General features: G+C 36.4%; 1 protein-coding gene across 1 annotated transcript; it reads left to right on the top strand.

Annotated features, from left to right (window-relative positions):
• The first annotated feature begins 26,303 nt into the window (after window positions 1-26,303).
• On the top strand, window positions 26,304-66,380 carry LOC124642183 (lachesin-like). Its single transcript, XM_047180495.1, has 6 exons — window positions 26,304-26,379; window positions 32,078-32,289; window positions 33,648-33,861; window positions 56,122-56,299; window positions 63,122-63,258; window positions 66,295-66,380. Exons 1-6 carry the CDS (start codon window positions 26,304-26,306, stop codon window positions 66,378-66,380), a joined length of 903 nt encoding a protein of 300 aa, XP_047036451.1.
• The last annotated feature ends 5,709 nt before the right edge of the window (window positions 66,381-72,089 follow it).

Here is a 72,089-nt window from a genome sequence, read left to right as displayed (position 1 = left end):
TTTAATATACTAAAATAACGTGACGTATTGTGCAAAAGGTATTTAATGTACAAATAGTTTGTAAGCTAGACTTCATACAAGACTAATTAGCGTCGTTTAAATTGTGCATTATTATATACATATTTTAACCAAACAAAGCATTATAAATTGAAAATGTAAAACTGACTTGTAGGTACGTTACCTATACTTTAATACTTCGTTCAAAATAGGCATGATATCCTTTACATATAAATACATAGGTACATATTAAATCCTCCATTTTACCAAAAAAGTTCATTAAATACTTCGTTCATCGTCGAGTTTTTCCTCAATAAAAGTTCATAAACCCACTCACCCCACTCACTTTAACTTCCCTGCACTTCAATCAATCAAATGCACAAGATTCATCTGGTTTTGCATCCCGCCTGCAGAATGACAAATCGGTGCCAATAGACGTACGCAAACAGACTCAATCTATCAAACTAGAAGAGTGAATGATTGAGAAGAATGAATGATAAGTCTACTGTATAATATTGCTTGAATAGCAGTGAATTATAAGCAATTTATAGCTTAAGGGTGATAGTTGTTTTAACTTTTTTACATGTTGTGCGTGTGTGAAGATAAAAACGCTGTTAAAAATAATTGGCTCTATAAAAAAATCGTAAAAGTGTTACAAAAGAGGTTTTTAAAATGTTTACCTTGAACATCGTTAAACCACATAAAAGTAATTCTAAAACATAGGCCTTATAGCTGTTTAGGGATTGGCGAGACGACATTTTCTAATTTCGTAATATGTTTTTCTTTGAACGAAATGATGCACAGCACATAGCACTCCCAAACTTAAACGATAATTCGCTTTCAGTGAACGTATTCCACACCCGAATAAAAGAAGCAAATAGACGTCCTCAATAATTAAACTACCTAACATTGAAATATTATTTCAAATTAGCCCAGTAGTTCTTAAGATTAGCGTGTTCAAGAAAACAAACTAGTTCCACAGCCTTATAATATTAGTGTAGATTGCAAAAATTTCGGAGAAAATGGGTTCCTATAATTTCGTAATTTTCTGAGCTTATTCCTAAAATGTGTGATTGCGAGCAATCTTATAATTATGTCTCTGAGCTATTTGATTCTTGATTGTAAGTTGTTTTCAGCTCAAGTGTCAGATCAATATGTCTGATCTTCTGAATGTTTCAGAACCTCTGGTAATTGAGTTTCAGATTTACGCGCAGACTTATCCAGACTTTAACCTTGCCAGTTCAATTAACGTTAAAACCTTGCTCCTGACATTTGGCATTATTTTCTTCGTAAATTATAATTATAAATTCGGACTATTAAAAAATACGGTGTGCTCAAAAACTCATTTGCATTTTAGGGTTATGAGTTTTAACACTCGAAAACTAAATAAAGCGTACAAAATTTTAGAAATTATACTCGTCTGCGTAGAATAATATGGTAATTAAAAATCCTTGTAAAATAAAGCCAAGCAACTTACCTGTAACAACTAGCGCCATTATAAATCAGCGGTGGGTTTTGGAACTACAATAGTTCTTAATAAGAATCAGAGGCAAGGTCCACGTGTTAAATATAATAATATGCGGACCAATAGTGTTTCATGTTCACGAGCGTAAATGGACCGCACCCGAGGGATAGATAACGAATAATATATTTTGGCGGGTTTTCCAAGCAAACGGTGCCTCGTACGCAATGCGGCATTACCCCGACATGGTGTGAATATTCCTTTTTTGAATTTTAAAAGCTTATTTACGAAATTTGAGTTACGAAAGCCATTTGTGTTTTTTAGACGACAATGAAGGTTGACATGTTTTTACAACTCGTTCGTATTTTTTTGATCAAAGGACCAATTTGGGATAAAGGGCCAATTGGTTTTCTAAAGTTCTGACCTCAAACAGTGAAAGGATACCTTGGAAGATTTAAGTGGCACTTAAACTACTTCGTCGGCTCAACGAGTTTAGGGTCCAAAAGATTTAGAAGTAGTCAACTGAAGAGACATATTGTAGTCTAACCCAAATTCTTCGTAAAACTTAAGTGTGTCTATGCCTAAGTTTTCTAACAATACTTTACGTACACATGTAATTCAAAATGACCTTTTTATATTCCAGCTCCTTACAATTTAGGTGTACGGTTTACCTTTTTACGTGGAACTGAGCAAGAAATTCTTGTCATAAAAGGTTAGGAAAAAATACGCTTATAGTTTTTTGTTATTATATTTTGTTTTCTACATATAAAATTGCTTTGAGCCACTTAGGTACGTCTGTCATCAGCGCACGTGAACCCTGACGGATAATCTGTTGCCAGGTTTAATCATGATGATTTTGAAATAAGAATGTTTGAATAAATTATTCTTATTATGAAGATAGCTTGTATTTATTTTCTTCTTCCATTGTTTTACTTTGTATTTTTCAATTACAGTTTTTAAAAAAGAAAATGAATTGAATTGTAATTTTTCTTTTAAATAGGTATATTTCAATTACGTTTAAGTTTACAAAAAAGAAACTGAATTGTATTTTTTCTTTTTAGGTATACCTACCTATTGAATTTCAAAAACAAATAATAAGCGGCCTGAGCCATTATCTTTAAAAGGTGTGAAAATATTATCTTAATAACACTAAAAATGTTAGTAAATATTTGGCCTTTCATCGAAATTATGCTAAGTATTTTATTATAAGTTATTTTATTCAAGTATTGTTATAAAATCTAATAGGCAATAGGAGGGTCTTTGAGGCTTTCAACCCAACCTTTTTGGTCCTGAGTATCGAAGGACCATAAGCCTGGAATAATGGCTGCCTGTCATTGGGACCACTCCCTTGAATCGATGTTTACTAAGTATTTGTTTTTAAAACAGGGAAAACAAAGGGCTACTGAATAGAAGAAAGTTCATGTGTATGTTTGTTTGGACGCGTTAATCTGAGGTTATATAATTTGTAAATGTAAATAAAGTGTCAATAGAGTTTCTTGCCTGTTCTTCTCCATGGGACCGTGCGACTAGTGTCACGTTTCATAAGAAACTGCAAAATTGAACTTAGTCTTAGGATAAGAAAAAATGCAGTTCTTAAAGACAGATAAAGTAAGTGGGTTTTGGAGTGCTTTCCATTAATGTGAACATGGAGACAATTAATAATGTTTTTTTTACTGTGACACGAAATTGTATCGTACTGAACAGTTTTTTATAAATAATTGAATTGCTGCCGTTGTCGTTGACAGCAAGATAAACGAATGAATAATTATTGTTACAATTTAAAAAAGTACATTTAAGTAAATTACAATAAACTGAATTAACATTTATGTCATAGAGAAAATAGAAAACATCATTATCCTCCGAGCCTTTTTCCCAACTATGTTGGGGTCGGCTTCCAGTCTAACCGTGTGCAGTTGAGTACCAGTGCTTTACAAGGAGAGACTGCCTATCTGACCTCCTCAACCCAGTAACACTCCTTCATAAGTCTGATACGGATGATGACGATAATTTGTTTTCGGCGCTTTTTAAAATTGGAGCCCTGTGCTCCAATTTCTTTGTGGTCGTTACCATAACTAAACACTAGAAGAATTGTTCAACTATTTGAATTAATGATAGGATACTTAAGAGTTTATTTTCAAATGGCTTCAAGCCAAATGTAATATACGTTCGCGACGAAATTTTCAACTTCACGTAAATTAAGATTATAAAATTTTATGTTGGACACGTTTTTTGTCTTTGGCACTTGTAAGTAGGTCGGTGAACATAGGTTTTTAATATTCTGCTGTTATTTTTTAATGACTTGGTTTTAAGGAACTTTGCCAGAAACTAAAATTTGGTTTGGATAATACATACTACTTTATTACTATTTTATTCGTATTTTTATATGCCGGGAATATAAATTAATTAATTTGCTCTTTTTAGTTGTTTCATCCACAATCCATTCTATGTTATTCTATACTTTTGTAATCAGTAGAAACTTGTAATTGGCCTTATTTCTACTAATATCTATATTTAAAATTTGTACTAGCTGTGAGTTTTCCTAATAAATAAAAATAAATAAAATAAATACCATTTTTTAACTTTTTTCAACCAAAAATGTACTTACAAAACAAATTGTCATTAGCATTTACAAATATTAGTTACATAACCAAAACCCAAATAATGTCAAAACAATTTCCTTTACACTAAAAACAATAACATATCGTTTCTAAGCGCAAATATATAATGTCATCATTAAAACTAAATCATCCCCGTCATAGACAAACGCTTTGCGTGTTACAATGATTAAATTTGTGCTTAATTATTTAAAATAATTGCTAATAATTATATTATAAACTGTTTAATATAATTTTGTGTCTGTAAAAGGTAATTAGTCATTGATTTGTGGCTAAATTGGGTGCGCCGATGTGGTTTGTTGGTGAATTGAAACGAAATGATTAATTGGACAGGAATTATATATTGAAATTATTGGATTCTTGTACTCTTTCTAACCTGGGTGTTTATAAGGCAAACTTTACAAAGTTAGGTAAGTATATGTATATCTTAGATGCCAATTTCTGATTAAAGGTGAAGGAAAAGTGCATCTTTGCAAGCTGGACTCTTAACTCTTGAAGTCCGAAATTGCCAATACGTATAAGAAAACGTGGTGATTAACGCTCATTGCTTCTCTTTCTCAAAAAATTGTTTAAGCTTATTTTGTGCTTTTCTATGTGGATAAAATGGAAAAATATTTAACCAAACTATTTAACTAACTAAAGTGTTGGGTAGCTGACCTTAATGTACACACTATATGTATTTACAAACTTAAACTACTTATCTTTATACAAATCTAAAAATAAAATACTATATACAAAATATATATAAACATAAAACATATATAAAAGAACATCGATCAGGCGTCGAAGTATTCCTCCGCATCACTGTCCTCCGGAAACGTGCCCAGAAGACTGCATTACCAAACTATTTGATTCCAAGTCTGAGGTCAGAAAAAACAAATATATTTTTCAGGTTAATGTGATACGAATACTTGCAGGTTTATATGTAGGTAAGGTACCTACAGGTGTAGTAAACCTTATAAGCGTCTGAACTAATGGACCGGTTTTTCCAAATGAATTATTTATCGATTTTGTGTAAACGTGTAAAAGGCACCTTTAAAATGTAGCCTTGAGGTCACATGCGGGGTTAGTCTCTCCTTGAAAAGCACTGGTACTCAGCTGAATCCGGTTAGACTGGAAGCCGACACCAACATAGTTAGGAAAAAGGTTCGGAGGATGATGAGGTCACATGCGGGGTTGTTCGAAAGAGTTACCGGCCCTGGTACATAAAGGGGTTTAGAAGGAACATGATGGGGTGTAGTCAGTAAGAGTCTGACACTCCCTCACGCTGTATCCATAGCGGGAGTGGTAAATTGATGTTTTCCCAACAAAAAAATGCCACTATTTTTAAGGCTGATGGTTTCCTTTAAAGGTACACCTAGTCGTAGAAAAATCTAAATAATGCTTTTATTCTATAATTATAATTATAACATGGAAGAATTTGTTTGTTTATTTACGCGTTATTTTTTTAGAACTCCCACTTATTGAGGACATTTCAGGCTACTTCTTATCCGGGTGCGACAAACGGGAGGCGCAATAAAAAATAAAACAAATTGTATCTTGTAGGAAACTTTTTACAAAAAACAAAACCGAGATTAATAACATTCCTAAATCCTTTTCCTAAATCTGAAATATACTATGCTGAAAACCTCATCAAAAGTTTCAGCCAAACGCCAGATAATTGCACACAAATGTACATACACACAAGTCAAATTGAGATCCTCCTTTTTTTAAGTCGGTTGATAATACAAACACCTGTTTCATACACCAAACCGTGCGAACATAAAAATCATATTTGCAAAAGAACTCCTAGATTATTTATACCTTCCTATACGCATCTAGCGTAAAATAGGATTACGCTAAGGTTATTGGAAGCTTCAGTCACCTCTATCTTAGCCAACATATACTGCAGACTAAACTGTCGGCCGATTGTTGCCCGGTGGTTTGAAAAAAATATATTTTAAATAGTTTTCAGTCGGTCTGATACCGGACAAAAGATGCCGATTATCGTCTACGGTGGCTGTTCTCATGTAAACAGGTGGTTAAATGTAACAACTGCGCAGGACATATTATAGTGCACGAGCATTTGCGCAGACACAGGTGCACTCACTATTCCTTCACTCTCATAGCGCGATGGGACGGCACTTCGACACGACCGGAGAGAGATCAGGCGCAGAATCGACATTTAAGTGCTCTGTAGGTATACCTGATCGTTGTTACGTGTGTACTTCCATTCATCTTCATACTGATTTATGAGCCCAAACAAACTATCGGCCGACTAAAAGTTTATAGTGTGCGCTTACTCTAAGGTTATTGGAAGCGTCAGTCAACTCCACCTTAATAGGATGTAAGCGAGAAAATTGTTTCTCACCAATTTATGATGGTTTGAAGGCAATCTCTTTACGAAACTAAATGTGTTGTGAGAATAGATAGTGTATTAATAGAATTGTGCACGTAACTGTTCGTAATGTTGTGTGTGGATTAAGTGAATACGTTGGTGATTGTTAAAAGAGGTGTTATTTTAGAGAGAAGTTGACAGAAATAGTATTTTTTTTTGACGTGACAACGTCTTATAAATCGATGGAGACGACTGCACGCACGAAAAAACATGACTCATGCGGCGTTACCTCGCTCTGAGGCGTTCCGTTTAAGGCTTGAAGTGCAAGCGAGAGCACGCAACGAGCAACAAAGAGGCACGATCGGCCTCCGCGTTCGGCAACGTTCGACATCTGACGATCAATTTCTTATGACGTTGTCACGTTCGACTATCGTCAGTAAACCGACTTTACAGACAACCGTTTTTTTAAAGAAAGGCAGGTTTTGAAAGTCTAGGATGGTGGGAACAAATCCTGAGTTACATAAAATTTAAGTTTGTTTCTCGAATTGAAAATGCCTGTGCTGATTAATGGTTCTTCCCAATATTCTATCTACCTATTGATTTCTTTACTAGAGATAGAATTTTGCCGTTAGCCCCTTACAATATTTCGCATTTGCAGAAAGTAAAACCAAAGATGGATAGAAAATTGAGGCTCTAACTTGTATTTTTAAACAGATACTTTAACGGGGAGATAGGACTTACTTATACTTTATGCGACAAAGATTGAAGTTTATAAAATATCCGACCAAAAATGACAGCAAAAAACCAGTAAATTTTCTCGACTTAATAACTATGTCGTACCTCATATGTAACCGTATCTTTTATCAAGTAAACCAGAAGAGATATGAGCCGACTGAGAAATGAGGGACCCAAGTTAAAGTCACACCGCAATAACATACGGATAAAAAATGTTTTAACATTAATCATGCCGAAGTTGGTACAAAAGACCCGGGTATAAGCTGGTCCTTTGATTTTGGTTCTTTTGATTTAAAAAATACTATTTTTAAAGGTTTTTATCAGCAGTTTTAAGCCTTCAGCGTGAGTAATGAAAGCATGAAATGTTAGTTTCATTTCAATATTGATGTGGAAAGATAAGTGTTTGTACTACTACTTGTAATGACTGCCAAACTAAATATGTCAAAATGTCAGCCGGTACCTTCCAATTTAACGTGCCTTCGGAAATATGAGGTACTCTAGACAAGATGGTCTCCCATCCACGTATTGACCGCGCCAAGCATTGCCACGACGTCCTCATATTGTTTCACTTACTCACCTTATTAACCCTTAATTTAGATCAACGAAATTCTACACAGGCTTTCAATCGTCAACTGTCAAATAAAACTCCATAATCCAATTTCGAAAATTCGATCTGTTTTCATAGTAATAAATGTGGTATTTCATCTTGGAATGACAGGCTTGTCCCTTTAAGTTAGGTTACCCATATCAAATTTCACTAAAGGCAATACCTATTTGCGAAAGTCGTGATTTTCCTAACAATGTCTTCGAAAAATCATGTTCTATCTTAGAGCACGTATATCACTGGAGACGCATTCGAAAATGCCTTGCCTTCCATTCAGGTATATTTAAAGGACTGTCACTTAAACACTGTCAAGTTTATGCTTGCACGAAAATGCATGGGTTAGTTCTCACTATTTGTTCCGTTTCTTAATCCCCGCACGTTCATTCTCAGAATTTTTCGCACGGAGATGTGTTTTTATCTTTATTTTATGGGACTTTGAAGACATTTCACACCAGTACCATTATAAATAGAGATTTATGCTCACGACGACTCTGGTTGGTTAAACGGTCTAAGTGTTCTACTTTCAAAAAAATGATATATTGGCCAGGTTTATTGAGTAAAAAGGTTTTCATACAAAAAGTCACTTTTGTGTTGTTAGTTTAGAATGGACTGTATTTCTTTGAGCGAAACATGACATTGGATTTTGTTGTATGAAGAATCGTATGCTCGCACAATGCTGGGCAGAGAATAATAAAAGGGTATTTGTACAATATGTACAAATTCTATTCTATTGTACGTGAACTTTAAGCTTACCTATAAGCTTTTGAACTGAAACTCTAGTATAAAATCTGGTGTTATTTCTAATATCTACCTTTGACCTAAGTAGAACTAAGAGTAGAATCGAAACCATTTAGAAGACAGAATTTTCAAATTATTCAAAAAAGTTACAATAATCTGAAATATACTGGCCGGTTAATTGATTGAATATTGTAAAGAAAAATATATAAATCATAATTTTGAACTTGGAATCTTTACTGCTCCAACAAGAAGTGAATGTTCTCGCACACACACAAACAAATCGTATGAGTGGTGTTACGCCTATCTTGTATGTAGTTGTAGGTGATGAAATAGTTTTTCTAGTCTGTGGAGTCATGGCTGACTTTGATGTAGATTTTATTATTTTATTTTTGACAGCGGATGAATGGTTTCCAATAAACTGAAGCGTTAACCAATAGGCTGTTGGTTTTAGTTACATATAACGTTTTATATGGTAAGACTAAAAAACTTTACCGACTATTTCCCTTCTCGGTCGGGTTTTTAAACTCTTAGCGGCTTCTAGGCCCTAACATTGTGCAATATTACTATAAAAATAATGTGGAACAAAAATTTTACTCGTTTAAAATCATTGCAAAATCTTCAACATTAAGCCGAATGAAAATATTGCACAATATCGTTTTAATTGACCTCTTAGGGAGCGCCTTATTGAATCTTTTTTCTTGGTTAGTATTTCAATAAAATACTAACCAATTATAAGACGTTAACGTTATTATTACTGAGTATATTACCATATACTCAGTATTAATTACTTAGTAATTTGACGATGCTCAATCGTATTCACGTCTTACGTTGCAAAATTAGTGCAACGTGCGTGACGTTAAGCAATTTCAATTTCACACTCAATATCTCCTAGAACTTGTCGCTTACACCATGAATAGGAGAGTTCCAGGTAAAATTATTAACGTACAGAACAATGTCTATTATGTTCAGCTGGGTGACCGAAGCATAGACATTATGTTTAGGCACTCACTCAACCTATATGCAAGTATTTTGATGACGCTAGACAATGACTATGCATTTTGTTTTACTAGACTTTGATAGAAGGAGGTTTTATTTAAGTTTAAATTACATCTTCAAAAATAGTGTTGAAAAATAAATTGAGAAGTTTGTATTTGGAATATCGATGAACTGTTTTTGATTCTGTATTCTTTTGAAGTTCTTATTTCAAATTATCGAATTTGTCTGTACCAAACCTAGTATTCGTTATTCAGAAATCTGAACAACAGTCTACTGATATTCCAAATTCAAACTTGATAATTTTGTTTTTCCATGTTATGGTCTTTCACGTGATCTATCGCGAGTATTTTTTTTTGTTTTCCTATCACAAAAAAACTGCATAACGCAGCTAAAATACAACGTTTAGATGTAGCAGAAAAATGATGGTCAAAGTTATCTCACTCGCAGTTTAAAAGCTTTGCAATCGGAAGGACCGTTTAAAGTCAGTGCCATGCCAAGCGATGAACGGAAAAGTTTGTCTTTGTGTCTATGGCATCTGTCATTGTAGCTCGAGTATTTGTTCGTGGTAGTATTGAAAGGGGTTTGTCTATGGATGTGTTGGGAATGTATCGGCAAGCGATTATTTTTGCTGCGAAGTTTAGTGTTTGGAAATAAAGTAATTTTGTATTAGATTTTTTTTTTTAATTTATAAAAGTCTGCTCTTTACACAAGAACATATAAGAGTTTTTTTTATAGTTCTTAGAGCTTTTTCAGTCTCTCGCATTGTTTTTAGGGTGACATTTAAAAGTCCTTTAACATCCTAGCTTACCTAAAAAAGTGTGTCAAAAAACTAAAACAAAAATAAAATTCACGTTGTCCCTACACAGAATTATGGTTTGAAATGGAATATATTCAAATGTAGCCGTTTTCGTCGAAAAGCTCCGAAAACAAAAGACTGTTTCGTCATAAAGGAATATTGTAATATTTGTACGACGCAACCACGGAGGGAGGAAAGATAGCGGAGATGCCAGGAAGGTAGGTCAGGCGCCTTCTTGTAGGTCAAATTCGTATGATGGGCTTGACTAAAACGATCAGTTACGATTGAGCTAACGAGGCGTTTGGGTTCTTTGACACATCTGTCAACGATTTTTGGTATAAAAAAAATTACGGGTCTAAAGAAGGCGTATAAGGGCGAAAGCAGTAACGATCCTCGTCCCGGGCTCGCATTTTGGCGCGCTACTTGCTTAGAAGATTTTCCGTTATGGCACCTCCGCTACTCATTTTATTCTCCATGGTACGAAACAACTGACTCAACTGTCCCCTCGTGCCTTGGAAAGTTTCCAAACGAAATATGAGATGGCTATGAGGCAGAATTTAATGTGCGACCCATCGTCCTAGTGGAGTGACAACTGCGTGGCGAAAAATAAAGATGTAACATGCGATATTATGAAATAAAATATGTTTTAGAAACAAAACTAGACAACACTGGTTTCTCTACATTCGTGGGATACCATTTTATACTATTTATTATAATTTTATACGATTTACTAATAATTTCTTGCATGAGGAATATTGGCTTCAAAAACATAACCTAACTACTTATTTCTTCCACAACTTGCTCCAATTTTTACAAAATTGCTACGTACTACTAATTAATGTAGTCCAATATAAATAGAGAACGACATTGTAAAATGTTCTAGCTTCGTCCTAGGACGACAACCTAAAGCTTCTTGAAACAGGCTTTCAAATTGACTATCAGCTTATAGCATCGCTTAAGAACATCACGTAGTACGTTGACTTGTCAACATCATTAATCATGCTTAAGACGCGAGCAAAACATATTTATTATGTCTCTTAACTACGGAACAGACAAGCGAAGTTCTCGTAATGTTTGATTAATATTTGTAGTTTAGTAATAAGCGAATTTTGAAGTACGATTTAACGGCTAAAGGGAACTATTTCGTATCTTCAATTGATGTTCTAATGATGATGTAAATTCCTATAAGGAATGGCTCAGACTAACAGTGACAGAAATTGTATCAACTAAGGCCATATTTCCAGTTTCTAGAAACCGCCTAATTAAAAAAGTTGGTCTAAAAAACTGTGATAAAGTATCTTGAACAAAGTTAATGGGTTAAACCTAAAAGTAATGTTGGTACTTTTTCAAACAATTTGAAAAAGTACTATAAAGGGAATTAAGATTGGTGGTTCTAATTGCATAAATACCCAGCTATAGTTATCGGCACGAATCTTGAGCTCTGGCCTTCACCTGCGCAGAAGTAATTTATTGGGTCCCTTTTGTGGTATGAAGTGAGGCGCGGGTGCGGGCTAAAGCGATGATTGGTCCGCAGTGCATCGCGTCATAGCCGTCTCTCGGGATTGGTTCTTTGCTAATAAATCACTTCTGCGCAGATGTAGGTCAGAGCTCAAGATTCATGCTGATAACTATATACATTTCGAAATCCCACTATAAGTTTATAGTGTTCACGCTTAGGGACATACAGACAGACTAAACTGTCGGTCGGTAGTTTGATCAAGCTCATAAATCAGCTTGGTGTTGTATAGTGCGCACGTTACAACGATCAGATGTCTGGCCAGTATCAGACCGACCAAAAAGTTTAGATTGGTTTCCCGATTACCTACAAAATAAACTGTCAGTAAACCATCGGTTTAACTATAGGACGGCAGTTTATTCTGCAGTTTTCACAAGTTCTGAAGCGGCTTAACCGATTTAAAATGAAATTTTAGGCATACAGATTACTTCTTGCTAGGGGCTCTGAAGCGCCTAAAACGATTCAAATTATAGGCATACAAATTACTAGTTTTCCCACGGTTTCACCCGCGTCCTGTGGAAACTACTGCCTGCACTGGGATAAAATACAGCCTATTTTACTTGTGAAGAGTGTAGCTTTAAAACAGTGAAAGAATGTTTCAAATTGGTTCAGTAGTTCCGGTGCCTTTATTATTAAAAAAAAACCGGCCAAGTGCGAGTCGGACTCGCGCACGAAGGGTTCCGTACCAGAGCAAAAATTAGCAAAAAAGCACGTTTGTTGTATGGGAGCCCCCCCATATTTTTATTTTATTCTAGTTTTCAGTATTTGTTGTTTTGTTATAGCGGCAACAGAAATACATCATCTGTGAAAATTCACCTCTCTAACTATCACGGTTCATGAGATACAGCTTGGTGACAGACGGACAGACGGACACACGGACGGACAGAGGAGTGAAAACAATAGGGTCCCGTTTTACCCTTTGGGTACCCTAATGATTAGTACATAAATTACAATTTTCTTCGGTAGTTGCTCAAATTAGCTTCCTTCCCAAGCACATAATATGAAATTATGACAAAAAGCAAGTATATAAATAAAGATTACACAAAACGTTGAGTTTTACAATTTTCATGTACATTTTCTTCACAGAGAACACGGTTCTTTAGAACTTTAGATAATATTTTGACGTCTTGAACTTATGAGAAACTTTGAATGTGGTGTACCTAACACGTAGATGAAATAACACAATGCTAAGTATGAATTTGTTTTACAAAGTTTCTGTATTTCAGAATAGGAAGCTGAAGCTGAATAAATCTGTCTTATGTCCGTAGTAGCAGCTTTTCTGTAACACTGACGGAAGAATTGTAAAGGAAAGATTTTAATAAATTATGCTAATTTGGCAGATAAAGCTTAGGTTTCAAAGGTCAACTTCAGCTATCAAAAGGTATTCTTTTGTTTCCAGCCTCCAATGCCAAAATAAAGGTTTTGTCAGTTTGACCGCTGTGTATGTCTGTCAGCATCGTAGCTCTAAACCGGATGAATCAAATTTAGTGCAGATTTCTCGATGGTTCTTAGACACGTTTATTTTATTTTTTATATTAAGATGGCACATGAACTATATGCAAAATAAAGTGTAATACATATGTATACAAGTTGTTGATTTGCATTTGTGCCATACTTCAGGAGGAGGTCATAAAATACGTAAATAATCGATTGGAATTACAGTGGACGGGAAATAGCTAATATGTACTGCTTTTTTTGTCATTATAATGTCGTAGTATTTCAGAAGTAATCCAATTTTATGAATGAAAATTATAAATAATCGTTGCGTATGCTTTGTGTTTGCGTTTCTGTGAGGGCGCACTACGGTTTTAAGGCCAGTAACACACGCGTCAAGTTCAAATACGGCTAGATGACATTGGCGGAATTCCGAAAAAAAAAACTATAAAAAAAAATACGTACCAATTTTTTTGTTGATTTCGAGAATCATTAGCATAATTACGTCCTTGACTATGGCACGTGTGCAAATCAACAGCTTGTTTACGTTTAATGTTATGCAACAGGCCGTAACATTATCACCAAAATACATATCCCTAAACGAAATAACAGAAAATCAAAACACCTAAAAAAAACGCTACGTTACTTCATTACATTATTTTTGTTTGCCAAAGCTAAAGCTAAAGGTAATTAGAAACTTTTTTGTTAGCCAAGCTTCTTATCGCATTACCAACATAAGAAAAGTTCCAACTCTGTAACTGGTTTGTTCTATATACGGCTAATGAGTCGTACCTTATAGACGTGAGTAGAATGCTGAAGGCTTGTATTTATTTATAGAGGGTCTAATCATTCAGTGGTAGAGGGAATCCTTAGAGAATTTGTTTCTATTGAATGCGGTATGAAGGTGAGATATTTTAAGATAGGTTTTGTGTGAAATACAAACTTTTTACAAAAGGCTGGGAACGATTTGACAATAGAGTTTTGGATTGGCTCAAAGTGACTTATAACAACTAAGTATTTGTTTCTGTATTGAAATTTTAGAAGTTAATTAAACACTCTATCACACTAGTGTATTTTGTCGCTCGGGTCTACGACAAAAAAGTCGATAGCTACTAGTAGTCAAGTTGTTGTAGTTGTTTGATACGACTGTGATTGCGAACGCGGATAGAACCGAGCAGGAAATGTGCTAGTATGAAAGTCCATTAGTTTGGAAGTAAAGCTTGTGCAATAAAACCAAATATAAATTTGTTTTGTTTATTTACTATATTAGTATTATATATTCTTAGTATTACAAGTCGTGGTGGCCTAGTCGGTAAAGAACCAACCTCTCGAGTATGAGGGCGCGGGTTCGATTCCAGGTCAGGCAAGTACCAATGCAACTTTTCTAAGTTTGTATGTACTTTCTAAGTATATCTTAGACACCAATGACTGTGTTTCGGATGGCACGTTAAACTGTAGGTCCCGGCTGTCATTGAACAGTCTGACACCAGCCTAACCAAGGGGTATTAGGTTGCCCGGGTAACTGGGTTGAGGAGGTCAGATAGGCAGTCGCTCCTTGTAAAGCACTGGTACTCAGCTAAATCCGGTTAGACTGGAAGCCGACCCCAACATAGTTGGGAAAAGGCTCGGAGGATGATGATTTACTATATTAGTATTCCTATTTACCCCAAGATCTTAATTCCAATTTCAAAATCAGCTGACAGTTTTTTTTGCATTTTTATTTTCAAAATTGGAAGCATTTACTTTTATATTGCAACAACGTTCCAACATGGTTCCAATTTTGAAAAGAATGAAAGATAATTTTATAGTTCTATTTTATTCGTGAAGATAAAAATGGAAGCTAAATTGGTGTAATACACATTTTGTAGTTATATAAAAGAAATATTTTTCAAGAGAAATTCAGGTAAAGTAGGTTTTACGCTAAATTGTACATTACGTTATTATTTTTGGGAAGTGCTAGTTAATTAAGGCCTGTTGCTAATCGTTTTTAATTTGTTAAAAGTAAAAAGGTGGGTTTTGACTATGTTAGCGTTTTAATAATATTTATTACAAAAAGGATACTCAAAATATTGCAGTATCTTAGCAATCTGAATTACTAAGTATATCCTAACCTATTTTCTTTGTAATTTTTGAAAAGCAGGAATTATGATTCTTCCTTTATGGTCGTCGTTTCAATTCCGAAACTCACATAAAATACTATTCTATTGCCATTCAGAGACAGATAGATGAATTTTTATCGTCATTCCTTCTAAGGATAGGAGCGCATTTGATTCTTAACGTGCCTTGCTTCCTTAGAGCATTGAACCAACTGGGACCGGTACGAGCACAAATCCCACGCAACACATAGTGATAGCAATGTTTTATGTATTTTCGATTACACAGTTACACATGGACACGAAAACAATTAGAACGAGAATATATCAGACGTCAATAATATACCTAACATTTTATTTTAATTCCGGACAAACATTATGCTGAAAACCGCATCAAAATCACAAGCAATACACACTTACACTGAATCTAAGAATCTCCTTGTTTTGAAGTCAGTTAAAAAAATACAAACACAAGAATAAAATAATGATAGACGCTTTCGAACCTTTGCCGACACGAACAGGCAAAGGCATATCCAGTTAGTCGAATTCTCTAAGCTTCTAAGATTCGGAGCGCATTTGATTCCCAACGTGCCGTGGTACCAGAGATATTTATCACATTTGAACGTGGAACGTAACATTTGGCGGGAAAGCCGTATGTCAGGAACGCTGAGAAAATGGCGGAAAGTATACTCAAATCTTTATTAAATTCTTGACCGTTATTTGAAGCTTACTAGTTTGAGATAGGCACCTACGTGTTTTCCGCTTTTATCTCCGTCCTTTTCTACCCCATATCTTGCATCTCTCTCGCACACCGACCAGTTTCACTCCCCACCAGGCAGGAGGCGACGAGTGTTCTCGGCGGCCACAGTTCGTCATTGGCGTCTTGTTTTCCGCCCGAGAAGGTTGTCTAACCAACCGCTGTAGTATTTCGTTGAAAAATAAACTCAGTGCTCTCGCAGAACACAGGTGAGTTTATAATATTTTATACAATTTGTTAACGGTTTTACCGTTCGATATTCGATTTTGCGAAATCAAGTGTTAATATTTTGTACATCTACCCCTTTTTTGTCACGAGTTTCTTCCGTGTACTTTTTTTTCAGTAATTTGTTTTCAGAATGAGTGACTTATAAAGCAAATACAGATGCGGTAAATAATAAAGCTACCACAGCCCGTGCACGTGACTATGGAAAAGAAAGCAAGCCCGAAGTTCCTAAGGCACCTGTGGCCCTAGTTCAATCCTGCAAGGCGTTCAACGGTTTGACAAAAAAGAATGGTGTGAGGTGCGGTCCAACCAGCATCTCCTTAGTTCGGACTGATCACTACCGCACTTGAAGAGGGCTGATGGTGTCAAGAAAGCTTTTCGGCCTTGAAAGACTTGGTACGCTCCCCTCGGACTACCAGTAAGTCTGTTAGCCACCTCCCATGGGGGTCGGCTCATTATCACGGCGTGTGATGGTTTTCGGCCTTGAAAGACTTGGTACGCTCCCCTCGGACTGCCAGTAAGTCTGTTAGCCACCCCCCGTAGGGGTCGGCTCATTATCTCGGCGTGTGATGCTTTTCGGCCTTGAAAGACTTGGTACGCTCCCCTCGGACTGCCAGTAAGTCTGTTAGCCACCCCCCGTAGGGGTCGGCTCATTATCTCGGCGTGTGATGCTTTTCGGCCTTGAAAGACTTGGTACGCTCCGCCTAGGACTGCCAGTAAGTATGTTAGCCACCCCCCACAGGGGTTGGCTCATTTTCACGGACCCGCGCAGGGTACCAATCTTGCATGTTGCGAGACTCAGCATCATTACAAAGTGGGGACCAGTAAGTATACTAGCCACCCCCCACAGGGGTCGTTTCATTATCACGGACCCGCGCAGGGTACCAATCTTGCATTTTGCGAGTCGCAGCATCATTACAAAGCAGGGACCAGTAAGTATACTAGCCACCCCCCGCAGGGGTCGGCTCATTATCACGGACCCTCGCAGGGTACCAATCATGCATGTTGCGGGTCGTACCATCATTGCAATCTACCCTCGCAGGGTGGCTTTTTGGATCGACTTTCGAAGAGTCGCCATTATAACCTTCCCTCGAAGGGAAATGGTAATCACACTCACGCTGAATGGCGTGTGACGCAAAACTCTAAAAGCTCCCTTGGGATATCACGAGTAAATTACAATAGGAACCATGTCCAACAGAGGAAACAGAAAGCGTCCAGGACCGCAGGCGGACTTTGATGCGTCCAACAAGGCACGTAAGTTATGACTTTCCAGGCGGGTTGCCTAACATTATATCAAGACCAATGGAAAGAAATGGGAGCTCCGCCTTTCTTGTCAAAAATAATAACTGGGTATCGCATACCATTGGCCAAGAGCCACCTTTGATAGATAATGCCAGATTTGACCAGAGAGTCCAAAGAGATGGATGTCGTCATATCCCAAATGATAAAACAAAAAGTTCTATTGATAGCTGCAAATTCTGCCAGCTTTCTTTCCAATATGTTTCTTGTGCCCAAAAGGCGACGGAAAGAACCGTCCAATACTCAATCTCAAGGTTCTCAACAAGTTCATAATTACGGAACCCTTCAGTTTAATAAATGTTTTTCGGGTGCTAGAGTTTCTTCAGAAAGACGAATGGCTGTGCAAGTGGATCTCGCCCAGGCTTACTTCTACCTTCCGGTAGCCGGAGGTCACAGACATGTTCTTCGACTAGTATACAGAAGAAGACTGCTTCAGATTACGTGCCTACCATTTGGCTTAAGCACGGCACCCAAGACCTTCGCCACAGTGACCAATTTGGGTGGCTCAAACTTTGAAAACTCAAGGGTTACTTATAATTGTGTATCTCGATTTTCTGGTGGCTCACCAAGATATATTTGCCTACTTTGGGATCATTTGCACCACGTTTTGGATGGCAAGTGAATAAATCGCAAGCATTATCAACAAGATAATGACAAAACGCACTACGTGACAAACAGCACGACAAACTTAGAAGACCTGCATAGCTTGATAGGACTTTTAAACTTCGCAAGTTTTCGTTGTTCCATACGGCAGACTGCATTACCGGGCTCTCCTCACTTTCCTCAATGCAGTGTTGAACAGCAATCTATTCCTACCCTATTCATGGAACCTTGAGCCAAACGGTGAACAAACCATAAAAAGGGTTCTTATAAGTCACGATTGAAGTAATGATCATATTTTATAAAAATAACTACGAAAGTAATATACTGACAACATTAGAAATGATATTTTAGAACGATGTCTGTGGAACTTATGCAATCTTTTCAAACTTATTTGAAATCAAATATGTATAATAAAGGCCGTAAATTATTTTCTTAATTTTAATGAAATATGTAGTAAATCGTTTACATGTAAAATGAACCTAGAAGTCTTGACTGTCATACATAGAACCCTACTTAATTGAAGACCACGATACTAAGAACATTTTACATAAAAATGTGACGTTTTTGTCATCGGTCGGGTTATACCCACCATTTTGAAAAAGTGTCATTCTTTGGTTACATTGTGGGCTCACGGCTCGGTGAATGGAGTATAGCAATGTTGAACCTACCAGCAGATGCCTTAGCAGATCTAAAGTGGTGGCTGGTCAGCTGCCACCAAACCTTGGATATTCATTCGCCACTTCCCTGTCACCTTATAACCACGGACGCCTCCGATGTAGGATGGGGGCACAACTGAACGGAACTCCCGTAATGGGTTCATGGAACGAGAGAGAAAAAGGCTTTCACTGCGATCTGAAAGAGATGCTTGCAGTATTAACTGGAAAATCACGGCAAGTTGCTAAAGAGATCAACAGCCATTTTTCAATGCAAAAATGGGACTGTGGTGTCATATCTAAGAAATCAAGGTGGCACCCGATCAAGGAGCCTACCGAACTTGACGTACAGAGTATTCAGTTATCTTGAGCTGTATCAAATCTATCACGTCGTGAATCATATACCAGCCCTATTCAACAGTCAGGCAGACCATCTCTCCCGACACAAACCTCCACCGGAGTGGCATCTTGTATCAGCAGTGGACCTACTTGCCTCGAAGCGAGCCCAGGGACACATAGTTGTGTACTACGTGCCCCTAGATCTGAAGGACCCGAAAGCGGGGTTCCACGATACCTTTTTCTCAAGTTTTGACTTACCCGCTAGCATGGGTATTACCGCCACCTTACCTTATACCGTAGGTCCTCAGTCATCTCAATTCAGGAACGGGAGTTAATCTCATAGTAGTTCCTTCGGTGGCACCAGGTATTTTGGCGAGCAGATTTGAAGTCCCGATCATTAGCAGTACCCTACACACTGATGAACCTCGAGCAGAAACCGATAGACACAGCAACGGGGATACCCCCTGCCAAGGTCTGGGAAATGGGGGGGGGGGAGGCACAAGGAGTCTCTCCGACTGAAGTCTTCTTCAATCCACACGCAACACTTATCAATCAGCTTGGAGTCGATGGTTAAATTGGGGCGAAAAGTATGAAATTGGATCCTATGAATCCTTGAATCCCTATTTGGACCTATACTTACCCAATTTTTAGCAGACTTACACATAGTAAATAAACTAACATACAATACTATTTTATTACACAAGTCAGTTATAGCTACACTATGCAATGCAGAAACCACTGGAGAGCTAGGTTCACACGTTCTAGTCGGACACAATTTAAAATCAATAGCGCTGAGCAAACCTGTTCCCCGGGAAGCCGTCCATCTGGAATAATGACCAATTGGTAACCTACTTAAGTGCAGTAAACGTAGACGAGAATAATCCATTTGCAACTTCCAGGCACACTGCTGCTCTTTCTTTTGCTAGCTTGTTTCGGAAAGGCGAGTCCATGATCTTTCCTTGCTTGCAATAGACCCAGAACATTTCAAAAACAACAAAGATAATTTAATCTTATGGCCAGTCTTTGGCTCTAAGACCGACAGTTCTAGTCATAGGCAGTCGGGTTGTTGTTTGATGGATAATCAGGAAAATATAAATCTAAGTCCAGTGTATTGGGTCAGAAAGACTAAAGCCTTGTTAGAAGATAGACGGACATCGGCTAATTCCTTAAATTTATTTATATCCGTTAGAGGCCAACCAAAGGCAGGCACCCGAACGATGATGCGGGTGGATTAAGACATTGTTAAAAGAGGCAGGAATAACTACAACCCCAGGAAGCTTCCACTCGGCGGTAGCGTCAAAATCTGTGTTGACAATATACTTTTGGACGATATATTAGCAAAGGGTAATTGGCGATCAGGCAATACATTTGCCCATTTTTACAGAAGGGAAAGATACCCACTAAATAGAAGTAGCAAGTTATCTCGATTATTTAATTAATCCAGCTGATTAATGTCTATATTTTTGTTACTATTGTTATTAAGAAGTATCGCAATGTTTTTGTTAATTACTATTAGAAAATGAAATCAATTTTGCTTTTGTTCTTGCATCTCTCTTTTAATTTTTATTACTCATCCTTCGAGCCCATTTCCCAACTATGTTGGGGTCGGCTTCCAGTCTAACAGGATGTAGCTGAGTACCAGTACCAGTTAACTTTGATTACATTAGTATTCCAGGACGCAATACACATACTTACATGTGATTACTCGTGTACCTAAGTACCTATTTACATACACAATTTCATTGTGCTTTTGCTCACATTGGCGTCCACTTCCACCAGGCGATAACAAACACGTCTCAAACTAGTAAGCTTCAAATAACGGTCAAGAATTTAATAGCAGCGTTTTACCTGAAATAAAACGCATATTAAATACTTACCTTATTTGAAGCTTACATTTTAATTTCTGCCTGGTGTTTTCGACTCAATGACGAACTGTGGCCGCCGAGAACACTCGTCGCCTCCTGCCTGGTGGGGAGTGAAACTGGTCGGTGTGCGAGAGAGATGCAAGATATGGGGTAGAAAAGGACGGAGATAAAAGCGGAAAACACGTAGGTGCCTATCTCAAACTAGTAAGCTTCAAATAAGGTAAGTATTTAATATGCGTTTTATTTCAGGTAAAACGCTGCTATTTATTTGCTATTCGAAGTAAAATTGATGATAACGGGCTGTTATAGACATTTGTGTTTGTAATCATTTTGTGATGATATGAATTTAATCTGTGGAAGGATTGCTTTGTAAGTAGATTTAAAGAAAACTGTGTTCATACTTTTTCAAAATGAAGATGGAAATGTTTTGACTTATTTGGATAGCCTTACATACCTTTCAATTTTATAATTTTCTCCTTTAAAAAAAAATAACGTTACTTATATTATATACAAGGTGTTGATTTGCATTTGTGCCATACTTCAGGAGGAGGATATAAAATACGTAAATAATCGATTGGAATTACAATAGACGGGAAATAGCTAATACGCACTGCTATTTTTGTCATTGTAATGTCGTAGTATTTCAGAAGTAATCCAATTTTATGAGTGAAATTTATGAATAATCGTTGCGTATGCTTTGTGTTTGCGTTTGTGTGAGGGCGCAGCACGGTTTTAAGGCCAGTAACACACGCGCCAAGTTTAAATACGGCTAGATGACATTGACGGAATTCCGAAAAAAAAATTAAAAAAAAAAAAATACGTACCAATTTTTTTGGTGATTTTAGTCGAGAATCATTAGCATAATTACGTCCTTGAATATGGTACGGATGCAAATCAACAGCTTGTATACCTAAGTAGTTCTACTAACTTCTGGGAGCGATTATATTGGCTAAATAGGAACTACTCCGCGCACCAGGATAAAAAGAAGTCTGTAATCTTAATAGAAGAAAAAGAAGTCTTTCTCAATAAGTCAGTTATCTAACACTATGAATGACATTAGCGCATTCAAACAAACAACCAAACTCTTCAGCTTTATAATATTAAAAGTGTAGATATGATGCATTGCGAAAAGTTAGAAAACTTGATCTCAGGATCAGTGGCCAGGATTTGACTGTCCACAGTTTTCCTCAACCTTTTTCTATCGTGCATTTTGCTGGCTTTATGCCCAAAAACTATAATCTGGCAAGGTTTTTCCCTGCCTCTGCGGTTTGTTTTGTTTCTAACCGAGCGAAGTATTTTCCAAAAAGAGCAATACTAATCTAGAGAGACTGTTTTCAGAGCGTAAAGTTTGTCATTGTCAGCCTAGGTATTTCGGAGTGCTCTATTTAAGTATAGCCTATGTCACCTGAGACAGTGTAACTTCTTAACAGTGACAGATTTTTCAAACGGGTCAGTAGTTTTAGAACCAAACGAATAAAATAATTGTCTTCTCTAATATATGTAATCTTGTATGTACCAGACCATGGGACTATGTACATGTATGTAGTCTCGACATATTTTTTTTAACGACGTCAAAAATCATCAAATGACCCCTCCCGCTGTGGGTTAGCAGCGGTGAGGGAGTGTCAGACTCTTACTGACTAAAAACCGTCGTGTTCCGTCATAGGCCTTTTATGTACCAGGGCCGCGGTATCTCTTGCGAACAACTCGCAGCCCCGGCAGGAGTCTCGACATTTTGGACGGCGAACGCGGGGCCAAAGCCAACACGCTGAAAAGCCCTTTTGAGAAAATTTGAATGAAACGGTGACACATCATCATCCTCCGAGCCTTTTCCCAACTATGTTGGGGTCGGCTTCCAATCTAACCGGATTCAGCTGAGTACCAGTGCTTTACAAGAAGCGACTGCCTATCTGACCTTCTCAACCCAGTAACCCGGGCAACCCGATACCCCTTGGTTAGACTGGTGTCAGACTTACTGGCTTCTGACTACCCGTAACGACTGCCAAGGATGTTCAATGACAACCGGGACCTACAGTTTAACGTGCCATCCGAAACACAGTCATTGGTGTCTAAGATATACTTAGAAAGTACATACAAACTTAGAAAAGTTGCATTGGTACTTGCCTGACCTGGAATCGAACCCGCGCCTTCATACTCGAGAGGTTGGTTCTTTGCCCACTAGGCCACCACGACTGAATGAAACGGTGACACAATATAAAATTATTATTACTTTAGAAGAACACTGCATTTTATTCATACACAATAGGTACATTATTTGCAAAAATCTCTTCACATAAGTCACAAAATTAAGAATCTCATCTTGTCAATTCGTGCCTATAAGTCGTTACGCGTATTTTTCGTCAAACATGAAACGGTTTGAGTTCGTGATTGCGTCAGATTTTTGTTTCTTTCTCTTCTGTATATTATATTGTTATAATTTTCTTTGTAGACAGTAACAAGCTATGTTTTTAGATTCTTTCTCTTTGATAAATTACTGCGAATATGTTCGGGATTTGAATTGGATTTGTTCTTATTGTAGACTGGCTGTTTCACATAGTTCTGCCTCCGTTTCGAATGAGTTACTCCATAGCACAGTTTAAATATATGTAGTCCATAGTCACTCCTTCGGAGCGATTAAAAAGTATTTTATGTCATTTCTTAGGTTTTGGCAGTTGGTAGTTTACTGGTTTTTGCGTAAAAGCGCGATAAATAGACAGACAAATATGTATATCGCATTAAGTAGTTAGGATTGAATTTATTGATAATTTATTGACGTTAAAAATATATATAGGTAGGTCTGAACTGCATTTTAAAACTAAGCTGATAATCAATATTTTTCATACGACAAATCAAAAGACAGCCCCAAAACGCCCTTTATCGCTTCTTTTAAAATAAACGTTAAAAAAGCTTAACCAAATTGGAATACAATAAGTATCTAAAACAATAAGAAGTCCTCACCACAGAATAAGTTCCAACTCGAAACAGAAGCGACACAACACTATTTTACCTAACCGTTGTTATATGTAAGCAATAGCAGTTCCGAGCAATTCCAGAGCAATTCACTTGCATTCGGAATACAATTATTTAGAGCAATTCGTTTCTCTCAGTTGACTCTAACTAGTTGCAGAAGATAAGTGGCTAGCAATGAATGGTCCTGTCTAGGATGCGATCGCTCTTTGTTTCGTATGTTCGTGTTGAATTAAGGTGTAATACGTTTTCGTTGGTTTGTTTTGGTTTAGGAGTTCTGAATGCGAGAATATTCGACAATGTTTTCACGACAGTAAGTGTGTGTGGCAGCTAACTGGTTGAAAAAGCAGTTCAATCTAACAGCCTAGCCCTTTGACTGAACAAAGCTTTTCAATCACTCATCTTGTTTTATAACTGAAAATTCCTGCCCATACAGATTAAAGAATTATTTATTTTTTTCAGGAAAGTAAGGCCCATACAAATAGAATATAAAGAATCATTACCGTTTAATAGATTGTCTGTGCTAAAGAGAAAACTATAGTGATTGCATGTGAAAGAGTTAGATTGATGAGTCCAAAAATAACAAAATCAAAAATCTTCAACAGACCCTAAGCTACACTCCCATTTTCATCACTTTTCTAATACCGTTTCACGTTATTAAATCCGAACTATCATGTTCCAACCGCGACTAACTCTAATAAAGCTTGAACTTGCAACTAATTTAATCTGGCCGAAGTTTCTGGAACATATGTGCTACAAATCTGAACGCCCCTTACAATGTTTGTCTTGCCGATGGTATGCAGATTGTAAGCCGTCGTTGTAGTTGGACTTTAGGAAGATCAATATTTTTGATTGGTTTAATTTGGAGACTTATTATCATCTGATTTGCCTTTTCCCAACTATGTTGGGGTCAGCTTCAAGTCTAACTACAGTAAAGTACCAGTGTTTACAAGGAGCGACTGCTTATCTGACCTTCTCAATTTAGTTTTCCGAGCAACCCAATACCCCTTGGTTAGACTGGCGTCAGACTTACTGGTCTAGAACTACCCGTAACGACTGCCAAAGATGTTCAAATGATAGCCGGGACCTACTGTTTATCGTGCCATTCGAAATACCGAAGAACTCTTTATGACATAATGGTCACTCATCCACGGACCGACCGCGCCAAGCGTTGCTTAACTTTATGATCGATCGATCCGTGCGGTTTTGACTTGGCCACAAGTTCTTCATAAACATATGTGCTACAAATCTGAACGCCCCTTACAATGTTTGTCTTGCCGATGGTATGCAGATTGTAAGCCGTCGCTGTAGTTGGGCTTTAGGAAGATCAATGTTTTTGATTGGTGTAATTTGGAGGGTGATTATCTGCCTAGCCTTTTCCCAACTATATTGGGGTCTAACTACAGTGAAGTACCAGTGTCTTACAAGAAGCGACTGCTTATCTGACCTTCTCAACCCAGTTTCCCGGGCAATCCAATACCCCTTGGTTAGACTGGCGTCAGACTTAACGGTCTAAGACTACCAGTAATGACAGCCGGGACCTACAGTTTATAGTGTCTTATGAAGCACAGAAAAATTTGTTAGGACAAGATGCGCATGACACATCCATGGGCCTAACGTGCCAAGTGTTGCTGAACCTTATGATCGATCGATTTGAATTAGCCACGAGGTCTCCATGAACGTAGTGCTACAAATCTGAATCTCCCTTATAATGTTTGTCTTGAATGTTATGCAGATTGTAAGCTGACATTTTAATAGGTCTGTAGTTGGACCTTTGGAAGATCAATGTTTTTGATTGGTGTAATTTGGAGGGTCTAATTTTTTTATTGTCGTAAAGAGACTTTGAGATGATACCTTGGTGTGTCGTTTAGGGCAATAGACGAATTTAATATTTGAATGTTAGAAGTTTTAGTTGTGGAGTATCTAGCTCGAAAATATTGCCGAGATTTTTATAATCAAACAAAGTTTATAGTACAAAATTGTGTGCATCATTTATTTGCAGGGACAATTTATTGAAAGGCGGATATTTTAAGGACTTTTTTTCGAATAGAACAGTCAAAAGTTGCCTATTCTTTTTTTGGAAGAGGGACCGTCAGAGTTTATCATAATTCGCCTGTCGGGCTCTATCGAGTTATTGAGAATTTCAGTTTTTACCATATAAGCCTTTTAAAAAAACAAATTATCATCAATGTATCTCACATCCATAAATTAACATGGTCTTCTCCATCTTTGCAGAAGCGGAGACAGCTGTCCAGATGAACTCTATGGCTCCTAACTCTAGGGGCTGACAAGATGACGTCGGCTGGTCTTTTGGTCTTCTGCTCGGTACTCACCAGGACATTATGCGTTATTGCTCCACAGATACCAGGTATTGTGCTTTTTATTTTTAAGCTACATAAAGTTCATAATTACGGGACTTAATCGCGATACCTTCCTAAAGACCGCCCATTGTGTCTTCTTCAACTTCAAAATTTTCTGTTTTGTTCTTGTTGATTTTTAATTGGTGTGCATAATCTATATATATAAAAATGAAACCCGCTTTCCGTTGTCACGATATAACATGAAAACAGCTTGACCGATTTGGCTGAAAATTAGAGGGAAGGTAACTTAGACCCGGGAAAAGGTTTTAGGATAGTTTTTGTCACCATCCGGCTACGGTACGAGGGTGAAACCGCGGGTGAAAGCTAGTAAAGAATATATCTATCTATCTAAAAAAGGTACGAACATTTTTTTCTTACCCCGATGCTTCGGTTAAAATGCTCCGACCGTAGTCACGAGTGGACTTTGATATGGATATCATTATCCTTTAGTTTACTCCAATCTCATTTAAGATCGGCATTCATGTCATTTCTTCCATACTTCTCTATTTAATGACATCACATAAGTAAATTTAATTTGCATAGTACGACCTTTTCTTACATTTCTTTATATGACGTCATCTCACTAGCAACCATCTTTCTAAGCATTTCATTTTTCGCCTTCAAATATAGAAATGGAAGACTAAATATTATAATATACATAAACAAGCTTTTGAAGGTTATCCAGGCGTTACCCTGAAAGTCTTTCCAAAGAGTTATCATATTACCTTTCTTAGACATAAATAAGTAAAGGTAAACAACTGATGTTAGTTATTATCAGTAGCCGAGATAAAGCTAGATAGACAATGGGTGATTAAATAAGTACTAAACAAATACAAGATAAAGATAAAATAACTTTAATAGAAGTAGTAAAAGAAAAGCAAACAATACAATTAAGATGTAAGTTAATAATGTCAATAAACGGACTAGACAGCCTTGATCGATAGAATGTTGAGAAAAGGGATAATAGTATTAATGTATAACATTTATAATAGTGTCAGACAGTTGTTATTACAGAAATAAGTTTCGCAAATAACTACATCAATATGTACTAATATAAAAATGGGATTGTGTTTGCTGGTTTCTTTATTGTGATCTCACTTACCGAATTAATAATTGAGATAATTGGTACAGAGGTGGTGGAACTATTAGATCAGTTAGATACCTACAAGCTGTTGATTTGCATCCGTGCCATAGTCAAGGACGTAATTATACTAATGATGCTCAACCCAAATCAACAAAAAAATCGGCAGGAAAATTTTTGATTTTTTTTTTTTTTTCGAAAATCCGTCAATGTCATCTAGCCGTATTTAAACTTGGCGCGTGTGTTACTGGCCTTAAAACCGTGCTCCGCCCTCACACAAACCCAAACAGAAAGCATACGTAACGATCATTCATAAATTTCATTCATAAAATTGGATTACTTCTGAAATGCTACGACATTACAATGACAAAAAAAGCCGTGCGTATTAGCTATTTCCCGTCCACTGTAATTACAATCGATTATTTACGTATTTCATGTCCTCCTCCTGACGTATGGCACAAATGCAAATCAACACCTTGTATATTATGGCCGTAGAGGTGAAATATAATTCAAATTGATTCTCTTTTTGATGATTTGATTGATCTGATTTTTCATAAGTCTATTAACTGACTTCAATAAAAGTTGCAAGTTTGAACTGTATGTAAGTATGTTTGTGTGATTTTGATGCGGTCTTCAGCGTAGTGTCTGGTGTCTGTTAGAAGTAGAAAAAGTTTAAGGTGAATTATTGAAATCGTTTTTTAGGGTTCCGTTTCTAGTTTTTCAAATTACCAGACATTGTATAGACATAAATGACGATATAAATATGGAGTGTCTTTACTCAAAGCGTTTTTTCTAGACCTCTTTTTGTTTTAACATTCTATGATATCATCTTCTATAATGTCATTCATATTATATTTTAATGGACTTGAATTTAATCTAACTTGATATTATGTGTTTATTTAGAACAATTTTCATAAGGCTTTCATAGACAAATAGTTCTTTCATATTCAGACGACGCACGAGTATTGATTACTAAACTTGTTGAGAATAGAACGTCTGATTATTTTTGTAACTATTACGTTATATTTTATGATATTGACTCTACCATGTATACTAATATGAATGAAGAGGAAACATTTGGTTGTGTGTTTGTTTGTTTGTACCCTAAAAGCTGGGAAACTACTGAACTGTCAAAAAAAACGGCTAGTCAAAAATAAAAGTATAACAGGTCGAGCCTAATTTATAGGTAGACGACTAATATTCAATTTAGTTCCAACCAAGTCGAATTATATCGGGTGTGTCGTTCATAATCACATTAAATGAAATGCGTTAATATACTGGTTAATATATGTCGATTAACAGAAATAAAAAAGAAATATACGTAAAAATAAAAAAAATGAATTTTTCAAACAAAGTAAATAGAATAAAAATGTGCGAAAATTAAAACACCATATAAAAGTCAGTTATTACAAACAACTGAAATTCTCCCTTGAAAACTGACAGCTGTCAACTGAGCAAAACATTCGATACTCCTAACTTTATCTCTGCTTTACACATGATTTTGTAAATTATAAAAACGAAAAATGACTCCTGTGGTTAACCCACTGAATGGATTAGGTTATTTTTTTTACAATTCGCCATAGAATATCATAAAGTATATGTGATAGGATTTAATGTGATTATGAACGACACACTCTGTATAACTTCATAAAAAATAAAATGTTCAAGGAATTCCTTACCTTGATAGACAATTTGATGTAATTCCCGCTACCAAAGATCTCAAAGGAGGTACTACTCAGAAACAAGACTGTTGCCGGCAGCAGTATTCTAAATTCAAAAACACTTTCCACCAATTTAATTCCAATCTAAGACAGGTCAAATTACCTCCCAAATTGAGCAATATTTACAAACAAAAAAAAACGCGAGAATTTTCTCCGAAGAAAGAAAAAATCACAAATTAAGAAGCAAACGTTGAATTTAAAAGAAAATCCGGCTAATTACTAATTAGGGTGAGTTTTTACCCCAAGGAAAGTCTGGGGCCCATTGCGGGAAGAATTAAGAGGTACCTTATAACAGTTTTGCGAGTCCTGAAGAAGAGGACCGACTTCTGCCAAGCTTTTTTGTACTTAATGTTGAAGGTTTTGTGAAAAAAGTATGTAATCTTTGGAGGAAAGCCACTTATTTAAAGGCAAGTGGTTTTGAGCAAAATTAAGATTTATTTAACTTGTTTGGGACAGAAATTAAGGGTCTTCCATGACTTACGGCTTAGTGTTTTTATCGTCTGCTATCATTGAGGGTTTTTTTTTCTTTTTGCTGCTTTTGTTCCTTTCTGAATTATTTCTCGGTTCTGAATAAAATTCATCAACGTTATTTGACTTTGCATCCAAACAAACTTTTTTAGAATAAGTCATGTCTACCAATAGATAGAACCAAAAATCAATGAGGAGATCTCCATACTTTTCAAATGCTTCGTAGCTCTGAGCAGAAATTCCAAGAAAACCTTAGTTGGTAAGCAATAAATAATAAAATAAGGTGCGTAATAAATCTCGTTTGTAGACCAAAGAATTTATGAGATAGGTAATAATTTCAGCGCTCGAATAAAACTAGAAAAGAGTAATTAAAGAACAATGGCGAAGATATTCCCGATATTTTTGGTACGAATGTAATAATTTTAGATAAGGATTCTACGAGGAGATTATTTTCGGTAGCATTTTCCTGTGCGAATCTGACCTTCTTTGTCCACGGAATTATTATTGCTTGGTCACAGATTCCATTAATTATTACCCAGTTTTGTGTTAAGTGTTTTATTTCATTTCTGCTGTATTGTTTACAGATGTTTTATTTGATATACTTGTGTGTGTGTAAGTTATGTACATAAACATTGTCGTAGTATGCCTAAGTTGGGGAGCGCTTAGTAGTATTCAAGTCGCTGGGTCATATAAAGATAATGTGCATGTTTATTTTACACACACACTTAGGCCTCATTTACGGAGACGCGGGGCGTCGCGCGTTGCGTTGAGCGGCGCGGCCCGCACTGAATTCAAAGATATGGCGTTGTATGAGTGCGTTTACGGAGAAGCGATTTTAGACGCGTTTGTTTGAATTAGGGCGTTTTTTGCGGCCGAGCCCGCGGATGGCACCGACGCGTCCCACGCGGCGTTTATCGCGGCGGCGCACGCAGCGGCAATTCTCGATGAAGCTATGTCCGAGGCGGAATCTTCTGTCAGTCTTATTTAGAAATCATGCAACACAGACGTAGTCACCGTGCAATGGAGTATGATATGATCGACTTTTTTTTAGGAGAAAATTCAATGTTAAAAAGTGAATTATTATATATTAAATACAATATGGCTCCCATCTCTCGCCAACATAAAACTAGTCGATTTGATCGAGGCGAGCGTGCGCCGCCGCGTTGCCCGCCGCGTTGCCCGCCGCGTACTTCGCTACACGCTAGAGGATTCGCCGCGGGCACCGCCGCGGACACCGCCACGCTTCCCGCCTCGCTTCTCTATGAACATGGTCGTATATGGCTATAAGTTTGTTTTTACGCGTGCGATGATGCGTGCCGCTTCACGCGCCGCCCCACCGTAAACAGAAAAAACGTCCGACGCGCTGCGAGACACCACGCCATACGCGACGCGAGACGCCCCGCGTCTCCATAAATGAGGCCTTATGGTTTACCCGCTTTCGTAACACAAAACTTCCGTAGAAGATACCTAATCTTCTGTCTATGTATATAAAAATGAAACCCGCTTTCCGTTGTCACGACATAACATGAAAACGGCTTGACCGATTTGGCTGAAAATTAGAGGGGAGGTAACTTAGACCCGAGATAAGGTTTTAGGATAGTTTTTGTCACCATCCGGCTACGGGACGCGGGTGAAACCGCGGGTGAAACCGCGGGAGAAAGCTAGTTAACACTATTTTTCGATTTGAAACTTTGTATTTTATATTTTAGTCAATTTAAGACCGTCACAAATATCATTTTTTCGTCAAGAAACAATCACACAAACACGGAAGTTTTTTGTAATGACCTAAAATCATGTCAGCCAAAAAGAAAACCACCATTACAATTCAAATCGAAGTAGAAATATCGTGATGAAGAGAAGTAAATATTTTTGTACCATGACAAATGTTCGCTTTATGAGCATTTGGCAGTCATGGAAAAGGCTTATAGGTAGTTTATGGTTATCTTTAAAGGAGACAGGTAGTGACATGGGCAAGATCGTGAAGTTTGAAAAAAAAAAAGCAACCAATTTGTAGGCTTTTGTTTTGCGTTGGATGTTACCTATAAAATATGTGAATCTTTATTTTTACACATAATTGTCTGGGACGTATCTTAGAGCCTGGACGCATACATAGGATTCTTTCATCCCCATTCAAGTACGGGAAGTGGTTCCCTCAGGATGCGGTTGGAACCGTTGGCGGAAAGCAGTTTACAATAAGACTTCGTCTAAAGTCTAAATACTGTTACAGACGGGACTATCATTAAATATTTACCGCTGGCTATAGTGAAACGCGCAGTCGCTCCTTGTAAAGCACTGGTACTCAGCTACATTCGTTTAGACTAGAAGCCGACCCCAACATAGTTGGGACAAAGGCTCGGAAGATGATGATGGCTATAGTGAAAGTACTACTGGGCAATAAAACCACATTTTAAAGTAACCCTTTCGTTTTGCCAACAGATTTCAAAACCGGTGACAAGAAGATCATCAACGGTCCCTTCTGGCACGAAGTCTTCACGGAGACTTACGAAGACCACGATGATGACCCGTCTACTACTACTTCGGAACCGCTCCCTTTCTTCGAAGATGATGCTTCTACTAATAATGTGACGGCTCAGCTTGGGTCGAGAGTGCACCTACACTGTCGAGTTCATGATTTGGGGGAGAAGACGGTGAGTTGAATTTAGTGGTACAATTTGAACGATTGTCAGAAGCCAGTAAGTCTGACACCAGTCTAACCAAGGAGTATCGGGTTGCCCGGGTAACTGGGTTGAGGAGGTCAGATATGCAGTCGCTTCTTGTAAAGCACTGGTACTCAGCTGAATCCGGTTAGACTGGAAGCCAACCCCAACATGATTGGGAAAAAGGCTCTTAGGATGATGAATATTGTAATGTCACTCAATTTTAGGGACTGCTTAAATATCATTTTAAGTCTGTCATATTAAAGGCAATTTCTGCGAAATAAATACTTTTAAGTTAAATAACGTTTGATTATTTCGAGATCAGTGATTAGGAAATTTTAATAAACGTGATAGATGAATTATAATTATTGATAGTTTCTGAAACATTTTTATCTAAGTACATTTTAAGAGACAAAAATCTGCTTGCTAAATAAAATCTTTGAAAAAGCAAGCCCTGTAGAGAGCACTATAAAAACTATAGAGTTTAAAAGCGTCAGCTTAAATAGTTTATACCAAAACTACGTATGTGGTACAGTCTCAAGATTGCACCAAAACACAGCTTAGTTGTAAGTGACACTAGCGCACAACTTCATACAATATTAAATCCTTTTATATCAACTAGATTATACGCTGCAAAGAACCGCAGACACCCATTACGGTATGTGAGACTCAAAGTTAAACATCTCTCTCATTTTATAATACAAACAATGAGAAGGTTTATTAATGCTTCTACTTTATGCATTAGAATTATGATGTTACGGAGGTCATAAAACTAGGAACTACTCTACTTATAAATGTTTGCTAGAGTGGTTTTTGCTGTGACAACATGTACAGGTATAAAATTTTCTCTTTTCCTTTTAATGCATACCTTCTAGTGTATAGAGCTCTTATCTTATTTAAAATTCTAGCTCAGGACTTGGTAATTTTCTTTGATGTAATGAGACTGTCCTCTATCTGTCCTTATGACTCACTATATTATGTATGTTCATCATAGTATGAGTGGCTCTGGGTGACGATATTTGACGCAGCAGATTGTAAGTAGAGATTTAGGTCATGGTCTTAGGAGGATAATAATATTGAGCAATTCTCACAAGAAAAAGAAATTGGCAGATCTTAGATATAGAACTGACAAGCTACTAAGAGAGCGGAGACCAGAGTAACGAAATTCGATTTTTTTGTTGCTATGGGGGACCATCGATTAAACCTTCAAAAAAGGCTTTATTTAAAAGACTGACAACTTGCGACTCCTCTGGTCTGTTTGTTCTCCTATCACATAAAAAAAAACTTCGCGCTATGGGATACCCATCCCTCCTGAATTCAAAACCATTGATCCAATTGTTCTCTTCCAGATATCCTGGGTACGTCGCCGCGGCGAAGAACTTCACCTCCTATCCTTCGGCCGTCACACTTATTCAGCTGACTCCCGCTATTCCTTAGCCTTTGAACATCCCAACGATTGGAGACTCCTCATCCAGTACGTCAGTGAAAGAGATGAGGGGTTCTACGAGTGTCAGATTTCTACGCACCCTCCTTTAGTTAGGAGGGTCCATCTTAGTGTTGTTGGTAAGTGGATTTTGGCATTAGTTATTCCAATTTACATTTCTTTAAGTCAATTTGGCATTTTGTCCAATGAGCTGATGTAGCACGTGACAGATAAATCGTGCCCAGGATACAAGCCTAGTTTTGGGTAACTTTGAAATTCTTACGACGATTTAAAATTTTGATTTTTGCGTTAGAAATCGAATTATCATCTTATTACACGTACACAGCATTATTGTCCTGCGGATTTTTAATTGCTCCTTATTTAATTTTGGTAGGTCCAATTTATTAATTAGAGAGTAAACTTTGCTACCAAGCAATTGGGTAACTTAGATAAAATGTAGGTGTCTTTTACTGGTCAACGATGGTATAGCTAAATTGTCCACAAACATGTTTGGTAGTTTTTATATCAGAAAAGACATTAAACTATTGCTTAAAAATTAAAAGGATTAACATCAACTTTTGATAACATCACTATTATTGATAAGTAACTTAATCTGAAACAATAATTTTGATTAAGCAATAACTTTCGATGCCTTGAGGCTACAGACATAAACTTCTCATACTTAAAGTATATAATCTCTAGCTGTATATTCAAAGTAATAAATCTTATCTAAGATTGTTGATGGGCACTAAAATTTGATAGGCAATTTGTTCAAAATGTTTTTTCAGGTCACAGGTGACAAAAATATTTGTCTTCGGCACTTTAGATGTATTTATGTACGAAGCCTTTAGCGTCAAATTTACTTGAGGTACTTATAAAGATCAGGTATTTAGCCGGTATCAGACCGATTGAAAACTTTGATTGAATTCACGACCGAAATAATTTTTGCCAAACATTGGGCCAACTCTCGGGCGACTGTTTACTTTGTGCTCTAATAGAGAATTGAGAAAAATGGACGCCTTCATAAACAGTTAAGATGTTAATAAAAATGATAAAAATTGTGGAAGAAAAGTAGACGAAAATGAAAACCTATCTTTTAAACAATTTTATAAAATGCGCAATTTTGTCTATCTGTTTCTAAAAGACATGATAAAATATATTATGAACAAATAAGACGGAATTTGGAATATAAATGGACTCAAGTAAACTATAGAATTGATTGCAGTATGTAGATTCAACCATAGAATGGATTGAAGTAGATTTTTCAGTATACTAATGAAACTTTAGAAAAATAGAACCAACCGATTTTGATAGAATTGCTTATGGAAATGCAACCTTGGAAATTATTATAGCGGGTTTAACCAAGGTTATTTCTGTATCGCAATTGATCAGATTGATAAAAATCTTAGTGAATTTGTGATTTAAAATTTCATTTCTATACTCAAGTTTTTGCTACTACTACATCAGCTGGTGTAGTATTTAGTATACACTAATATAATAAGAAGTTTGTTTGTACTTTCTAAGTATTTCTTGGGCAGCAATAACTGTCACTGAACATCCTTGGCATTCGTTACAGTTAGTCAGAAGCTAGTATGTCTGACAACAGTCTTACCTAAGGGTGCTGGGTTGCCTCCATAAACCAGTCTTACCAACGGGTATTGGGTTGCCCGGGTAACTGGGTTGAGGAAGTCAGATAGACAGTCGCTCCTTTTAAAACACTGGTACTCAGCTGCATCCAGCATGCTGCAGACTGGAAGCCGACCCCAACATAGCTGGTAAAAGACTATACAGATGATGACTTGAACATTTAGTAAAATATATTTAGGTATGTCTTATATAAATAGATCTAAGTTACAAAATTCGCTGTAATAAAACTAAGACTAGATTTTTTACCCCTAAAAATGTCTTTTTACCCTAGATTCTATACATGAAGTTAATACCCATGCGAGCAGGATAAAAAGGTATCCAATATTCTTGTTGTCGCATCTTATGAAGGTAAATCGCCTTATTCACGTCACCGGCACGGCTAGTACATACCTCCTTATTCTGTGTTGGATAAACTTTAATTGATTTTATAACGTGGTTCTATGTATGAATCTGTAATAAAATGGTGTTGCCTTTTTAAATTTTAACACTTCAAAACAAGGAGACTGACAGTTTTTTGGGTCTATGTCTGTTTAAGGGTTTATATGTATTTTTCGTTTGGTAGAATTGATTTTGATGCGGGTTCAGCATAGGATTTGTCAGACTTATAGAGAGAGGGTTTTAGATATGTTATTAAAGTAGTTTTTTTCTGCTTAAAGTTTTTCATGGTCATATCAGACTATCTTTAAAACTTTTCTATCTTCTATAATAAAACGTTACAATGATGATAGACTACTTCGTAAGATTTTTTAATCAAGATGCTAATGTTGAATTTGATATTTATAATATTTAAATACTTGTCAATCCAATTTTGATAGCGAGGTTCTCAATATGACAAGCAGTGGCATTGCCCTGGCAAATCATATTGCTTCAAACTGAACATTGCACGGACAAGCTCTACAACAAATTGGTTTCTTATACAACACAATATCTGCATACAAAGTTACCATAGACAATATCATTTGATTCTGACCGCGCTCCACAATATTCCCGCAAAATATCGCATCGCATTTCTTTGTAAAAAACCTCTTTACATTATATCAATGTTGCCAGCACGTTCACTTACAACAGCTGCATATATTAACTATTCATTGTTTTTCATATTTTCTATGCATAAGAATGTTGCCACATGTTAGAGGCACGTTTCTACTGATATATTTACTCTGTGGTCGTCGTGTTAGCAAATATCCTGAGATATGAAATATGATCTTTACGTGAAATGTGTCTGCGTCGGGAGCTGTGTTGCCATAAAAATAAATGGCTCTAACGCTTGTGTTTTGTTTTAGAAGGATTTTATGAACGTTGGCCCCGGTTTCAATTATTTATTTGTGCCGTATATTCAAAGGTGGGTTATTTTAGGGTTGTATTTTTTGCCTTATGAAGTTCACCTTGGACGGCAAAAAATCGAATGTTCTTTTTTGGGAATTTAATGTCAATATGGCAATAGCTTTTTGTAACTCAATATGAATATTTAGCTCCCCAGATGACAAAAATTCATGAAATCCCAAAAATCATCAATCAAAATCAATTATTATCTTCTCGACTTCGTATAATTCTAACCGAAAATAAAATTACCATCCGCATTGTTGACGAATCATCATCAACCTAGCTTTTTCCCAACTATGTTGGGGTCGGCTTCCAGTCTAACGTGGATACAGCTGTTACCAGGGTTTTACAAGGAGCAACTGCCTACTAAATGACTGAATGTTTCTGCTTAAAAAAAAAAGTAAAACAATTGCCGTCGCCTCAACTCGTAAAAATTCAAAATCCCTTTATATTAAATTGAACCAATCACCAAAAACAAAACACACACGATCAAAACCAATACATAGGCACTTCAATTCTTCATTCCTACACACACTCTTTTGCAAAAAAAGTGGGCACCTATGCGAAATCTTCGTTTTAAGGACTTTACGTGTACTTCAAAGGGTTTAATGACTGTAGTATGTTACTAGCATCAATAAAATTAGCCAAGCATGCGTGAGAGCGTATTCTAAATTTGTTTTTTTTTTTGTAAAATTGCTAAGAAATTGGTTAATCCTTGTTTTGGACTAATTCCTGGTAGAAAGTTCGTCGGCGTTTTGAAAAGTCTTTGAAGTGATTTTCAGAAAACTAATAGTGCAGTTTTAACTAACGATTAATGTACCTTACCTGTGATTTTTTTTCAAAAGAGTTTATATTTCAAAACCATATCATATAGGTATTTCATTCCTGTTTCCCATTTGAAGTATTCAAACATGGAAATACGCAACCTGACATTTGCGAAGACAATTTCAGAAAGTACACTGGAATTGATACGGCCGTGCTTGAGATAATCCTTTCTTCCCGTCCAATTACACGTAGCGAGAGGGGCGACACAGATTGTGGAGCGAACGGAGGTTTTGTGCGGCTGTTGAAATTTTAAAGAAGGAGGCGTATGTATGGAAAATGGACGAGATTTTTTTAAGTGTTAAGTACACAAATAAAACAGGGCATTACATATATTGTGTAGTACTTTAGGGTCAATTTTTACGCCATATCACTTAGTAAATAGTGTTTTCTGTAAGTACTAATTGGGAGTTTCTATCTCTGAGTTATGACCACACTAGAGTTAGTCTTTACGTAAAATATTGGCCAAAAGCTAGCCTATATTTGTAAATAATTTATGTAAAAAAAATGAATCTGGTTGTCAAAACTAATGGATAAATCGCAACGAATACATATATATTTAATATCATCTGATCTTGGAATATTTTTTGCATCATATTAAAAATATCTTCCAACCATTCCATTTGCTACTACTTTGTGGTATTTAAAACGTTCAGACGTTTCTCGACGAGAAGATTTTAAGCATTTCACTTAACTTTGTGACCTAAATTCACGGAGATTTTTACGACAATTTTATACCTGGGTTTTAAAGCATCTTTGCAATGTTGGGGTTTTGCTTATCTGAGAAAATATGTGTATTAAGGTTAGTGATGTGAGTACCACGATATTATGTTTTTTCACTGTGGCTTAGAACATTTTTTTTGTCTTAAATAAATTTTAATTGCACACTGCCTCGTTGGTCGAGTTGTCGCAAGTGCGGCTGCTGAGCACGAGGTCTCGGGTTCGATTCCCGAGTGGGGCCGAAATCGCTTTGTGGGTTTTAGAAGACTTTCACAAAGCAGCCCGGAGCCTGGAAGCTGGTGATTGATACACCCGTGCATCAGAGAGCATGTAAATGTCGGTCCTGCGCCTGATCTCTTTCCGGTCGTGTCGGATTACCGTCCCATCGGGCTATGAGAGTGAAGGAATAAGGAGTGCACCTGTGTCTGTGTCACTATAATATGTCCTGCACAGTTGGCTTATCTCCTTACATGAGAACAGCCGCCGTAGCCGATTATCGGCTAGGAGGACATCATCATCATCAATTGCACACTGTGTTTCATTATATGGCAAAGATATTTTATGCATACATGTCAGTGTCTCATTGTTGTGCAAAGATATTTTACACATAGGTGATGAGATTTTTAGTTGTGCTATATAAACTACTATAAAATATAAATAGTTTAAAAATCACGCTTTTTGAAAGGTTCTTAGCTAGTCATGTATTGTCATCGTCACGTCATGTGGGTCAAATTTAGATGCCAAGTTTTTCTTACATACTTAGTTACACGTGAATCTAATATTAGCGTTAAGTGTTAAAATGTCCTACATCTAAATATCTAAGCAATTTAATCTTTACATTTGATATTTCTTACATAGTCTTTATCACTCACTTACCCGTCACCCATTTCACAGACAAAATATATTCGAAACACGAGACCCTATGCTCAAAAGCAAGACCTATAACTTCGAAACCATGCAATTTCAAACAAAAACTCTAAACTAAATATTCCTTTCCATTTCACCATCTCCGAACTATACCAATTTTCTTGTAAAGAGCACTCAAATTCCTCGGAATTACTTAAAACGTCTAATAGAAACTTGGTGGAATTTCGTCGTAGTCACAGAGTAAAGAAAGATGAACGGAGATACCATAATGCAGGTAGGTCAAGGCCTTCTTATAGGTCAAATACGTACGGTGGGCATGACCAAAACGATCAGTTACGAGTGAACTAACGAGGCGTTTGGGTTCTTTGAGACATCTGTCTATGATTTTTGGTATGACAAAAATTTGGTTCCAAGAAGGCGTATAAGAGCGGAGACAACAACATTATCAAGGACACCCGCATTTTGACGCGCTACTTTCTTAGGAGATTTTCCGTTATGGAACCATCAAATGTTCCCTTCCCGCTGTGTTGTTAGCAGCGGTTGGGGAGTGTCAGACTCTTACTGACTAAAACTGTAGTGTTCCGTCGTAGGCCTTTTATGTACCTGGGCCGCGGTAACTCCGTTATGGCACCTCTGTTAGTGATTTTGTTCTCAATGCTCTTAGTACTGTTACCAAACTAGAGTGCGTCTGCAGCAGGTTTGTTGAAAGTTTTAATGAGATAAGCATTGGTATAGTGGGTGTGTTTTTGCAGTTCCGTATTTGGAACATTGGGTGTAGACGTGGGTGACGCTGTTGTAAGTAGTACTAGTAGAAACTCGTAGTACCTTAACGGGGGCGATGACAACACATAGCGTATGCAAATGTTTTTCAACAACAACGTGTTATGAACCTTTTGGTTAAAAAGTAAATACATATAAAACCGTTATACACTTACGTATTTCAAAAGCCCTAGCCAGCATAAGCGATTTTTGAAATTATATCTTGCAGGGTTGTAAATCTTCTATCTTCTTGTTTTTATGCTCATTTTTGAGGTTATACGTGACCGTGAAAGTTATTTCCAACTTAGCGTTTTATTCAAATAGAAGATATGAGCAATGCCTCAGGCAACAATACTTTAAGACACTGCGCCATAATAAAAAATTCAACAATATTACGCGTTTTATATTAGTCACACAGTATGCCTACAATAATTTCTATCCATGTATTTTATCACGCAATCACTTATAAAGACTTAGAACTACTGAAAAACTGCAAAAGTCGACGATTGGCACCGCGGCTCGCGTTTGAAAACTTGCCAACATTCATTATTTAGTAGCAAGAAACATGAAACAATGTTGTTTTTTATAGGAAATGCAAAATGTTTTACATTCTATTTTGAGTCATATTTACCTTTATACAGATTAATTTATGAGGGAACTTCTGTTAGATTTATAACTGTAAGATTTCGCCTACGAATTAGGCCGTGTGGAATCTATACTATATCTATATTTTTTTTGTTTAAACTTTTAAGGCTCCGAAAACATACAAAAGTGTCTTATCGTCGTTTCCAAAATACCATCTACCCTAGTGCGAAAATTCAACCAAATTAGTTCAGTCGTTCATGTGTAAAAGAGTAATGAACAAATTCAGTTCACTTTACTTCTTAAACTGGCTACTGGCTACAAATAAATAGTAAAAGTACTGATAGTAAGAATAAAATCCAATACCTACAATATCAGCATTTTCATTGTAAATATTTTCCAAAACAATTATTCTACTTACCTAAGCTATGAAATAAATTGAGCGGATGATAAGCCAAATACCTTTGTAAACTAAAAATAATAGAAAAAGTTATTGCTGATATTTTTTTAGGGCATAACACAGGTAATCCCACGGTTCCTTTTTTAGCATCAGTCCTTTTTTATAGACTGCGTATAACGGAGTTTTTGAAGCGTGTCTAAATAAATAGAACTGGTTTAAATAGATTTGTTCTGATTCGGTTTGTTTGCCCAAATAAATACGTTTTTGCTTTGGTTATTGCGATATAAATTTACCTGACTACAGAAGGGTATTTTTAGGTTTTGAAATTTATACACTTTTTACCGATTTTAGAAAAAGGAAAGATCTTCAAACTTCAGATGTGGTTAGGATTTTGTTTAACATTCTGAATTGACCAATCTGCTCTGAGATACTCTAACGATCGATATTGGAGTCTGCTTCTTAAAACAATATTCCGCCAGGGGTTTCCGTATTTCGCGGGAACTTCTTCATGCATCCGGATGAAATATGCTCTTTAGCCTTCCTCGATAAATAGTCTAGCCAACACTGAAACAATTTTTCAATCCCGGAATTCTGAGGTCAGAAACTCTTCAACTTTAAAACATAAGTACCTACATATATTTTGTGGTGACTATAATACTCGATCCCAATTCACCAAAAACTGTTACATTTTAAAACGAAAATCTTTTACTTTCTTACATTTTCTTCCTACCAACCTATGTTACCCACATCTACAGATTCTTTGCAAGTAACGCTCGCCTCGAGATCTCGTTGGCTGGTCCGAACGACCGACCCCGGCGACTCGTTAGCAATTGTCGTTTGAGAGGAAAGTGGAAAATACTGTGCCAAGATTAGTGAGGATACTTTAACAGTGTCTTTTAAAGTTTAAAAGAAAGGTTCGATATAATTGCTGTGTCTTTGTGCTTGTTTTAAACACTGGGTTTTGGAGTTTAGCCTTCTCGTTTTTAATGCTGGTATAGATAGTTTTTTATCAGGAAAGCGAATGAACCATACTTGTGAATGTAAATGACATTGTCTTTGTATACCTACGTTACTCGGGAACTATCGTATCGTATCGGGTGTATCGGGGGTAACTGGGATGAGGAGGTCAGGCAGGGCAGTCGCTCCTTGTAAAGCACTGGTACTCAGCTACATCCGGTTAGACTGGAAGCCGACCCCGACATAGTTGGGAAAAAGGCTCGGAGGATGGATAACCTACGTTACACGGTAGCGCCCGAAGCGCTGGCCGAGTCGCCAAATCATTCAAAGAATGTGACATTAATATAATTCAAATGCTTTTGTGTGATTTAATATCTGTACTATTAATTGCTTATTGTTTTGTGTAGCCTGAGGCCTTATGGAGATTTTGATACTAGTTAGGTGTTTGTGGTGTGAAAATCGTGTGAACTCCAATTTTGCTTGAGGCTTCAGTTAAGTAGATTTTGAGCTAAAGGTACTTGACGAACTTTAAGTTTGATAGGATTATTATAACCTTCAAAGTAAACTGTCAGTCAAATTATCGGCCAATAGTTTGGTCTCTAATCGGATCAAATATAAAAAGTAATTTATTCAAGCAGTCTGAAAATCAGCACTTTTTGAAGTTCAAGTACGAAAGACAGCTAAAAATCTCCCGCCCATCACCACTTCCTATGTGTATAAGCTGGAAAGAAGAAATGGTGGAACAAACTCCCAAGCTCTAGCTTGGGCTTAAACTTTATTCAGCTTTAGGTACTAACCTTGAAGGGACCGCGACAAAACCAAGACTTACAAAGATAAGTCGACATAGGTCTTTTTACTTTGAGTAAACGTAATCAACGCTCGTAGTATTTACACATGTCTGCTTTCAGATTTCAGCAGTATTTTTCAGACGTAGGTACAGTAGACCGCACATCAGTGGTAACTGTCATGCACCTTAACTCAATAGTCTTAAGTACGATTTTCCTATAAAACTGTTACCACTGACCTGAAGCTGACTGTACATATGTGGGTATATTTAATTATGTTAACGTTTAATTACAATAAGACGAGGCTCACCAAAATTGATTAAAATCTGTAAATAAATCCACTCATACCTCTAATACTAGAAAGTTTAGACGAAGTTAGTTGTGTATTCATTAATTTAGGAGATTAATAAAGTTTTATGTGTCGAATTCAACAACGATTTATAAATCTTTAACCTAGAGAAAAAAACATATTTCTAGAAATATGTGTTTTTTCTCCCTTTGTGGTTTAATAGTCGGATTTTATTGTGAAAAGTATTTATACCGAAAGTATTTATACCGAAAGTGTTTATACCAATATATATATATATATTCTTAGAGGTCAGATCAGAAGTGGTACTTGAAAATGAATAACACACGTCTATAAACATTTAACCTGGTAAGGTTTATTTCTTACAAAGGATTTAGCAGAAGCCAACTTTGAATAGCAAATACAATATCAATAATTAATTATATGATCACGATGTGACATCTTCAACGTCCGTCATCCTTCTATCCGTCATAACTTCTTCTATACCAGCCCGGTCAGGCCAGGTTGGTAGCAAGGAGGATTCATATCTAACACGGCCGTTCCTGACCCTGCGGCGTCCTCGCCAGCAGTATTATTCGCCTCTTCAGCATCAGATCAACTCCCCATAAGCTGATCTCCGACATGTTGCTCATGATCTGAAACATGTTAAGCAAGGTATAAGTAATTTACTCGTAGTAGTCGTTTTTGTGTAGGTATAAGTCTGAAGCAGGAGAAAAGGAAGGGTAACAAAAAAAAATGTTGCATGTCATTTCACGCATTCATAGCATAGGCACGCATTTAGGCTATAGGTTGCATACTATGACGACGTGAAACAGAGACCCATGCCGTTGTATGTTCTCGGTGACAGAGGCTCCCAGTTTGCTTGTCATTACACACGCTCATAGCATAGGCACGCATTTAAGCTATAGGTAGCATACTATGAAGACGTGGAACAGAGACCCATACCGTCGTATGTTCTCTCAAAGTGGCCTAGACAACTAGCACCATCAGTATGTCAAAGTCAAAATCAAAGAAAAGTCCATTTCCAAGCTAAAATTACAGTCAAGGTCCAAATCAGTGATTGAAAGTAGGCCAAGTAGATTAACACTTTTTCACATCAATATTCATGCATCCTTCAATTAGATTAACACTTTTTCACATCAATATTCATACATCCTTTCACGGCACGCACACAGAGACTCATGTACATTCGAACGTCTTCAAAGTCCTTGTCTTTGTCAAATTGTCTCGCAGCTATCAAAGAAAGCTGAGGAGGTGTCCACTTGCATCGCCACAGCGGACGTAGTGGCGTTCTAATAAACTTTTGTAAGAGGCACCAAGACACAAACAGCCTGCAACATTGGCACACTGCAACGCAGGCAGTAACATTGGCACGCTCCAATACAGGCAGCAACATTAGCACGCCGCAACACAGCCAGCAGCACTGGGACGTTGTTATCAGCAGCACTGGTACGTTGCTATCAGCAGCACTGGTACTCTGCTATCAGCAGCATTGGCACAAGAACATTGCTCACTGCAACGCAGCCTCGTGTACCTCTGTCCTGCTTATTACACGTCTTCGTGTACAATTCTGTGAACAAACATTCAAGCACAGTATACATTTCGCTCGGCCACTGCTGACCATTCATTTGAAGGATCTAAGTTTTCAAAGAAATAAATCCATGACTAAATTATAACTTTGACACACAAAATCAAAATAGTGATCCAGTTAATCTCCGAAATATCATCATGACTAATCATGTGCTCATAATACAACAGCCATTACGTTATGGTTACGTTTAGCTCAAGCTACTTCTTCTTTTTTTCTACAGTACAATACTTTTGAGCAAACATAAGTGATCAACGGTTGAAATTGACGTATGCAGTGTTAATCATCTTTTATAAATGGCAAAGGTCACGATGGTGATTCAATTGACGTTGCCACCTTAGGACACCATGACGACCACAAACAAGGAACTAGCCAGCAATATTGGGCCGCGCTGTGGGCCATCCTGCGCTTTACACGTCCACGTGTAAGTGCACTGTAACAGAAATAATACCAAGGAACATCTTTGAACATCTTTTCGTTCGGTCACTTCTGACCATAAATTTAAAAATCGATGTTCTTAAATAAATTGTATCCAATTAATCTTTAACAAACAAACAAATTCGCCCGACCCGGGGATGGAACCCTAAACTGCACAGCAGTCGTGCTATGCGTCTGCCAGATCAATGAGGCGAATGCGAACTCAACTTGAGAACCACATGAAAAATAAAACAGATCACCTGATCGCCTGAATGCATGATATACCAGGCATACTGTCCACTCGCTCTCATCATTCGAGCAATGTCGCGCGATGTGCTGACCGGCATGCAGCAATAAAGCAAGCGCAAGAAGTGTGTAACTTCAGCACATACGTCGTCAAATTATGTGCTTCTCACGTAGTAAACCTCGTTATGTTTTCTGGTTTCAGTTTATCTCCGATACCTGTAGTTAGAAGGTTAAGGAAGTAGGCTTAGGGCTAGATTCAGGCATCTGAGTGTTTCAACATTTAATTGACGAACTCTCATGCATTATTAGTAAGGAGTATAAGTGAACATAATCATTTTAATAAAAAAGCGAAAACTAAGCTGTACCTAATTGTTAGTCAGGCTTGCAGATTGTTAAAAATCATTGCCATTACTAATAGTATTCATTTCAATTAATACCTTCCACTAAACAAATCTTACATTAACGCTGCCTTCCATGCCTGAGCTATAAGTCAGTGTACGTCATAACTAATAGGTAAGCTATTGCTCAAAACTGGTAAGCAATTGGCTAAAACAACGTAGTTATACAATGGTAGGAGCAAACTGATATTTCTGTGTTTAGTAGAAAGTGGCATAAATGGGGTAGTATATGAAGCAAGTTCATTGAGCTCTGTCTATTCTAGCTTGCATGCAAGTAAGAACATTTAGTTAAATGTCCAATGCCAATGCCAAAACATTTCCAAAGCAGATAGAAGATGTATCTCTTTGCTTCTACTATTTAGCCATCATTATTGCAGTTTTCACTGTCATGCAAACACTTTTGCAAACTTCAAAACATAGATTTTGTATTAAAATCTACAATTAATCGAGTATTTCAAGCGCATTTCGAGAATCGAACCCGAGTCGTCGCGCACTGCAGACCAATAAACCAATAAGAGGATTTACCATAGTCGCGTATAACTTAATTTCTTAATTATTTATAACCGATAAGATACATAAGAACTGGATTGATCTCACCAGGCATTATCACTCCATGCTTCTTGTAATATCTCTGCAAACAAACATCATGCATGACTCATGTTTGGTGGCGCTAAGCCTTTGCGCGTATAATAACATCAAGGAGTCACACTATGTGCTAGCTATCGGCTGGCAGTGCTCGTGGACACGAAGAGAATGAGGTGGATATTTGCTAGGACCGTGGTCGGCCCTACTGCTAGTGGTCTCCTTCCACACGAAGCATATGAGCGGCCTCGCGATAGCTTGAAGAGCTGTTTCATTCGAAAAACAGGATGCGTGTTCCCAGCATGTAGTATTATTCTCGCCACAAAACGAATTATCACATGAAACAGAATAATAAGTCAATTAATTCTAATGCAATCATGTAAATACAACATGACATGTCACCATAGCAACCGCTTATGTATTTGTAACCACAACAAGACTTGTTACTTTAAAATTTATGTCAATTTCCACTATTTCTTTATATGTAGTTGTCTGCCGACGTGATGAAAAGTAGCGTCATGATGTACAAGACTTCTTTCTCAACGCTAGGCTTATTTATACCTCATACTACAACAAGATCTATTCCTGAGTTTTAGAGGTAGATGCACTATCCGCACCATTCATAATCTAAACATCGGATAGATGGTCATAAATGTGTAACTTGTGACTTCAACATGGCTGTTCATGGTCACTTCCTTCGATATTCGATATTCTGTGTAAGAAATCGAAATGTTTGAAAAGAAATCCAAGAGGTTAACACTAAAGCACTAATCTGCTATTGTAAGGAATCTCCGTAATATCGCTCTGCTAGAGTTCCAGCTGGTGGACAGTCTTCAGTGTTTCCAGGATCCGATCGCTTTTTGTTTTACAAACAAGCTACAGTGGCTGACACTTTTCTTCTCGCAATTTTTATCCAAGACTTATTGCGTGACCAATTCATCCGCATATCCTGGGCTTCTGAGTACTAGTATGTTGTAGGATATTGCACCCAGCGCATGAGGAGCATTCATATTGTCGCGGCGCGATTCGTGAGATTATAACTGTTTCGTCGTTTTTCACGAGAATGCCCTCGAATGTAAGAAATAAGACTTACTTACAGTTGACGTGAAATTTCATGAACAAAATAAATCATTATTGGATTCAGATGGCAAAGGGTAAAGAACGCGTGGCTATCCCACTTCTGATCTTAGAGGTCAGATCAGAAGTGGTACTTGAAAATGAATAACACACGTCTATAAACATTTAACCTGGTAAGGTTTATTTCTTACAAAGGATTTAGCAGAAGCCAACTTTGAATAGCAAATACAATATCAATAATTAATTATATGATCACGATGTGACATCTTCAACGTCCGTCATCCTTCTATCCATCATAACTTCTTCTTCTATACCAGCCCGGTCAGGCCAGGTTGGTAGCAAGGTATAACAAATAACTATTCCACTCCTGTGCTGTTAGAATAAAGTCATTCTCAGTTTTTGAATTGGTAATATATATATATATATATATTACCAATTATACCAATATATACTATATATATATACTATATATATACTATATATATATATATACTATAGGGTATGTGGGGTATAGTGTATATATGTAATGTATTTTATAGTACATATATACTATATATATATATTACCAATTCAGATGAAACTGAGAATGACTTTATTCTAACAGCACAGGAGTGGAATAGTTATTTGTTAAACAAGAGTGCAAAGTTGTTTTTTAACCGCGGGCTCAATTTTGATGACCGAGCAAGCGAAGGATTCTAAAATTAGAATCCTGAGCGATAGCGAGGGAATCAAAAGAGCACAAGGTGAAAAATCTTTGCACTCGAGTGCAACACGTAACTTTTCATCCCACCTCATCGAGGAAATTTCTAAACTCAAAAAAAGAAAATGGCGCGCACGTCACACATGGCAAATTAAACAGATGTACCTATTAAAATTTATTTATGCAAAAACTCAGTTTAAAAATGAAACGAGGTTAAAAATCTATGTAAAAACAATAATAAAAATTACTTAATTAATTGAATAATGATTTTAAGCAGTATTTTATTTGTTTAATATGTATTTGTTTGAAAAGTCTTATCAAGATTGTCACAAATGGAGTATTGCACACGATGTTCTAAATTCAAATCACTTTGCCGCTCTAGAGGATAAAAACGGCTTTTGCGCTCAGATAGCAAAGGGTAAAACTACTCTTTTCGAGATGGTGGGATGAAAAGAATATTTTTTTATTCCAGTGTATAAAGTACCTACGTAAATTCTACAGAATACTACTATTCTTTGAATCTGGTTGTCCTAGTATTTGGCTTAGTATTCCAGAAGCCAATAGTAGCAACTAACCGAAGCTCTGCGGTTAAACGTGTTACGTTGAAACACAATACTATGTAATACATAGCTAAATTGATTATTGTTATATACAATTCGATCATGTCTATAATTGAGTATAGGATTAGGCAGAATCGCCCTGCCTACCAATATTATAAACGCGAAAAATTGTATGTATGGATGTTTGTTCCATTTTTACGCAAAAATTAAAGAATGAATTTTGATGAAACTTGGCAGTTATATAGATTGAGCAAGCGTGGTGATTAATGCTCAATCCCTCTCCGTGTGAGAGGAGGCCTGTGCCCAGCAGTGGGACGATAAAAAGGCTATTACAGTTATATAGATTATAACTCAGAATAACATAATGGCTACTCTTTATTTCGGTGCGGGAATTAGTTCCTTAATTAAACAGGCGAAACCATTAGCTTGTATTTTAGTAAGTTGCGGTCAATTAGTATGTGGTTTGACGGTAGGTAATGTCTGAAATTATGCAAGAAAATATTTACTATAACTTTGCCCTGTCTGAGAATGAAACACCTCTTAATTTAATATTTTCAGTACCTACGGCACATTTTCGATCAAAATTACAAGAACCGTAAAATCTGTTATTAAACTTTTCAACAGAAACCTTTTCATTTTTAAAACCTTTCTATAGAATAAAAAGCAAACGTTAAATTGAGTTTCAACGTAATTTACGATTCTGTTCTACTAAAATAAAAAAATACATAAAAAAACGAAGTGAACTAAGAACGGAATCGGGCTTCTACTGTTTTCTCTAACAACTCGGTACCAGTTGCCAAATGTTCAGTTTATTAACGCAATATACAAATAAGGAATCTTCGTTTTGTTGCAAAGGAAAAATTATGAAATTCTGAACAAAACGAAAATTGGGTTGTCGAGGAAAATATTTTTCATTTCGACTTCCCAGTTTAGAACAGTAGGTATTTGGGAAACAAGGAGTGTATATGAAAGTACCTTCTTTTGAAGTAAATTTACTACTTTTGTTTTAGAGAAAACATGGCATTTGAAACAATAATATGTGGTTTGAAAAGAAAAAGGCAAAGTGATCTCAAACGTAAAGAAAACTTTAATTTTATAAATTACCGTCTCAAAACTGTGAAGACCTCCTCAGCTTTTATTTTTTGGCAATATTTGTGAATTTTGTTTTTATTTTCGTATATTCTTGCCAGCTACAGTTTCAGTAAACTGCAAACCTCTGCAAACCTCTGCAAACCAATTTCATCAATATTATGCAGCAAAAACTTGTAAACTGAGTTTAAGTTTCAAAACAAGCGAATTTCTTTTCACATCTCATTCCGTTTTCAATCCAATTTCTTTTAACTTCTTCGCAAAGAAAGGATTTATAATGAGTTTATTTTTCTAGTGGGTGTTTTTCAAACTGTGACATATTAAGGTCTTATAAAATCTACAAAAACGCTTCGATAAATCCAAGGAACCTTACCAGTGAAAAGAATTTATATCCAGCAACAAAAAAGGCGGGCGAAAATTTCTACGTTTTCTTTTCGCCTCCAAAAATCCAAAAATAAATCTGTTTTATAAAAGTTTAAGCAAAATGTATCGGGTTATTTTATATTCTCGGCGTGGTATATCTATAAAAGCTGATTACCATTCATACGCCTACATGTAGCCACAAACGTGGATCACATATATAATGGATCGGTAGGGGCTGAAGTTTTGCGAAACTTAGGCATAAATGATGGCGTGAAGGTGCATTTCTAATCATGGGCGTATAGGAACGAAATGACTATTATTTCTTGTCACTTTATAAAGGTCCTTTTAAGATAAAGAAATTCTGACTTTAAAAGTGCTATTACACCCTACGATTTTCCCTCAGTTTTTTACGTGCCACACATTTCAAGCGGAAACCCGTCATGTGGTTTCATTTGTCATCGTTTGAACTGCCGGTAGTTGTATCAACCTTAAAAAACCGGGCGGAAAATTCGCTAGTGTGAATCTCATTTAGCCTAGATTTTATGTCGGTCCTTGCAAACTAAAGTATTTGGTACTAGTACTAAGCCCGAATAGTTTCAATGTTTCAACTTTTTCAATATCATGTGAGCTTCCAAGCTTACTTTGAACGTCATTGATGGTGATATAAAAGTACTAAATAATATTTTGGACATAAAAGATAAAGTTTCTGCCTTTTGTAGAAAATGTATGGAAAAATATTTTGTTGAGAAAATAAGCCTTTTGCTAAAAGGAAAATAAACAAAACCTTTCATAATAATATTATAGTTAGTTTAGATAATGACCTTTGAAACTACCATTCTAGAAGTTTCGTACACAAAAGGCATAGAATTACAAGCGTAGTTCATTTGCCCGTCTGTGTTTTGGTTAAAATAGCATTGCACCTGTGTCTGCGCAAATGCTCGTGCACTATAATATGTCTTGCGCAGCTGGCTGATCTCCTTAAATGAGAACAGCCGCCGCCGAGGCCGAAATCGACCGTGGACGCCATTATTATAAGGGCATTGTATGTAGCAAAACTGTGAATATTAAGATTTCAGAACTGTTGTCTTAGGATGAACGCAGTCTACTGTAATTAAGATACATGTGCTCATAGGTAGAAGGTGCATGTGTAATGGACAGGCGTTTAATGTAGGTATCTTAACATCAGACGCAAAACTGTCTAGACGGGTTTGTTCAACTATTCCTTTAACTTTAGATACAGTAGGTATTACAAGAGTAGTGTCTTCACTCATATTATGCATACCAACCGCATTTGTTTGGTTGCTTACTTTCTTCACTTATCGGCAGCATTATTTGAGATAGTTATGTACCACGTAGGTTTGACATTTCCTTGAATATTATAGACCACTTCCTATCTAGGTGCGAAAGTAGTTACCTTAGGATGTGGGTACAACGTAGGAAACAACTATCTATACAAGAAAGTCAATACTATAGGGCAAACTGTACCTACTGGTTATAATTAAAGAGTTGCAGTTCTACAAAAATATCATAAAATCTAACACCACACGAGGCTAACATGCACTTAGTCAACTTTTTAAATGCAAAAACGGTGACCAAATTAAAATTGTCGTCCACTCTCATAAAAGAATGACAAAACTGTTATAACCCTAAAGTGCTAATAAAAACATTGACCCTCCACCGGACTGTATGAAGTAGACACTAAATATTAATATCAGTGTTACTAGATCACGGAGGAAGGAAAAAACGGAGATTCCGTAAGGAAGGTAGGTCAGGCGCCTTCTTGTAGGTCAAGCAACGTACGGTAGGCGTGATGAGTTACTAGAACAGATGAGACGTTCTTGTCAAATCAAAACCAATCTGTCAAAGATTGGTCTTGATTGATTAGTGATTTTATTTGGAAAATAATTATCGTGTTCCATAGAAGGCATGTAAGCGCGTGACGTTCCTTGTCCCCCGAACACCCGCATTTTGGCGCGCTGCTTTTTTCTAAGGAAAGGGAAATGCCCATTTGGTAAAGAAGGTTTGGCCAAGTAATGCCCAAGAAAGAAACAAGTTGTAGGCATTAGAGTTGACATCGTAGATAACGAAATAACTAAATTTTTTTACATAGAACTTGGTGGAACATCACTAACTTACGATTAGTGACGCGGCAATGGCAAAGTCTATCATAATATGTTTTGATGCATTGTTGAAAAACTCTTGCCTAAACAATTTAAAAGAGTGCTTAAAAATACCTTTAACCACCTCGACAATCCATCTAGTAATAGTAACACATCTTGTTTTATTAGCTTCTAGTGTGCATAATTGGGTTTCCCCCTCTCGAAGAGATGAAGGCGTGTGAACTGAATAATGACATGTCTCTTCTTATAATGACACTGAGTAAATGACGTACGTAAACGTCAACAAACAAGAGCATTAGGGATGGGACGTAGGATCAATTTATCGAAAAATCTATGTTTGTCATAAACCGAAAACACGGAATCCTTGAAAGGAGTCGCATAAAATCGTATTTAAAGGTACATCAATCACCAAACATTTTGTTTAATGATAACAATACAATGAATAGATATTTACAAATATTGTTTTTTAAATTATTGGAAACTATTAAAAAAAAAAAAACGATTTTCATGAACCGGTTTTTAATAAATCGATTTTTTTCAATATGGGTTTCAATCCCTAATTCCCTATTTTGACAAGACTGACATGATCGATACAGCGGAAGTATTTAGACACTACAATAAACAACTGAGTTATGAACAATTTCATATTTTTTTTCAGGGGTTTTTTTATCAGATAAATACTCGCAATATTTAAATTGATTATTTAGGATTTTTATTGTATTTATCACATAGACGGGCAAGTACTTGGCCAAGACCGGGCATTACCCTTTGCGTTATGACATCTCCGCTAGTCATTTGTTCTCCATGTTACCAGACTATCCTATTTGCTATTCATAATATCGCGGCCATGTTTGTTTTGCTAAATATACGTCACAGCTACTTTGCCGCCAATTTTGGCTGTGTGTTTTACGAGTTTTTAGGGTACCGTAGTCGTATGGTTTTCCCAGGAATGGGTCACGCATTACGTAGCGTCCCGCTAGGAAGGCGTAAATGAGCATAATTTAATTTGCCATAATAACTGTCTTTTTTATTTAACCAGCAGGTTTCAATGTTGGTCCCAAATGAAAAATAGTCCAAATAAGTCGTGTTTCAGAAGGCACGTTAATGAGTGACACACTGACTGTCTATTTGTTCATATTTGTAAGTTGGTACAGTAGTGAAAGTTGAGGAGTTTGCGGACCATCCCTATCAAGTGTAAGATTGGAAGACAGTCCCAACACAGTTAAGAAAAGGCTAGGAGGATAATGATTAAAAATAATATGTGCTAAATACTCCGCAGTGATACGGAACTCTACATAAATGAGTTGGTCTCGCGCTTACTTTTTATTTATTTATTTGTTTCGGCCCCTGTACGAATACTAATGTGGGTTAGGTTTGTTAACAAATGAAGCGATTTGTATGTGAATAAAGGGTTCGTAAATGTTCTGAGTATACATTTACGATACTCAACTATATACAGTATATATTTTGAGAGAAACACGTGGAAAATATTGATATTGTAAGGCTTTAATGAAGAAGGAAAATTTTGTTAAGTGCTCGTTATAGAAACATGGTCTTTTATAAAATTATGATGTATTTATTGAACTTGTATTTATTAGGGATTTTCCCCGTAGCTAATAGCCCACGTACTTGTTAAGTAAAGGTAGGTGTTATTCATTAAAAGGTTTTTAACCTCCCATTTTATTATACTGGAAAAATATATTATAAAACATATATGTATATAGGGAGGTTCCATAACTAAATTCTCTGATGTTATTATATTTTTCTTTCTGCAGAAAGAATTACATATTTACTAAAAATTGTCCAGGGATCCAAAAATGTATATTTTGGAGGCTCAATATTTTTTGGTTTTTGTTTGAAAAAAAAAATGTCTACCCCTCGCTAAAGTAAATTCATCGAAATACATGATAAGTAACTTAATATGCTTTTCCTTACTTTACGTAGATACAACTGGTACACAAAATACGAAAAATAAATCAGCTAATATTTAGGCAACTTTCTAGGAACTGAGCATAAAACTTAGGCACTACCCTATGTAACCAAGTAAATTACTACTAAATACGAACATAATAGTTCACATATGCTTTTTATTACTTTACATGGTACCTAATATGAATTTTATGGTGAATATTTTAGCAATAGACCTAAAACGTAAGCCATTACTGAAAATATACTACCGTAATGTACATAACACTAACTTTTACCCGCGAATTTGTTTGTATTGTCTTCGAATGGGATCAGAGACCGGAGTCATTGAGTTAGGTCCGCAAAATAAAGGCAGAATATAAACTCCCCTAGTTTGGCGAACACAGAATTGATAAAAAAATTCTCCCGTAGAGTAGTAAGTCTGACACCAGTCTAACCAAGGGGTATCGGGATGCCCGGATAACTAGATTGAGGGGGTCAGATAGGCAGTCGCTTCTTGTAAAGCACTGGTACTCAGCTGAATCCGGTTAGACTGGAAACCGACCCCAACATAGTTGGAAAAAGGCTCGGAGGATGATGTCTCCCGTAGAGTAGTTCTTTACTGTATACTTTTTGTATTAATTTAACCTTCAGACGATATTTCGTTAATGTAACTCTGGATCAATAAACTTTCAATTACATTATTATATTACAATGTGCTTATCATAAAATATTTATTTATTAACACATCATCACTATCATTAAAGGAATTTCCCTATTCATTAGTGCAGCCATGATTATTATATAATTAAACATTGATTCAGATAACAGAATATTTATGTATGTTTTATCCAAATCCATTGAGTAGTTTTTGTATAAAAGCCAATAATCATTATAGGAGAGTTGCCTATATTGTACCAGTTAACAAACTTCACAAGCTGTTACAAAAACTACTTAACTTGAAAGGAATATATTACTAGAAATAAAAAGGTTGTTCTATTAGCAATAATTTTGTATTGGAAGAAAATGAGGAATTTAAAAAATAAATAGGTATGAAAGTTAAAGTTTTTTAACAATATTTTTGTTTACTATAATTTACTCTTTTGTGTTATCGAATCCAAAATGGCAGCGGTTACGTTATTGGTTGGTACTGCTTTTTAGTGTCGCCAATTTAAAACTAAACTTTACAATTTAGTAGATTTTGAGGTGGTACAAATTACGAGCCGGTCTAATTTATGCAGCTCGACATAGACATGTAGCGTAGTTGTTAGTATTACTGGCTGCCATGCTGGAGGTAGCCTGTTTGATTCCCGCTGAAGTCGAACATTTGTGTGTATAAACATGGGTGTTTGATATAGTCTGAGTGTATATAGGTCTGTTTTTTGGTTGGTTGGATATAATTTAATAATCCTCATATAATATTCCTCTCACGATCATATATAACACAATCATCTTGTCCTAAATTAAGTGGACAATGTGTGCTAGATAAATGACAAACCTACTCACAATATATTTTTGTAGATACCGTTTCTTGTAAATATTTATATACGTCATCTACTATACATATATAGGAAAACCTAAATCGTATATATTTTGATAATTTTGTCTCAAGTATATAATTTTAAATTTCAGCAATTACAAACTTGAATATGTACACTATATTTACAAACTTAAACTACTTTACTATTTATATACAATACATACTAAAATGAATACTACACCATCCTTAGATTACTTCTCTATACAAGCTGTTGATTTGCATCCGTGCCATAGTCAAGGACATAATTATGCTAATGATTCTCGACCCAAATCAACAAAAAAATCGGTACGTAATTTATACTTTTTAGTTTTTTTTCGGAATTCCGTCAATGTCATCTAGCCGTATCTAAACTTGGCGCGTGTGTTACTGGCCTTAAAACCGTGCTGTGCCCTCACACAAACGCAAACACAAAGCATACGCAACGATTATTCATAAATTTCATTCATAAAATTGGGTTACTTCTGAAATACTACGACATTACAATGACAAAAAAAGCAGTGCATATTAGCTATTTCCCTTCTTTTGTAATTCCAATCGATTATTTACGTATTTTATGTCCTCCTCCTGAAGTATGGCACAAATGCAAATCAACACCTTGTATTTTTAGACTTGCCTCCTATCCTAACATACAAATTTTCTTTCCCAGTGCCAAAAGTGGAGATCGTCGACGAAAGAGGCCGGCCACTACAGGACAAATTCTATAAAGAAGGGTCCATCATAGAACTGCGTTGTGTGGTCAGCGAAGTACCACAGCCAACCAGACAGGTCAACTGGAAGCATGGAACGAGATTGCTCAACTATGACACTAAGAGAGGTGGTGTGAGGTGAGTTCTGTGGTAGAGTGTTTAAGGTTCAATTTTGATTGTGTGTTGATGAGTGATCCATACGCCCTAAGTTATGAAAAATGTCATTTGAAAAAATACTGCAATATTTTTATGAGTATTAACCCCAAATAGTTTTTGCCATTGGTCACGTAAGGCTTATTAAAACGGGGTTCATCATTACGCAATACTTTTGGCTATTTTTGCTCAAGAAATATTTCCATTGTGGATCACAGTGTTCAGTCACGTATTGAAAACCGATTCGAAATCTTTCTTATAGGTTCTAAAAAAGATTTTTATCGGTAGAATCGGTATATTCCTTTCATAATACCTATTTCAATAAAACCTTTAAAAAGAAAAGTAGGCACAGCCTGTACTAAAATTTACAAGATCTCCAAACGCCTAATCCAGACCATTAGTTCAAATCATATAACTATCTATCTAATATTCCCAGTATCCGCGAAACTTGATGAAATACAATAATCTCCCAAAGGAATGTTAAGAGAAATTCCACTGGAATTAATTTCACATTACGGAATGTTCACTGTTACTCAAAAGGTTGATTCTAAATGAAGGAAGATGAATATTTGAAACGCCTATGGTTTTCAAATACTTCGAGTACTGGCAAACTGCAGACTAAACAGTCGGCCAACAGTTGGCAGTTAATATTAAGCATAAACAAGAAAAAACAAGAAAATCTTGAATTCCAAATAAAGTGTTCAGTCGGTCTGATACTGGCTGTCATGGTATGGGCATGTGATGCGGAGGAATGAAAGTCATGTTGTGAGGAAGGTAATGACTATGAACGTGGATGGATATAGTGGCAAAGGACGACCAAATAAACGATGGATGGATTGTGTGAAAGTAGATATGGTAAGAAAGAATGTTACTTGTGAGATAACGGCAGATAGAAGAGTATGGAAGGAGAAAACATGCTGCGCCGACCCCAAATAAAGTTTGGATAAGGGCAGGAGGGTGATGATGATGCTATGTGCGTACTACCAATCATCTTCATACTGATTTATGAGCCCAAACAAACTATCGGCCGACTAAAAGTTTGCAGTGTGTTGGTACTCTTAGTTGAATTTTGAGCGGTTTTGCTAAGGAATATTTTATTGAACTGATATTCTTGGGCTTGAAGAAAATCGTTCTTATATAATAATGGTTCATTTATAGAAGTACTTGGGTAGGTGATAGTTAAGCTTCTTGTAAAGGTATTTATCCTAATAAGTAGTTTCTCTTACAATAGCTCTGAAATAGAACAGGTACCTATCGTCAGGTTATATCTAGGTTGAAATTGGTATAGAAATAGTACCTAGTAAAGAAAATTATTTGACATAGATATTAAAAAAATGTCTTGAATATTAAGTAAAGTTTGTACTAAGTGTATTATATTCACTGGGTAAGTAATTAAAGTATATTTCCCTTTAGTCGCTCTTTTAGAGTACATGTAGGTACATTTTGTTTAGAATACGTGTACATTTAGTGGTTTACCATAGTGTTTTAACCAGCAATGTTTAAGGTTAGCAATTGTCATACTAAAGAGTATCTATTGTAATCTAATTTGTCAGAGTCTTATGGCGTAATTTAACCTCTTCTTGTATAGCAGAATAACATATTTATGTTAGGTATAATTAACTAGAACATTGTCTTAGACAACGTTCATTTAACTAGACCTAAAATCCCCAGCAAAACAAACAATCCAGTCAGATCAATAACATTGGAACAGCCTCCCAAAATTAATGGAGTGTAAAATTGGTATATTTGTTCTTAAACGAAAAACTCCGTGATTTAGTAGGGTAATATTTAATTAGGTAGGTACGGCTAAAGAAAGTGGAATAACATGAATTTATAAAGCAGACTTGGAGTTTGTAATTATAAAGCACATTGATTTAGTTGGAATGAAACTGCTTGTTTTGTTATTAATTGGATAAGCATGGGCTGTATCGATAAATCTTTTTGGATATAATTAACAAGATATTTTCATTGTAAGGGGTTCTTCACATCTTACTTTAAAGATGAACCGACGTAATCCAGTAAGTATGTTAAAATTAAATTAATTGAGGTATTATTGATATTTTAGTAGTTTGTATCTCAAATACGAATGTACCATGTATGCATGCCAATTTTTTAATTCATACTCATGTACTTTTTAAATAATATCAATGGCGAAAACACTGTGAGGAAATTTGGTCTTAAACAGTCTGTTATAGAAAATCCGCCTTGACCAAGTTTGGAATTGCTTGAATTAGAATGCTTTAGACTTGCTCTTGGAAGCCAGTGTGTCGCGTAGCCAGATAAAATTTCTCGTGAAACAAAATAAGGGTTCACTACTTTCGAGTATTAACACGCTTATGTACCTAAATATGGTTTATGCAATGTTTTGCGACGATTACAAATTTGGCGATGTCGATAATTTTAAGGAATGTGGTAGCCAAAAGACAGTGTGCTGGTTCATATACGCGCGACACAGATTCCGTCTGAAGGTGACTTTACAAAGATTTTCTGGGAAGTGAATTTGATTTCGCTTATTAAGAAAGTTTCCGAGTTGCTGATATTGGTGTCCTCAAAAGTGATTGTAAAATGTTTGTGAACAGTTCGTAATCTTATTGTATTGAATTAGAAAGATTGAGTTCTGAGATCGTTTTAAACTTTTTATAGGAATAAGAGTTTTGATGTTCTTTTGTTTGGCTGCAAAAAGGGCAAACTCTTTCTTTGTTTCAGTCGTATGTTTGTGTTGTCTTTTGTTTTTGTAAAGACAAGAGTCTACCGGTGTTCGAAATACAAATGTTTCTTCTGGTGTACTCGCTCTGGCAATCAGTAACAATATAGTGTGTAAACTTTTCTAAAATGTCCGCGAAACTGCAACCTTTGTGCAACTAGTTTGACGTTCTGAATGAGCTTTCATAGGCTTATTTGAAATAAAAGAAAAAAATACTTTGACTTTGACACAATCATAATGACACTAGAAAAGATAATGAGAAAGAATAATAAACATAATAAAAACTGCGGGAACAAATGTCACTAATAAGTAATTATTTTAAGGTTGTATGTACGATATCTTTCATGCAGGAACTGCTAATGAAATTCGTTAAAAATATGTCTTTTATATCAGAAAAACATATGATGATCTACTTTTTATCAAGGTGTGGGAAATAATTCCGTCGATTGACAGGTGAAACTGGAAGCAGAAGCTAGTATTCTGAATATGTAGAGGAATTACACTAATGACGTTTAAACTGTGGCAGCATTTCAATAATTCAATGAATCTGCAATTTAGTACATAAATTAAGCCAGTGATTAATATTTCATTAATATCGATGTCATTGACTTATAGTTCGGCCATTCAGAGAATGCGTTCCTGACACGTCGCGATTGAACTGACGACGTAATAACATTCATTGATTATTGATATAATAATGTTGTTTTAATGCTCCTCAATTGTTAAAACGGTAAACAACCAGCAAAAATATTTTTATCGTAACTGCAACGCCATTGCAAAGTTACGTCGTCAGTTCAATCGCGACGTGTCAGGAACGCATTCTCTGAATGGCCGAACTATAGTTCAATTATTGGTGATGCGATGTGCTATTATAATTAAAGTTATATCCAATAACTGTGGAATTGTACAAAAATATTTGTAAATTTTATATTAAAAAAGTGAAAGCAATTCAGATAAAATTTTGAAAAAATATTGAAGATTATATGGAGACAGTTATATTATGTTAATAGAAACACTACTATTACTCAAGAACTAATTTGGCTGAAAATTCGTAGGGAGGCTAAGACACTACGAAGGAACGAAGGACACAGATTTTTGGATCCCTATCTGGGTACTGGATGTAGGTCTCAGATATAAATAGCTGTCCAAAGTCTTTCTCAGAAAATACTCCATTACTTTTTGTATATTAGAGTTAAAATAGAAGACTCTGTAAAGACTATCTTGTTTCCCGACTGCTGAAAGAGTTCATTTCTTGATTCCCAGATATTCACAGAAAGCATTTATTCAGCGAACCCTTTATAGTTAAAGGGAACGGCGGCCAAGGTAAACTTAGGAAAAACATTTTCAAAAAAGTTGCATTGGTATTTGCAACAAAGAAAACAGCAATTTGCTTGTGCAAGTTTGTTAGCTCTTGGGTTACCTCCTGCTTTATTTCGTATTGCTAAAATATTAAAAAAAAAATAGGTATGTATATGACACCTGCATTCCTAAAGAGTTAAGGTACTTCTTAACTTGATACTTTAGTTAACACAGCATTTTAATGCAAGTTTTTTCGGTCCCTATCGAATAAGTCTGGTAGGGGCACATGCAAACTACATAGTACCATTCAAACACCGTTTGTACTACATAAAACGTATACTGTTAAACGTGGGGTAGTTTATCGTTTATGAATGAAAAACAATTGAATTCAAAGTTACCATTCTGACGTCAGAAGCCCAAAATATACCACAAATTATTTGTATCCAAAACTTAAACAATATAATAAGCGGAAAGGTTTACATACATAATTATTTTAGCGTTTCCAAACACATTATAAGAAGGGATTATGTGTAAAACCACCTTAAGGGGTTGTTAACGACTTAAATATGTTTTGTGGGACCCGAAGGAACTTCTAACGTATGGGAACAATAGTTTTCTAACTATTTTCATTGTTCCCGCTGTGTTGTCCTCTTCATAATGAGATATTTATAGTAGTTGCGAAGTTATTCTGGTGTTGTTTTTAGGAAGAAAATAACAATATAATACTAATGTTATTTGGGCAACAAACAGACAGTAAACATTATGAAATACTGGCATTCAATCATTCTACAAAATGACTGGGAATTGAACTCTAAACCTCATCTTCGCTACTAAACTAACGACGCTGAAAAAGGTTACACCAAATGACCCCACATTAATAACTAATTTAACGCCCAAATCATCTTAATGTCCCTTTTCACCGGGAAATAGGTCTTAATCCGATCACACCCTTACATCCCAAAACAACATATAAAATAATGAAAACAAAAGATTTATCTTCAGAAAGCACCCTTTCTGCTCGTCCCTTATCGGGCTTAATTAAAATGTTAAGTCAAGCAAGGGGATTAGCTTAGTTCTATAACAAAAGCGAAGTTTAAGTGGAATACTTTAACTGTAGTATCTGTTTTCTGCAGGAACCTCTCGTTTAGGAAAGAATGTAGTTTTGGAGGTGCATATATTTTGGAAGTTGGGGGACGTGAGAAATTTTTTTGAGATTAGAGAACCAGGTCTCAGATAGGAAAGGTCGTGGTGGCCTAGTGAGTACAGCGCCAACCTCTCAAGTATGAGTTTGGGTTCGATTCCAGGTCAGGCATGTACCAATGCAACTTTTCTAAGTTTGTGTATGTACTTTCTAATTATATCTTAGACACCAGTAACTGATTAAAATTGACGAAAAACATCTCGAGAGAAACTGGATTGTAAGCAAGCGTGGTGATACCTCCTCTGTGTGAGAGAAGTCCGGTGCCCAGTGGAGGGACGATAAGAATGCTGACAACGGGAATCAGATCTCAAAAAGTGTGCCGAGTGGGTGTACAGCACCTCAATTTTGACAAAAATGGGTCCTCTTCGTAACAATAGCATTCACAGCTGTTGTTTTGCAAAATCAGTCTTCTGTAGAACTAGGCGGCTTTTACTAATGGGCTATCCATCGCAGGTCTGAAACAAAGCCGGTAGAAGAAGCCAAGCAGAATTGTTTCTATTTATGTCAATTCCGTCGAATCTATTTCTGTTTTCAATCAAATTCTATTTCGATGAAGCTATGAATATTCTATCGTGGTTCTATTCAAATTAGTTTTACAAACATAGCCCTAAAAATATTTTTTTAATTTAAATACTCGAAAAAACTACCAGCCTCCCGGAATGAATGGATTGGTATGGTTTGAATGAACGATGGATTATATTGAAGTAGAAAAGGCGGGTAATAAAACCCTGATTCACATAGAAGAATAGTTTGAATGGAAAAGGTCAGCCTTAACGTACCTCAGATCAATGAGACTGCAATTTTGACAGAAGTGTATGACAAAAAAAAACTGGATGCTTTTTGAACCAGATTCAACGTTGAGGCGTGACACCAAGAACAAACTGGCAGAACACCGAATACGTACATTTCAGACCAACAGCAAGTTGTTACGTTTCCAAAAATGTTTAACGATTACAAAAGTTAGGATTTTAAAAAAAGACGAGTCCGTAAAACGAATCGAAAACTGGACCCAATTCCAAAGTAGGTCAGGAGTCTTTCCAATCAGGTAGATTGACGCAGCATCTGACTGAACTGGACCAAGTTCTCGTTTAATCAAATATCGATTGTGTCTGGATGTAATTGTGTCTAACGTTCCTCCTAGAATGGAGATGTCAAGTTTAATTGTTGGAGTACTGGCTTTTTGAGACGGGAGCTATTTTGGGAGATATCGAAAATGTAGAGATATCGGGATATCGAGATAGCAAGTCACTTGGAGCTGTCATTTTCGACGTCAATAAATATGGTTACTGCGTTGTATACTGTCTGATGGTGAATCTAGAAATAAATCTAGTCTACAAAGTTAAAAAATCTGTTGGGGTGGTTTTTGGTTTGGTTTCTCTAGTAGAAGACTACTACCGACTAGAGCCGGGGTTTACTCAAATATGTATACGATTTATTGCAATAGCTTCTCCCCGAATTCACAATAACAGTGTTAAGAGGTCCTCATTTTGGCCTATCTAGAACCAGCTTTCTTCTATGTTTTGGGGATATAATACTGCCCTTTTACTGTGATAGAAGAAAATTGCTGCAATTATTGAAACTAATTATATTCCATTGTCCACAGCGTGAAGACAGAAGCGACATCCAACGGTGCTCTCTCTCGGTTGTACATAGCGAACGCCAATAGAAACGACTCGGGAAACTACACGTGTTCGTTGGCAGACGTCGCGGCCTCTGCTGTTTCTGTGCACGTGTTAAGAGGTATGGAACTAGGGATCCTTCTTTTGTTTTCTTCTTTAAGGTTTAAAAGTGCAAGTTGGAAGGTAGCACAACTGGTTTGTCTGTATTTATGTTTGGAAAAAGCAGTTGCAGAGTCAGCCTCAACTTTTGGCAGTTGCTGTCGGCAGCTCGCTTCCACCTTGAACCTTGAAGGATCAGTATTTTACATTGAAGAAGTACCTAACTGACATTAACTTATCTCCACAACCCAGTTACCTAGGCACCAGAAATTCCGAATTCTGAATAATAAGACTGGCTGCTAGAATTTCTGGCTTCTCACTCACACCCATAACCACAGCAAAAAAGGGTGTACACAAAAAAATAGACTGTACCGGAATATTGGGAAGTTCGATGGATAGCTAATTCAAACAAATCCAATTCCTTCGGGCAATTTCGGGTAATAACGCCCACAGATTGAAACGACCTATTTACATAGGTACTCAAAATTACTCTTTTACATTTCTATTCCACTGGAAAAAAATATTGTACAATCCCGATCAAAATTAAATCGAGCCAGTTTATTTATTTTGAAATTCGCGAACCGAACGCCTAAATGAACCGAGTGGATTTCGGATCTAATCAATCGAATTACTGAATCGATTTTAATCGAGTTGTCTGTGTTGGGGAAAAATCTTCGAAGATGAATCGACGCTTTTCTATTCGTAATACGTCTTTCGAAGAAATTGACGAAATTATATTCGATTTGAACTCGATATTGTATGAAGAGCATAAAGCAGGTATTCATAATATAGATGTTGGTAAACATGTTGATTGTGTCAATATTTTGACTAGACTCTCGCAGTCTGGAAAGTTCCACGGACGCAATAAAGGATTTATAGTGCTCACACGTTAAGTAAATATGACTGAAGAAATTGGTAACGGGTTTATATTACTTGTTAGGTTATGCCTTCTGGCTTCGAAATACCCGTGACGACTGCTAAAGATGCTCAAATGACAGTTAGGAAAAACTTATTTAACGTGCCTTCCAATACATGGGGGAACTCGATGGTCACCCATCCACTGGTCGACCGCGCCACACGTTGCTTAACCTCATGATGAATCAAGCCATAGGAATGTTACTTAGTCACTATTATCTACAGCTTCAATTATGAAAATTTAAAATAAAATTCACTTTTAAACCAGTTGCTTCTTTGCTTTTAAATGCTAAAGCGACAAGTGGTTCATTATTTTGTTGCATTCGCTTCAAAATATAGCTGCTAATAGACATGCAACATCACACAACTAGTTATTTCATAACTTAGTTGGAATAGCGTTTTGGTTTAACGAGCTCTCTATTTTACTATGTATTTTAGGTAGTTATAGAAATGCACCCTGATTTAATATCATGATGCTATTCATCAAAAAATGATAATTTTGTCTTCTCTAAAATAGACACAACTTTTGCTAGTGCGTTCTACATCCCTTCTTCTTCGAAACTTCTCTGTCTGAGGGCATCTCTACAGTCACATTATTTCTAGTTATCTTTCACAAAATCGTAGTTTTGCTCTTCTAGCACCAATATTGAGCAACAATCCTTTTAGCACAGATTTTTTTTCATGCTGAACTCTGCATGCTAGAAGGAATGGAATACTTCACAAAATTCGTTCAAAGGTTTCTTTGGTCAACCATTTCAGATGGTCACTGCATTTTAATATAAAGCGACCACACAAATAACCACTGCAATTTAAAAACAGTCAGAACGAAAACTCGCAGGTTAATGTCATACAATATAAACTAATAAAGGCGACCGCAATAACAGCAAATATAATATCGTATCTCATCACGCGAGCTCACAATTTTCAGTTTCCAAGACACTGAATTCTAGTAAATGTGCAGCAAAAATACTAGCTGCAATACTAGGGAGTATATTTTTTGTTGCAAACTAGATTCTTCTTTGCGATTTAGCAAGCTCACGGCTGAGCAAAAATAGCAAGGGTCGATCGATCATAAGGTTAAGCAACGCTTGGTGCGGTCTGTTCGTGATGGGTGACCATTTTGTAGATAAAAAAGGATACGAGTAGGCTGAAAATAAACACTTTATGAAGGTCAATTTTACAAAACGTAGCCCGATAAAAGTAGGCTGAAAATCAGCACTTTATGAAGGTCTTTACAAAATGTAGCCCCCTAAACGCCCGCCCTTCACCACTTCCTATTTGCTTTTGCTGGGAAGAAGAAATGGTGGAACAAACTCCCTAGGGTCGGGAAGCAGGTTGAATTGGCAGTCCCGGATGTCATTTGATCATCTTCGGCAACAAGAAGCCAGAGTCTGACAACCAGTCTAACTATGAGATTTCGCATTACCCGGGTAACTGGGTTATACCTCCACTACCTACTTATTTATAAGCATTTACTGAAAAGTTTTTATTGTGAAATATTTTATATTACAAACGGAAACTTCAATTTTATTTATTTATAGATGGGTGCTTTCGATAGTTCATTTTCTACGAGAATTGCTTTCATAAATATTTCATTTCAAAGGATTAGAGCTTCCTATAACATTTGAGTTTAGAATTATATTATCTACTCGTTCAGAAATACGTATCGCTTTAACAGATCAAGTGGAAATGTCCAGTTTAAAAGCAAACAGTCCATGATCAAAGGATATTTTAAACATAGAACATTATTTTTTATTTTGTTTTGTTTCATTTTCCAGAATTATGTTGGTATTTGTAAAAACAATTCTGGTAAACTGGCATTAAAAATCTTCCAAGTTTGAGTCGGACTCAGGCATGAAGGGTTCCGTAACATCAACTGTAACAACCCCCTAAAATATTTATCTAGTTCTAGTTTTCAGATTTTTTTGATAAAACGGCAATAACAGTACATCATGTGTAAACAGCTATCTAACTATCATAGGTCATGAAATACAGCTTAGTCACAGATTGACGGACGAACGGAACGAGAGGCACCAAATGATTTTACACTTCTATATATTTTCATAACCAAATTCCTCAGTTTAATATATTAATTTGTCAAACCACCTATGCTTTTCATACTAAAACACACTTTCTTTCGCAGGCGAAAACCCGCTAGCGATGCAAAGGGGCGGCGCAGCGGGCTGTTCCGATTCATTGCTGGCTCTCCTCGCGGCTTTCATCAGCTGACATATAGCCAGCGCGTCATGTACGCGCTCCATTGCGTAACCTACCTATAGTCACAATTACTATGTTCGTAAACGCTAGACTAATCTTTCCACGTCGATGTTTCTCGCGGATGCATTTTGTTTTATTTAAATTTAAAAAAAACAGTCCCGTGGTGTGTCCCATGGTAAGCTGTTAATTAGCTTGTGTTATGGGTGCTGACACAACTGATAAACTACATATAATCAGAATAGATATAAACACTTTTAACAACACCCAGATCACAACCAATAAGCATGCTCATCACACAAATGTTGACTTTACCGAGAGTAAAACCCAGGACCATCAGTTCGGTAGACCACACAACCAATTTGCTTATAGTCCTGGGACTGATTGTAAATACAATTTAAAAAAAAGTTCGGCAGACCAACACGGTGACCATTTCGCCAACGAGGTCGTCAACCATTTTGAACCCTAATTTTATCTACGGAAAATCATTTTTCGGGTGCTTGATGTATTCTTATCTTGTTGTCGTAAATTAAGACGATATTAAGAATCTACGTACTTGTTTTCTCGAAGAAACTTAACGAGAGGACAGAATTGAGGTCAAACGAATACCATTTCTGCACATTCTTCTAGATTTTTCCATTTCCAAGGAAGGATTATACGACAGGTTAATTTAGAAGATATATTTCAGATGAATCTGAGAATTTATTTCTTCTATTAGTTTGGTTTGATTGTGACGTTCATAACTAGGTTACAATGAATTGTTAGAATTACGTTATTTTCCACCGAGGCAATTCCAGAAATGAGAATCCAAAATCAAACCTTCAAAATCTAACCAGCGATCAATAACACTAGTTAGTCTAAGGGACAATAGTTTAGTTAGTCTATGGGGAAAGCAAGCAATAATATTAGGTACTGAGTTTCTATATTAAATGCAATTAATATTATAACGATATAACCGGCCCTAACCATCAAAGAGGTCATGGAAATAAGAATCACTTGAACGCAAAAATCAAAGCTTTACCGTTGACAACTTACAACTCGAGACTCATAAAAAAGTACTCGAGTTGCCGTCACAGTTTCGAGATTCATACATTTTATGACTGGAAACGGTAACTGAGGAATCTTTATAGCCCTTTTATGGGCTATCGGTCACACGCACGCACCCATGCATGGCATATTAAAGATTTCCACACGCTTTCCACCCGCTTTTCACCCGCAAGTTTCATCAAAGTAATGACTTGTCAAATTTTATTTATTGCCCATAAAATGGAGGTTATCTAAACTCGATTTGTTGATCGGAGGTTTAATGTGTGTTTTGAGTTAAAATATTAAAGGAGAAAGAGTACTTTTGTATGAACTCCTATGCCGAAATTTCAAAATTGCTCAACAGTGATAAAATCCACTTTTCAAAATTGCTAAACAGTAATAAGACCTATGTCCTATGATGCTCTTGGCGAGCTACATGTTTGAATCCAGCGCGTTCGAATATAGAACTTAAAAATTATGTTATGTTAGTGAATGTACAACGTCCAACATGTTGAGGTGGAAAACACCATATTTCGCTGCTGGATTCGAACATGGATGCCATAGAGTGCTTGCCAGGAGCTTTCGTGTGATCAAATGACCCCTCCCGCTGTGGGTTAGAAGCGTGTGTGTCAGACTCTTGCTGACTAAAACCCATCATGGTTCTTTTCAAGCTCTTTATGTACCAGGGCTGCGGTAACTCCTTCGAACAATCCCGCAGCCTCGTCAGGCCTTAGCCCTGGTGGGCCCCGCTGGGGATGACACAGGTCTCATGACTGTTAAGCAATTTAAAAAATGGGTACAAATTGACGCATGGTCCTTTGGTAAACTTTTACCATATTGTTAAATAAATTCAAAAAAATATTGTTGTAAAGAATTTGAAAGATAAATGGAAGTTGGTTTAGAATTTTTGAAGTTTTCCAGGTTTCGTTTCAAAGAATCCTAGTTTGAAAATAGTTTTGGTATCGCATTTGAAATATGAAATGGACGATCGTTTATAGCAAAACTTTTTTTGTTTAAATAGAACAAGGTTTTATTTTATATTGAGTTACCAAAATATATTGTTTAGGCTTACTCAACAATGGAAAAATTATGAACAAATTCGAAATTATCTTTTTTTAGCTGTCATTACAATAAGTTACTGTATTTGATTGTGAATTTATATTTGAGATATACTTGGGCATGTTTTATGTTTTTTAGTGTTAGATGTTTTGCTTCTAAAACAACAAATTGGTTATATTTGACTTCAATTTTGTTATTACTGAACGCAAAAAGATACAGAATATTTCAGCACTCTTAAAAATATTTTCCTCAAAGCAGCCGTTTCCTCTGAAATAATTTTAAAAGTATTGCAATTTGTAACCATTAATTCTCATTCAAGCCAAAGTTCAAACAACAGTTTTTTTTTATACAAAATCGGGTAAGTCATTAAAAGTACATCCGCGAGCAATACCGACTACGTTCTCTTAACGTATTAAAATTCTAAATGATAAAAAATGTTATTTTAAACTCTATTTCGTAATAAGTTAAGTTGACTGTCGGTTGTGTGGGTTTCCTTTCGGCTAACACTTTAAGTTTTCAAAGAAAACTATAAAAAATCGTGTTGAAGTTTGTTTATAAGAGTATTCGTACACTGCAGACTAAACAGTCAAACCAAGATTTTTTTTTATACCTATAAAAACTTCATCCTATCTAAGTATTCAGTAGGTCTGATACCGGCTAAATACCCGATCCTTGTAATGTGCATATTACCATTCATCTTCACACTGATTTATGAGCCCAAACAAACTATCGGCCGACTAAATATGTGCAGTGTGTGGATACTCTAAATCATATTGTCACTTTTTGTTATAGTCTAAATTTTATAAGCTCAATGTTTTTGACTACTATTATTATTTAAGTGTCCTTCAGAACTGCACTAGCTTCTCAAATTACTTTGAACAAAATCTTATTTATACGAAATACGAAACTTGCCGAATAAAACTAGCTTGAGCCTACTTGAACCCTGATTAAGATTTAATAGGTTATCAACAGTCTTTGAGTGCTTTGAGAAGTCTCGGATTTTGGCTTGGAAAATCTTAATAATAGTTACCTACATTAATTTTTGACGTATCATGCTGTCAAAGTCATAATACTTTTTGTGACAGCCTTTTATCGTCCCACTGTTGGGCACAGGCCTCTTCTCACACGGAGAAGGATTGAGCATTAATCACCACGCTTGGTCAACGCAGGTTGGTGATTTCAGACTTTATAGTCCAGGTTTCCCTGTGATTACTTCCTTCACCTTTTAATCAGCAATTAGTGTCCAAGATATGCATAGAAAGTACATACAAACTTAGAAAATTTGCATTGGTATTTTCCTGACCTGGAATCGAACACACACTCATACATGAGAGGTTGGTGCTTTACCCATTAGACCACCACGACTAGAAAGGATATTAAAATTAAAAAAAATTAATATGTTATTTGTTGTAATATTTGTTGTGTACCTTAGTGGGTTGCATAATTAAACATGTTAATACGTGTACATTGTATGTTAAAGGCGAAAATATATTTATGTTACGTTATGAAACGGCTGACCACACAGGAATGGGTTGTGTTCAATTTTAAATGGTTTAAACCGCAAATTACATAACATTTCCTAAAAAGGGGATAATTTCCAAAAATCTTAAAAAAACGACTTCAATATTATATCTAAAACCTTCTCCTGAGTCTGCCCAATATTATTTTGAAAATCGGTTCAGCCAATCGTGAGATAAACGTGCACAAACATACATACTTACAGGTAAAACTACGAATCTCCTCTTTAAAGTTAAAAGGAGACACATATCTGTACTTATTACAACCCTATTAATTATTTAATGATAACTTTGAAACGAGAAATGATTGAAATGGAATATCAACGATTTGAATTCCAATTTTCAGTTAACTTTGTTAAGTACGTGAAATCAGTAGTTCTCATAATGTCATGATATTGCATATTAACATTTCCAGCTGTCCAAAATTGAACCTTGCTTACGTAACTACAGAGTCTATTTTAACTTGATTGCAAATTAATATTGAGAATGATGTCCTCCTAGCCGATTATCGGCTACGGCGACTGTTCTCATGTAAGGAGATTAGCCAACTGCGCAGGACATATTATAGTGCACGAGCATTTGCGCAGACACAGGTACACTCCCTATTCCTTCACTCTCATAACCCGATGGGACGGCAATCCGACACGACCGGAAAGAGATCAGGCGCAGGACCGACATTTACGTGCATGTACGTGCGTGCCGATGCACGGGTGTATCAATCACCAGCTTCCAGGCTCCAGGCTGCTTTGTGAAAGTCTTCTAAAACCCACAAAGCGATTTCGGCCCGACTCGGGAATCGAACCCGAGACCTTAGCTCAGCAGCCGCACTTGCGACAGCTAGACCAACGAGCAGCTAATATTGAGAATATTGAAATTATTAATGGTAGTCCGCTTTGCGAGTTTCCTTATAAAATTATTAGAATATTTTTTATCGTGAGCTCTGAGTAATTTATCTCGCTGATAATGTTTTGATAAATTGAGCCTAGGCTTGCTTGATCGATGTTCTGGCGAAGTTTCGAGTTCATCTGTAATGCTTAAAGCAATTTTTTATTAGTGAAAAAGTCTATTTGAATCTATTGTCTATATCCTGGTTCAGAATTATTTATTCACTAGTTTGTCTCCGCGTCAAGGAATCTCCTTTCTGCATCATCATCCTCCGAGCCTCTTTCACAACTATGTTGGGGTCGGCTTCCAGTCTAACCGGATGTAACTGAGTACCAACGTTTTACAAGGAGCGACTGCCCTATCTGACTTCCTCAACCCAGTTACCCGGGCAAACCAATACCCCTCCCAATACCCAATACCGAATACCAAGGAATCCCTTTCCTGCATGTGGATAAAATAGACTATTTATCTGTTATTCTGGTATATAAGCTGCATGACTGTCTCAGCAATAATCATACTGAAGTTTAAAGAAGAACAAATATAAATAGCTATGAAAATATTGTGTTATTGTACTTACTTATAATAAAGTTACCCTCGGACTACTAATAGTAATGATCATGTAAACAAAAATACCACTATCGACAAAAGAGATTGATTGTATACCTCTCTATCAACACAAGTGTATCATTTGTGTGGGTCTTAATTGGGTAAAGACAATTCTTAGAGCATTAAACTTACCGGAGGCGAAATGAGCATAAAGCTATATGTGTAAAAAAGTCAGCCAAGCAACGAAGCAGATTGTGATAGCTCAATCGTGTACATTTTCGATCACATAGACAGGCAAGCACATAACAAAATTGACTAACACATGACTTTTCTGTAGAGGGGTAGGAAGTCAGATTGTAGCAAAGTTTAAGGGTGTCCAAGTAATACACGTTTTTCAAAAAAAGTAAAAATTCGTACAAACGGTCAGCTTTTCTTTTCTATGACATAGAATTGCCAAAAATTATACATTTTTTTTTAAATTACCAATTGTCGTGAAAAACGTCATAGGAGAAGGTTTCCCCAAAGTTCGTCGCTTTTCTCGGGCTTCAGTGCTGATCATTGGTTTCCTTGAAAATAAACACTGAGAGAACTACACACAACAGTCCTGATTCACCAAAACGAAGTACATGACAATGGCGTGTCCGGTTGGTTGGATAGTCTAAGACACAGTGTAATTTCAGTGCCCCTCACG

This window comes from Helicoverpa zea, chromosome 24 (genome assembly GCF_022581195.2).
Source record: "Helicoverpa zea isolate HzStark_Cry1AcR chromosome 24, ilHelZeax1.1, whole genome shotgun sequence".
Classification (NCBI taxonomy): Eukaryota; Metazoa; Arthropoda; class Insecta; order Lepidoptera; family Noctuidae; genus Helicoverpa; species Helicoverpa zea.
Note: the sequence above shows the minus strand (reverse complement) of the source record. Positions and strands in the feature narration are given on the sequence as shown.

What these genes read in the sequence shown, in the direction of transcription:
- LOC124642183 (XM_047180495.1), top strand. Translation starts at nt 26,304, where the DNA reads ATGACGTCGGCTGGTCTTTTGGTCTTCTGCTCGGTACTCACCAGGACA. An exon ending in GGTCCATCTTAGTGTTGTTG is followed by an intron (nt 33,862 to 56,121) that starts GTAAGTGGATTT and finishes TTTCTTTCCCAG; the next exon opens with TGCCAAAAGTGGAGATCGTC. An exon ending in TTCTGTGCACGTGTTAAGAG is followed by an intron (nt 63,259 to 66,294) that starts GTATGGAACTAG and finishes TTTCTTTCGCAG; the next exon opens with GCGAAAACCCGCTAGCGATG.